The 55,688-nt window shown below is 44.6% G+C and overlaps 2 protein-coding genes across 2 annotated transcripts; one reads left to right on the top strand and one right to left on the bottom strand.

The window, feature by feature from the left end:
* The first annotated feature begins 10,198 nt into the window (after positions 1-10,198).
* On the top strand, positions 10,199-27,366 carry LOC136533249 (uncharacterized). Its single transcript, XM_066525813.1, has 3 exons — positions 10,199-10,443; positions 11,379-11,450; positions 24,036-27,366. Exon 3 carries the CDS (start codon positions 24,198-24,200, stop codon positions 27,144-27,146), a length of 2,949 nt encoding a protein of 982 aa, XP_066381910.1. The 5' UTR covers positions 10,199-10,443; positions 11,379-11,450; positions 24,036-24,197; the 3' UTR covers positions 27,147-27,366.
* An 8,271-nt stretch (positions 27,367-35,637) lies between these two features.
* On the bottom strand, positions 35,638-38,659 carry LOC136533250 (probable E3 ubiquitin-protein ligase LUL2). Its single transcript, XM_066525814.1, has 3 exons — positions 38,239-38,659; positions 36,667-37,171; positions 35,638-36,116 (listed from the first exon to the last, which is right to left on the bottom strand). The coding sequence occupies exons 1-3, from the start codon at positions 38,538-38,540 to the stop codon at positions 35,955-35,957; spliced, it is 969 nt and encodes a 322-aa protein (XP_066381911.1). The 5' UTR covers positions 38,541-38,659; the 3' UTR covers positions 35,638-35,954.
* Positions 38,660-55,688: the final 17,029 nt, after the last annotated feature.

Here is a 55,688-nt window from a genome sequence, read left to right as displayed (position 1 = left end):
CCCTTCCAGAAATATCACCAATTATAGTGTCCAATGGATGATCCCTTGCAATATTTGTTGGTTGGAGCATTAGAACTTGATTGGTTGTATTTACTTGATCATTGGGTTGAGATGATGTACTAGCCACTTGATCTTGTTCATTGTCATGAGAGCCACTTGTACTAGCTTGAGTTGTATCATCTTGCATATTTGAGTTAGAGAACACTTGTACTTGATCATCTTCATCATCATTCATTTGCCTAGGCCTCAATTTACCAACATCCATGTTCTTCATGGCATTTGAAAGTTGAATGCCTCTAACATCTTCCAAGTTCTCATTCTCTTCTTGTGAACCCTTGGTTTCATCAAATTCAACATCATGAACTTTCTCAAGAGTACCACTATCCAAATTCCAAACTCTATATACTTTGCTTGTAGTGGAGTAGCCAAGTAGGAATCCTTCATCATATTTCTTATCAAACTTGCCCAATCTAGTACCTTTCTTCAAAATATAGCATTTGTAGCCAAAGACCCAAAAATATACAATGTTGGGCTTTCTACCATTCAAGAGCTCATATAGTGTCTTCTCTTTCAATGGGTGATAATAGAGGCGGTTGCTACAATAGCAAGCCGTGTTGATAGCTTCGGCCCAAAAAGATTGACTCACATTGTACTCACTAAGCATAGACCTTGCCATATCAATGAGTGTTCTATTCTTTCTCTCAACAAAGCCATTTGATTGTGGAGTGTGCTTGGTCGAGAATTGATGTCTAATTCCAAATTCATCACACACACTCATCAATTCCTAGTGTTCTTGAACTCCACTCACCATTGTCACTTCTAACTCTCTTGATGGTTGTTTCAAACTCATTGTGAGTGCCCTTGACAAATGATTTGAATGTTGCAAACATATCACTTTTGTCCACTAGAAAGAATATCCAAGTGTATCTAGTATAATCATCCACTATCACAAAGCCATATTTATTATCACCAATGCTAGTGTATTGTGTTGGCCCAAACAAGCCCATGTGCAATAACTCAAATGCTTTACTAGTACTTATTATGCTTTTCTTAGGATGGGTGTTTCTAACTTGTTTGTCGGCTTGACAAGAGCTACAAAGCTTATCCTTCTCAAACACAACATCTTTCAAGTCTCTAACCAAGTCATGCTTAACCAATCTATTCAATTGTTTTATTCCAACATGACCAAGCCTTTTATGCCATAACCAACCCATGCTAGACTTAGTGAACAAACATGTAGATAATTTAGCTTCACTAGCATTGAAATCAACCAAGTATAGATTCTCATATCTAAAGCCTTTGAAGATCAAGTTAGAGCCATCTACACTTATAATCTCTACATCATCTACCCTAAATATGTATTTGAATCTAAGATCACACAATTAAGCCACGGATAACAAATTAAAGTTCAAGCTCTCTACTAGCAACACATTGGAAATGCTCATGTCATTGGATATTGCAATCTTACCAAGCCCTTTGACCCTGCCTTTGCCATTGTCATCAAATATGATACTATCATAACCATCATTGCCATTAGTGTTGATTAAGTTGAACATTCTTGCATCACCGGTCATGTGTTGAGTGCACCCACTATCAAGAACCCAATGCCTTCCTCTGGCTTTGTAATTAACCTATAAAAGAAGATCAATTCCTTTTAGATACCCAAACTTGCTTGGGTCCTTGAAGGTTAGTGACCAAGCTCTTTTGCACCCCAAATGGCTTTCTTCTTTGAGCCCGTCCATGGTTTACCAATGAACTTAGCATTTACACCATTTGCACCCTTGGTAAGAACATAGAAAGAATCAAGCTTAATTGAGGATACATTAGCATTTTTGCTCTTGTTCTTGCATTCATGCTCTTTACGACCAACTTGCTTGCAACTAGTGCAAAACCGACCATTGTTCTTCATAAAACTAGTCTTATAAGGAGCAAAGACCACCTTACCTTTCTTGGGGGTATAGCCTAATCCCTTTTTGTAGAGAGAAGCTCTTTGGCTACCCAAGCACATAAGCAAGCGGTCCTCACCATCATAGGCCTTAGCCAAGGTGTGAGTGAGCTTATTGACCTTCTTCTTGAGGTTCTCATTCTCAACCATTAGTGAAGCATCACAAGTGAAACCATCACTACTAGATGAGGTGGAAGTAGAAGTAATACAAGAAGGATTAGCGGAAGGAATAATGATAGACATAGATAATGATTCATTAATTATATCACAAGTTAAGCCTACATTGCAAGTCTCAACATGCTTCTTTTTATTTTGCTCATCAAGCAAAGAGGAATGAGCCTTTTCAAGCTTTTTGTGAGCCTTGCCAAGCGTCTCATGGGATTCCTCTAGCCTCTTATGAGATGCATTGAGCTCATCAAAGGCTTGCTTAAGGGCTTTTAGTTCCTTACACAAGCTTTTGCATTTCCTTCTCTTAATGCCAAAGTGTTCTTTAGCATCTTCTAACATGTCAAATAGTTCATCCTTAGTAGGTTCATCATCATCACTATCACTTTCATTTTCATTTTCATTATCATGTTCCTCATCACCTCCATCATCACAAATTTGTACCTTAGTGGCCTTAGCCACGAAGCATAATAGAGTGTCGAAGAGAGAAGGCTTCTCATTGATAACAATGCTTGCAAGTGCCTTCTTCTTGGTGGTCTTGTCATCATCACTTGAGGAAGCATCACTATCCCAAGTGACTACATATGAACCACCCTTCTTCTTCTTGAAGGTCATCTTGTCCTTCTTCTCTTTCTTTTCCTTCTTGTCCTTCTTCTTGTTCTTCTTGTCATCATCTTTGTTGCTATTGTATGGGCATTGAGCAACAAGATGATCTTTGCTTCCACAATTGAAGCACCTTTTTGACTTTTCCTTGTTCTTAGATGAAGACTTCTTTATTCTAGCATGGTAGCCCTTCTTCATCATAAACTTGCCAAATCTCTTGACAAAGAGAGCCATCTTCTCATCATCATCATCATCATCCCATGAGCCATCATCTTCACTTGATGTATCTTGCTTTGCCTTGCCTTTGGATGATGTGGCCTTGAATGCCGCACTCTTCTTCTTCTCATCCTTCTTCTCATCTTTCTTCTCCTTCTTTTCTTCCTTCTCATCATCATCTCTATATATATCATCGGTTATTATATCTCCCAACACTTGGTTTGGTGTCATGGTGTCCAAACCACTCCTCACTAGAATAGTGACCAATGTGTCAAATCTTGAAGGCAAACATCTCAAGAACTTATGGGAGAAGTCCTTGTCCTTCACCTCTTCTCCAAGTGCTTTGAGATCATTGATAAGCACTTAAAGCCTATGGAACATCTCCGGCACACTTTCATCCTCCTTCATCTTGAAGCTTGCAAACTTCTCTTTGAGAATGTATGCCTTTGCACCCTTCATGGCTTGAGTGCCCTCAAATGATTCCTCCAATTTCTTCCATGCCTCATGAGCTCTCTCAATGTTCTTAATTTGCTCAAAAGTTCTCTCATTCAAAGCATCATGGATGGTACTAAGAGCAATGACATTATTTTGGAGTAGCATTTCTTCGGCGGCAGTAGGAGCCTCTTCATCTTCAATCTCAATCTTTGTCTCTACCACCTTCCTATTGATTGACTTGATATAAGTTGTCATCTTAGCTTTCCAATAGGGATAATTTGAGCCATCAAATTAGGGTGGGTTCTTGGTGTTGTTGATTTGAGACATTTTTACACCAAAGGTTGTTAAGCCTCAAATCACAGTGACCTCAGCTCTGATACCACTTGAAAGGTCCTAATGGCTAGAGGGGGGTGAATAGCCTATTAAAAATTTCTACAACAACACTTAATAAACCGGTTAGACAATTATGAGGCAAAGCAAGTGTTGCGCTAGCCTACTAAAGATGCAAGACACCTACCACAATTCTAGTTTCTATAGTTTCTAACCACACAATGACTATGTCACTATACTAGGTTAGTGTGCTCTCAAAGGCTAACTAAAGAGCCACACTAACCAAACTAACAAGCTCTTACAACTAGCTACACTAAAGAGTTTGATAACCAGTTTACAGTAATGTAAAGAGAGTGAGCAAGATAGTTATACCACCGAGTCAAGGAGTGAACCAATCAATCACAAGAATGAATACCAATGAAGACCAATCACCTCGAAATCAAATGATGACACAATGATTTTTTATTGAGGTTCACTTGCTTGCCAGCAAGCTAGTCCTTGTTGTGGTGATACACTCAGAGGTTCACGCGCTAATTGGCATCACACGCCAAACCCTCAATAGGGTGCCGCACAACCAACACAAGATGAGAATCACATAAGCCACGAGCAATTCATGATGTACCTTTTGTCTCTCTGTTGGGGAAAGGTCAAGAACCCCTCACAATCACCACGATCGAAGCCAGAGACAATCACCAACCTCCGCTCGACGATCCTCACTACTCCAAGTCATCTAGGTGGCAGCAACCACTAAGAGTAACAAGCAAATCCCATAGCAAAATATGAACACCAAGTACCTCTAGATGCAAACTCTCAAGCAATGCACTTAGATTCTCTCCCAATCTCACAAAGATGTTGAATCTATGATGGAGATGAGTGGGAGGGCTTTGGCTAAGCTCACAAGGTTGCTATATCAATGCAAATGGCCAAGAGAGTGAGCTAGAGCTGGCCATGGGGCTTAAATAGAAGCCCCCATGAAATAGAGTCATTGTACCCCTTCACTGGGCACTACTCAGGGTGACCGGATGCTCCGGTCATATCGATCGAACGTAGGACCCCAGCGTCCGATTGCCCGATGCTTGCCATGTGTCATCGGCTATAAACGTTGATCGCCCGATCTCAACAGTCAAGTGAAGACTAGACACGTTAGTTTGAATATGACCAGACGCAGGGCCCCAGCATCCAGTCATTTCCAGTAAGGTTCCATATGCGAAAAATCACGACCGGACTCACCCAGTGTCTGATCACTCAACGTCTCCTCTGTGCGCTGCCACGTTAGCAGGACCAGATGTAGCCAACTAGCGTCTGGCCACAAAGTGACCCAGCGTCTGGTCGAAGACCGACGCTAGTGTTTTCACTGCTTGTATTGATCGGACGCACCAGTCCATTTGAGGCCAGCATCCGATGCACTCTATGAAATTCTATCTTTTCTGTACAGGGCGCCGGTGGCACTGTCGGACTGTCCACACTCTATGGGCAGACACTCCACCGGTGAAGTTTCTAACCTTTGCTCAAATGTGCCAACACCAAGTGTATCACCTTGTGCACATGTGTTAGCATATTTTCACAACACATTTTCATGGGTGTTAGCACTCCACTAGATCCTAAATGCATATGCAATGAGTTAGAGCATCTAGCGGCACTTTGATAACCGCATTTCGATATGAGTTTCACCCCTCTTAATAGTACGGCTATCGAACCTAAATGTGATCACACTCGCTAAGTGTCTTGATCACCGAAACAAAATGGCTCCTACCACTTATACCTTTGCCTTGAGCCTTTTATTTTTCTCTTTCTTCTTTTCAAGTCCAAGCACTTGATCATCACCATGGCATCACCATCATCATGTCATGATCTTCATTTTTCTTCATCACTTGAAATGTGCTATCTATCTTATGATCACTTTGATAAACTAGGTTAGCACTTAGGGTTTCATCAATTCACCAAAACCAAACTAGAGCTTTTAATCTCCCCCTTTTTGGTAATTGATGACAACCCTTACACAAAGATATAATTTAAAATCAATTGAATCCATGTTGCTTGCCCAAGCATATTTACCATGTGTAAAAGGATATGGACAAGTTTCATGAATCCCAAATAGTAGCAATTGCTCCCCCCTACATATGTGCTAAGAGTTTGGGTTGTAGCTTGCACATATGTTTAGATAGGAAATATGGGAGACACTGTCTACCAAATGATGCTAAGGTATAAAAGATGGACCTTTAAAGCATGATATCAATCGGAGTGCACCAATATACCATCCTTAGCATCATGGTGAGCTCGATACCACATGGAAATGAAATCACTAGATAACCTATGCATGCTAGTTTTTTATTTCTTTATTCAAACCTACAACTAGCATGCACCACACAAGCATGGATATTGAAATTTAAAACTTGTGCCATGCAAGCAATTATATGAAATGCACCATACAAGTTCATGAGCTTGGTCCCCCTACTTGTGTGCTCAAAATTTTAATTGATCCCCTTCCTTTGTCATATCTCTCCCCCTATGTAAAATTTCCCTTTGTTGTCTTTTCACCATCTTAGTACACTAATATATTTGTTTTTCAAGTCCAAGCACTTGATCATCACCATTATCATGTCATGATCTTCATTTTGCTTCACCACTTGAAATGTGCTACCCATCTTATGATCACTTTGATAAACTAGGTTATCACTTAGGGTTTCATCAATTTACTAAAATCAAACTAGAGCTTTCACCGTGCCTATGTAGGGGGTACCTAGGGGTGTTTAGGTGGTGTGTTGGGCTTGTTAAAGCTATGGTGTGAGCTCTTTATGCCAAGTGATGCTATTGATTTGAGATCAACTTAATCATGAGAAAATGAGATGAATTTCATGAACTTGGTCATGACAACTTAACTTTGATATTCCCTTTGGGCCACCAAGATCATGCTTGGACCTTGGCCTTTCTTGCTCCCAAGTGATAGGGATGGATTTGGGCCTTTTCATGGTTTTCTTGCAAAATCATAGAAATTCCATTAGAGAGAAATTGGGGAGATGCATGAGAGGATTGAGCAAGAGATAGTATTGAGTTTACACTTAAGATGATGGAGTAGCTAGAATCTTCATCTTACATACATGCATGGATGAAATCAAGAGTTAGGGTTTGAGGGATGATATGAAGATAATTGTCGATGTTTGACCACCGATAGCCTGCCACGGGGGTCCCCGGGGCAGTATGTTCGGGCTTCAGCGTATGTAAAACTCGATGGTTAACGCAAAAGACAGTCGATTTATCCTGGTTTGGACCCTCGATCTTTGATCGAGTAATAGCCCTACGTCCAGTCGGCGTTAGGCGTTGGATTGATTGTAAAGTGTTGCGTTGTACAATTATTCTCTAAACCCCCCATCCTAGGAGCCCTACCCTCCTTTATATAGTCAGGAGGCCAGAGTCCTAGTCAGTTTACAATGAGAGTTCCTAGTAGGATTACAGAGTAATATTGCTACTAAGATTACAGGAGAAAAATCCTAATTAGACTAGGCCTCCTCCCTTCCTTGCGGGGTATCCCATGGGTCCCGCATCGACAAGCCCCTGAACACTTCATGGTTGAGTTCTGGAAGCCTCGTCTTGTTCCTTCAGGTCTCGTCGAGCAGGAACAAGCGTCGTCTGAGTGCTTTCTTGAGCGAAACCGTGTAGCGCTTCATGAGATCTTTGTGTGGTATGTACCTTTTTGAAGAAAAAAGTACTCCCATTTGGATGTAGCCCCTGAGCCACTTGCTGTTTGGCACAAGGAGCTTTGAGGGTCTTTTCTTGAAATCTCCCTAACTCTTCATCAAAAGGTTCCCAAGCATATACCCATTTTTTTTTTGAAAAGAGCTCGGATTTAGCTATGTCCGGGTTCTTTTTGTCAAAAAGAGCTCGGATACAGCTATGTCCGGGTTCTTTTATCTTGTGGCCTTGAAGTCGTATGTCCTAAAGAAGTCTTCTAAGTGACGTGCGCTTTTTTGAAAAAAGTGCACTCATTGAGTGTAGCCCCCGAGCCTCTTGCTATTTGGAATAAAAAGTTGGAGGGTCTTGAATCTGAGTTGTTCGAAAGAATTGTATACCTTTCCTTTTGCAGCCCCCGAGCATATATCCGGGTTGTTTTGTTCAGGAAGAACTCAGATGCAGAGTCTTGGCGTATTCTCTGGTAGTCTGCTGTTGTCAGATGAAGTTGTATGGTGGTGGTTGAGTTTAAATGCCTTTTGTTCATGGGTTGTACTGTATTGGTATATTCTTCCGAATATGCTCGTCTTCGAGTACTGTTCCCTCTCGCCTGCGTCTTCCATTATTGAGTCATGTCTTTTCACTGTGTCCTTTGTTAGGCTTATTTCATTGGTACTCCTAGTCCATGTGCATCGCTCTTTTGATCTATAAATACCCTCCCAGAGTGCTTGTTTTCATCCATTGAACATTATATTGAAACCTTCGTGGTCATGAACATGGTAGTTTATGAAGTAGAGCAGCCCCCGGGCGTGTTTTGTAGTTCCTTTGTGTCCTGTCGTAGCTGGAGGAAGTCTTATGATAGGGATTAGAGGTAGGCTAATCCCACAATGGCATTATACCAGGATGTACGTGGTGGTAGTTGGAGGAAGTCTTGTGATGTGGGCTTCGTTCCTTCATCTAGTAGTTCTGGGTTGATCCTCGTCGCTTGTCCTGAGACTATCCGGTGCAGATCAACACCATATCCAGTATCATATCGGTCTTGGGTAGACAGATGCCTGCCGGCCTTCTCTGTTCCATATCGTCCTACCGTGCTGCTGATTTCCGCCTTGGATGCACTGCATCCGTCCTTTAAAGAAAACAGTATAGCCGATGGCGGTTTGTCCTTCCGAGTAGCAATTTGGGACACGTAGTCGTTCTAGAGCCTAGCCGCGTCCGTGTTCCTCTTTGCTACTTTGCTTTTCGTGGTACCGAGTTCGTTGGGTCTTGTAAGATTTGTAATCTTCTATTTTTGAAGTCGCTTGTAATTGAACGAATCTTGTCTTCTGAGTTGTCATTTACTTTTCTGCTGTAATCCCTGTTGTTCATGAGATTCCCGAGCTCTTTCTGTAATAACCGAGTTCTTTCCGTAATAACCGAGTTCTTATGTTCCTTGTGAGGTAGCCCTTCTTTTCTTCATGGTTATCGGGTTGTTTTTTGTAGTAATCTGATAACTCCGCCGTAGTGCTAGATGGATAAGTCTAAAATCTACCCGTTGAATTGTACCGTTGTGTGGATTTGTGCCCTCCGTCATTTTAGATGTGTTAGTAAATGGACCGTTACGTTCTCACACGGTGCTTTAACGGGCCTGGTGGGCCGTTTTTATCGCTGTAAGATCTATTTAAAGACCCTTCATCTTCTTTTTCTTTACTGTCCTTCTCTTGCCTTGAAACCCTAGCTTTCAGAAATCCGCCGCCGTCTTAGCGCCGCCGTCCACGCTAGCTGTCGATGTTTGACCACTGATAGCCTGCCACGGGGGTCCTCGGGACAGTATTTTTGGGCTTCAGCATATGTAGAACTCGACAGTTAACGCAAGAGACAGTCGATTTATCCTGGTTCGGACCCTCGATCTTTGATCGACTAATAGCCCTACGTCCAGTCGGCGTTAGCCTTTGCGTTGGATTGATTGTAAAGTGTTGCGTTGTACAATTGTTCTCTGAACCCCCCATCATAGGAGTCATGCCCTCCTTTATATAGTCAGGAGGCCAGAGTCCTAGTCGGTTTATAATAAGAGTTCCTAGTAGGATTACAGAGTAATATTGCTACTAAGATTACAGGAGAAGAATCCTAATTAGACTAGGCCTCCTCTCTTCCTTGCGGGGTATCCCGTAGGTCCTGCACCGACAATAATGAGAAGAGAGTTGCTTGATGTCACAAAAATGGACATGGGGATGGGGGCCGACCTACCTCCCCTCGCCAACGACAAGGTCGCCAGAGGAAGATAGGGATGGGGCTGGAGACGGATGGAGAGCTAGTGGGTGCTCACAAAGCCAACAAGTTGATGCCCTTATCAAATACTCGCTCTAACCATCAGTATAAGGTTTATTTTGACCAAGAAAATGTTTCAATTTATAAATTGTGACCAACAATTAGTCAAATCATACACATTTAAGTGTATAAAAATTGCAGTAATAAATTTATATTCAAAGTGCCTTTCAGATGATAATGATATTCATACATATCAGTTGGTGGCACAATACAATTCTAATTTAAATATTTTTCTAATTTAAATAGTAGTAGATTCTTTAAAAAACAACAAAACAATAGTGTTTACCCTATCCTTGGTGGGCAAATATGTCATTTTATATCTCTATAAGCACACAAAACCCTGGATCTAATGGCACTCATGTAAATAGATGGTTCAAGCAAGGGCAAACTTGATGGCAATCCAGCAAATATTAGCAAAACTAGGGGCAAAAGTTATGGCAAAGTTGAAAATTTCATATGAGGCGGTGGCAATGTTTCTGCCGCGATCTTTCTTCATCTAAAGGCAGGAAACCCACTCCTCCCACCTCCCTTCCTCGCGGCTCCTCGCACTCTTTCTGTTCCATACCCTCGGCCACCGGAGGCCCCCCTGACCGAACAACCACCCCGGACTGGGCTACCGCCGTCCGCAGCATCCGTTCACCTTCACCCCGTGTTCGCTCTCTCTCTCTCTCTCCCGCTCTGTGACGACTGGGTGGGCTACCGCCGCCGCCGCCGCCGACGCCGAACGCCAGGTGCCGAGGCCTTCTTCGGTCTCTTCGCTGGTGACGAGCACTCACCAGGTATTCCCGACCCTTCTCTTCCCTTGCGGCTGTGCGAAACCGAGCACCCAAACCCTAACTTAAGGCTATTTGGCTATTTGATGACTACTAATTTCGAACAATCGAACTTCTTGCAAAGATTATCGGGTCGTACATGTGTTTTTTCATTTTCCTTTACTACTGGCTACTGAAAATCCTGATTTGTTCTATGAACTCCAGCGAGGGAATTGGTTCTCTGACACCTAAAGAACCCAGGGTTTTCTAGAAATATAGACAACTGACTGTTCTCGATTCACTTTTGTGCTACCCAAAGAACCCTCTGTTCAGAAATTTAGCACACTGTCATATTTTCCAGGAATTCCACATGCTTTTCTCCATTGCAGCCTCTCTTCTTGGACTTCTAGTCCTCGGAACATGGCTTAATTCTCAGGGTAACCTCACCATTGGAGAGAGGAGGTAATTAAACTCAGTGCAAGTCAGGCAACCAAACGTGTGCTTCGCAGAACCGGCCAGCCTAAGCCATGCAACCAAACACCTTGCCCTTGCCTACAGCGACCCTGTCTATCTCAGGCTAGGCCAAATTCTTAAGTCAGGCTGGACTTAAGCTGGGCATCCAAACACGCCCATAGAATTCCCCTTTCTTCCTTTTCCTATTTTTCTTTTTTGGTTGGCGTGGCACTCTTGTATTATATTGATTATTGGAGAGTACGGAGTACTTCTATTAGGGTTTAATTTAAATTGGTTTTGACGTTAGTCTTTTAGTCAGTCATATGTCAGCAGTTCTGGGTATAGTCTGTTTCTGGCACTGCTGATTGTTACCATTTTCATATAATCATATTCCCTTCGTGGGTAAAGAAGTTAAGAAAAAAAACCCATCAAGTCTGTTTATATCATTGAATTGCAATATGTAGAAGTCCTACCATTGTACCCTGATTCTTGATTGACTTGTCTCTCAGGCTGCTTCATCAAGAAAAATCGCTGCACGCGCATGGTTTGCACTAACCACCTACACAGTGATCTCTGCTTCTGTAAGTTCTATCACACTGGCATTCAGTCCTTTTTCTTTGTGATGCTATACATGTTCCTGTGCAGTAGTAACGTTTATGTCCATGTCTGCATTATGTGCATCCCTTGCTGTGGGGGCATTTTTATCAATGCTTGGTATTTTTCAAATTGCATGGAGAACAGCATGTCACTATAACTTTGTATGCTACACACTGTATAATGTAGTTGACTAATATAGCAATCTTGTGTTGGGCTTCATTTCTTGCCAACTTGTACATAGTTGGGTACAATCCAATGAATTTGACTGCTAAGGATCATGTGGATATGGCAGCAGAGTTCCTGATCATATTGCCATTGTGTTAGACTCCCTCCAGTCACAGATACTTGATGTCTTGGACAATGATGCAGTCCCTCATGTGTAGCTTTGACCACTCTTTTTTATTAGGATATTTACAAAATCCAATATTTTGGTGATATTGTAAAAGTATTTTTTTTCCATTGAGAATTGAGAATCCACATGTATGGTGTCGGAATGTCTTATTTAAAAGTCATTGATATTCAAAGATTGAAAAAATATACTATGGCCCTGTACAAATGGTGAAGTATTTTTTAACTTGGAAGAGTAGTTCTGTAGGTTGTTTTTGTTTCCTTGGGCAGCACTACTTGGGCAATTCATGGCAAAATGATCCATATTATGCTAAGCCCCTTGGTGTTGCTTAGCAAGTCAAGCTTGCCTAAGGGTGTGTTTGGTTGAGGTGTGGCTTTTGAAAAAGTTGTTGTGAGTTGTGGGCTGTGGAAAATCTGTTGTGGGTTGTGAGCTGTGAGAGAGCTAAAAGTCGTTTGGTTGAACTTGCTTTTGGAAAAGCTGCTGTCAGCGGGCCTGACATGTCATTAGTGACCCCACATGTCAACCACCCAATACATATTTCTCCGTTTTTTTCCTACGCGTTTCTTCCTCGGTCATCGTGGATTTGCACCTGAGGAAGAAGAGGAGGTCGACGAGGGTGCTCGGGGTCGCCGGCAAATGGGCGCCAAGCGGAGGATTGGGGTGGCGGAGCTTGGAGCCGCCGTGCTGCCCAACTCCGTCGCAACCTCCATCGGCATGCCGTTAACCTAGGTTTGTGCTCGAGGGAAGCTGGTGTATGTGATTGCCGCAGGGAAGCTGGAGAAGGGTCGTCGTCCCGAAGCCGAAGAAGGGGGCAACCGCGGGGTACCCGAATAGGGCGGCTGGCTAGGATCCAAGCAAGCCACCTGATGGAGAGGGCCTGGTGTGGGGTTGCAAGATAGGGGCCGTCATGGGGAAGATCGAGAGGGGCGTCCGTGTGTTCGCTGGAGAGGTGCGGGAGGAGCACCGCCGCTGCGCCCTAGAACCCGAGAGGAGCACGGACTCGATTCTTTGCACGGATGGGGAGAGGTGCAGGAGGAGTGCCTCTAGTGCTGGGAGGAGCGCCTCTACTACCGCCCTAGAACCTGGGAGGAGCTTGGGTGCGGCTCTTCGCGCGGATGGAGTGAGGAATCGCGAGAAAGAACCAACCGGTACATAACATAACGAGTGGCAGGTGGGTAATTTTTGCGAAAACTTTGATCTCACAACCGGTAGAAGCAAGTCCCTAGCTGTTGTGAAAATTGTACTAGGAAGAAGATGCTTTTTGTGTAGAACTTGAGAGGAAGCTAGGCCCTTTGGTTTGCTTTTGGCTTTTCCAGTAGCCAAAGCATGTTTGGAAGCCAAACCAAAGAGACCATAAGTCTTGTGGCGAAGTGAATAAGTGAGGAACCAAACACCTCTCATGCCATCATTTCGAATGTCATTGCCATGTTCCAATATTTTCTATAGTATTCATGTTTGTGCATATCTAGGTGTGATCTCCTCAGCATGATAGAATGCATACACTTTGTTGGAAGCGCTAGGCTTATAATAGCATGGTACCAGTTTGACATTTTGTTAGTTGCCAAAAGCAATTCAAGATGGCAAGGAGACACCTTCACGACACGCCGCCGGCGGCCGGCCCTGAGCACCCTGCCGCCGCGCGCCCCTCCGCGCCTGCGCCCGCTCGCATGTCCCCCCCACGCACGCGCCTGCTTGTGCGGCCCCTGACTGCGCGCGCGCGAGAGTTCCTTGCCGCCGCGCGCCTGACAGCGCGGATTGCCGGTCCGTGCTCCCCTCCGCGCATGCGCCCGCTTGCGTGGCCCCTGACTGCGCGCATGCGCTCGCGCCCGTCCGCTCGTGAGTGCCCGCACCTGACCTCAGGGGAATGTAGATCCCCGTTTGAGGAAGTCTGCTCACAAGCAGCCCGCTGGCTGCTCAGATCCGTCGGCCCCTGGCCCCTGAGACCTTCGTCGGTGCTACCCAATGGCTCGGCAGGTTTGCTCCCCTGGCGCTCTCTTTGCCCTCGAGCAGGACCCTGCTCTTGCGGAACTGGTGGAAGATTGGGATTTCTCCCTGGGTAAGAGTTTTCAATCCGAGATTCTTCGCAAGTGTTCTTCTTCGGTGCATCACCCCTTCTCCTCGCCGGATGGTTCTTTCTTCATGGTTGTGGTCTTCCGAAGGTATCTCTTTTGCTTAACTGAAGATTCAGTTGCCATGGTTCTTCACTGCTGTTTGGGTGGTTCTCCAGCTGGATTTCATGTCTCCTACCTGCAAGATCGCCACTTCCGTTTCTCTGTTGCCTCCAAGCATGTGGGTCTGTTGGTTCGTGCTCTTAAGAGAATCATCACTGATCACTTCGATGTCTATTCCCACTTGTGGCGAGATGGAGGTGAAAACTAGGAACTTGAAAGGAAGAAATGGGAAAAAGAAGAAGAGGATAGCTGGTCAGCTGTTCTCAATCGCAAGAACAAGCGCAAAATGTCTTTGAAGAAGGTTTCCTTCCACAAAAAGCTTATTCAAGATTCGCCAATTCACAAGTCAGCCCCTAAGGAGCTCTCTTCGGTGATCAAGATTGGGGATTTTTTCTGCCCTCTTACGACGGATTCTAGCAAAGTCTTTGCTTCTGCTTCAGCCCGTGCAATGACTGAAAGAAGCTCTGATCATCTAGCTACTCAAGCTCACATTGCTGACTCTAATGATCCTGGTGTGCTTGATGTTCTTAATTCTCAGGGCGCCTCTAGTTTCTTCAGATCCGCTGCTGGGCGTACTCATTATTCTTCAGAGAACAGGCAGTCTGATGTTCCGGTTCAAAAGGCTTTTCAGAAACTCAAAAGTGATCTTCACATTAACCACAGTTATGGTTCCGCCGCCAACCTGCAGCCACCTATGAGGCCTACTGTTGGGTCACAGTTTCAAGGTGATCGATTTAACTTCTCCCCAAATCCTACAACATGCCTCTGCTTCAATTGCTTAAGTCCGGCCCATCTTGTTAAAGATTGCGAGGGGGAAATTCGCTGTATTTATTGTTTTAACTACAGGCACCAGGCTCGATGCTGTGTCAAGCAACGCTCTGACCTCAGGCGTAAATGGGCCATTAAACCCTGCACACATCTCTTGGATGAAGGGCAGGATGGAAATGGGAAAGTTGCCTCATCCTCTGTTGCCACTGCCATCCTTCAACCCAGGCTTGAGGTCCATCGTGCAGTCAATATTGATAAGCAGGCTATGGAGAAAAATAACCTTGTGGAGCAGGCAGTTATTCAACATAACAAAGATCTTACAATCGGCCGTCCAACTTTGTTTGCTATGAATAATAGCTCAACAACTCATCAAGATGAACATGTTCGGACAGAGGCCATCTTCAGTTTGCTTGCTGCTGGACTAAGACAAATCCTCCATGGTCAGATTACTCTTCCAATCACAGGATTCTTGGGGAGTATGCATATCCCGACCTCTCTCATCCAAATTGATCTTGCCTCTATGGGAATTGATTCCCTCAACATCAGTGTCAACTACAATGGTCAGAGCACTGCTACTACTTCTGTTTCACCAGTGCCTACTACCTCTATGATGAAGATCCAAATTCCCAAAGTCAGCAAGGTATTGACAAGCCTTCCTGCTCAGCCTGTTGGTCTGGTCATAAAAAAGACCCCTGTCACTCGAGTTTACTACAGGAAGAAATTCAAGGGCAAAACCAAGAAATTTGAGAGGGAGACTATGCCAGTGGAACCTTCTCTAGAGCAAGAAGGTTTCATCTTTGGTGAGTTTCACGAAGAATATGCACCAGATCACACTGTTGACAAGGATAGTAAAGGCAAAGGCAAAGGCAAAGGAAAGGTGATAAGGAAAACGAAGTGCAGCACCCCTACTTCCACTCAAATGCTTAGAAGAAGCCCAAGATTCACTGCCAAGCTTGATGGATGCAAGCCTATCACGGCTGCCTCAAAAAAGGAAGTCAGTAGAAATAAAATCAAGAACAAGGTTAAACCAAAAGCTGATCTTCTGGATACCATTCTTGTCGCTCCCATTTCCCAAGCCACTGAATTTCCTGGACTCTACTGTTGAAGAGCATATCAACACTCATACTGTCTTTCCTGAAATTCCTATCATTGAAATTCAGAAGGTGGCAATAGAACTTTGCTGCATTGATCCTTTGGAGGTGACAGCAGAACTGCTTCTTGCTCCAAGGCCTGAAGATGATGCAGGTCCGAGCAGAAGTGGAGCTTAGATGCACCCATTGTTCCCAATGGGATACTACCAAATTAAACTGCTCTTGCTCAGGGAATGCCCTGACATAACATACTATATAGGAAACGTATACTGTGGATCCTTCACTTCTATGATGGCCTTGTTTCAGTATGTATTGCTTGATGATTTCTGGGAATCGTCTCTTTCTTTGCTTGCTGCTCTTGCTGCCTCTTTGGCTCACAATAACCAGAAAATCATGAGTTTCAGTTTCAGTCCAATGGACACTTTTCCCCTCTTATTTCCCTTTAGGCTAAGAGATGGTTCCCTCACTCAATCTTGTTTTCATGGATAACACCACAAATATCGATAGCTTAAACTCTGGTCTGAATAGAAGCTGGAACATCCTCAATTGGAACATTTGAGGAATCAACTCCGAAGATAAATGCAATGCTGTAAAAGAAAAAATTGATGAAAGCTCTTCTGCAATCTTCTGTCTTCAAAAAACTAGGAGAGATCATTTTGACCACTCCTTCATAAAAAAACTGGCCCCCAAACGCTTCAACAAGTATGCCTTCTCCCCCTCTGTTGGAAATTCTGGACGTATTCTTATGGGGTGGAATAGCTCTATCTTTAATGGGGAAATCATTGAGATTAACAAGTTCTGCATAACGGTCAATTTCTCTTCCTTGCATAATGGTCATAATTGGATCCTGACCACTGTATATGGTCCATGCCAAGGTCCTGGCAGAGATGAGTTTGTTCTTTGGCTCAATGACCATCAGTTTGATGATAATGTCAACTGGATGTTTGTGGGTGACTTCAATTTTTACAGATCTTTGACTGACAGAAACAAAAGTGGAGGCAATACGAATGACATAATGATCTTCAATGAAATTATAAGTAACCTGGGACTCCTAGAAATCCCCCTTAAAGGGAGAAAGTATACATGGAGCAACATGCAAAATGATCCCCTCCTTGAGCAAATCGACTGGGTCTTCACTTCTGTTAATTGGATCTCTGATTACCCTGACACTTCTTCCAATGGCAAGACCAACTTCAGATCATATCCCTTGCAAAATACAAATTGGCACCAATATTCCCAAGGCACAAACTTTCAGATTTGAGAACTACTGGATTGATCACCCTGGGTTCATGGATCTTGTGAAATCTGTTTGGACTGCCACAAGAATTAGCTCAAAGTTCAAGCTTCTTAGAGCAGTCCTCAAAAAATGGAGCAAGAAATTGTCTAATCTCTCTAGGTTGATTAAAATTTGCAATTGTTGGAAGTAATGAAGCTCTATAAATTCCTGGGGGCAACAACCCAAACATGTACATGAGTTGAGCATATATGCATCTAAGCCCTTACACAAAGAGGAAAATATGCTATACACCATATATATCTAACACCCCCCCTCAAACTCAGGGTGAATCACAAACACTGAGTTTGGAGAGAGAAACGATGTTGAACTCGCGTCTGCGCCTTGGTGAAGAAATCAGCCACCTGGAGCTCGGAGGGCACATAGCGAAGAGCAATGACATTGTTAGTCGTTGAATTCTCACTCTTGGTAGTAGCAGAATTCTTACTCTCATCGAGAGAGGATGACACTAGGAGTTGGGGTAATTTTCTGGTTTATTTCTCATACAACTCATACAAATGCCATCCTCTCTCGATGAGAGTAAGAATTCTGCTACTACCAAGAGTGAGAAATCAGCGACTAACAACTGGTATCAGAACCGTATTATCCTGTAGCCTGAGCATCTCTTGCTCATCTTCTCTCCCAGCCCCACAACAGCCCCAGCTGTTGGCAGCAGCAGCTCCTCCGGCCGCTCCTGTTCACTCCTCTCCCTCTGCGCAGACGAGCTGGGGCTGTTGTGGGGCTGGGAGCCCCCCGGTAGCTCGTCTGAAGCAGCCCTCTCCCCACGCAATAGCCCCCCGATAGCGCGTCATGTCCAGTGGCGGAGCCAGGATTTATACTTAGGGGAGGCCGGCCGTCAGGAATTATACTTAGGGGGGGCCGGCTCGGTCTTTTTCATTGTGATAATTTTATTATCTAGTTGTGTTTTGTATGATTATATTATCTAGAAGATATTAATAGGTATATATGACAAGAATTTTATATAATCTCCCTCTTAATATAAATAAAAAATATTAAGTCATACTACTATTTTTTGTTGTTGTGAAACATTGGGGGTGGGCCATGGCCCCTGCCAGCCCCCCCTTGGCTCCGCCAGTGGTCATGTCCGCAGGGCAGTCTCAGCGCTCGGTCACCTCGAGCACACGGCGTCGGCAGGAGGCCGAACTTGCCGCGGCAGAGGAACGCGAGCGAGCGGCGGCAGAGACCGCTGCGGCGGCGGCAAGGGCGTCGAGGCTGGTAGCGGCGGAGCTGGCAGCAGCCAGAGCGGAGGCGGAAGCGGCGGCGGCGGATGCAGCGCGTGTGGCGGCAGCGGAGGTCGAGGCTCTGCGCGGCAGCATCGGCAGCTCCATTTCCGCTGACGACACCGCCGATGCGGACCTCGAGCTGCTACAGAGGGAGGCAGCGCGAGCGCGGGCGGCGCAGTGGGTAGCCGCCCACGCCCACGAGCGTGGCGGCAGCCCAGACAGGCGCGGACGCGCTGGCGGCGCTCCTGGAGGAGGCGCGCACGGCGGTGGCGCTCCTGGGGCAGCCGCGCACGCCCACGAGCATGGCTGAAGGGTCGAGATGGCGACTAGAGGGGGGGGGGGTGAATAGTCTTTTCTAAAACTTAATAGCGTCGGCTAACCGATACAAATGCGGAATTAAAACTATCGGTCTAGCCAAGACTATACCCCACTATATATGTTCATTAGCACCTTGCAAAGATAACAATTATGCAACAAAGGTGTCGGGCTAGCTAGAGCTCTCCTAACCAATTCTAGGAGCAAGGTCACACAAAGCTATGCCACTAGTACTTTAAGCAACAAGGGAGCTCCTACACATGCTAGTAAGCTAAAGCACAAAGCCAACTAAGCTCACTAGCAAAGCTCAATAACAAGGCAACTAATGCCTAATTAGAGAGCGCAAATACTTGGCTACACAAACTAAGCAATGTGACTAACAAGGTTACTAAAACCAAATTAGCCACGCAAGGGAACTACTTCTATGCTACACAAGCAAGAAGATAATTAGCAAGCTACACAAGCTATCTAATTACAAGAGCAACTACACAAGCTTAATATGTATAAAAGTAATTGCAAGCTTGTGTAATGGGGATGCAAACCAACGGGAAGAACAAGTTTGACACGATGATTTTTCTCCCGAGGTTCACGTGTTTGCCAACACGCTAGTCCCCGTTGAGACAAGCTTCAAGGTTGCCGCCGGTCCTCTTGCTAGTGGTGACTCGCAAGTCACACTCTCCCACGTGGAGTGCTTACCACAAGCTCTAGCACTTACCTGGCCGGACCACTTGTCGCCCTTCGCGTCTCGCTTTACTAGAGTTGCTCTTCGCGGCTCCCGCGGGGCGAGCACAATGCCCCTCACAAAGCTCTTCTCCGGAGCACCGCACAAACTTCTTGCGGGCTTCGACGGAGACCACCACCAAGCCGTCTAGGAGGTGGCAACCTCCAAGAGTAACAAGCACCACCGGCTTGCAACTCGATCACCTAGTGCCACTCGATGCAACCTCACGATGCAATCGCACTAGAATCACTCACTCACACAATCGAATGATCACTATCAAGTATATGTGTGATGTAGGGCTCCCAAGCACTCACAAGCATGGACACTAAGTCCCTTGAGGTGCTCAGCACCAGCCATGGCCGAGGGCCACTTCTATTTATTGCCCCAAGGGCTAAACTAGCCGTTACCCCTTCACTGGGCAACGGTCGGGCCGACCGGACGCTCCGGTCGTGTTGATCGGACGCTGGACCTCAGCGTCCGGTCGCCCGCAGACGACCACGTGTCCCGATTCCAACGGTCACTTGACCTGACCGGACGCAGCAGCACTCAACTGACCGGACGCTGAACCCCCAGCGTCCGGTCGTTTCCAGTAAGCTCCCGAGCATGACCGGACGCGTCCGGTCGAACGCGATCAGACGCAGCCAGCGTCCGGTCACTCTCCAGCTACTGCGTCACCGTACGTCAGCCTGACCGGACGCAGCCTTCCAGCATCCGGTGCATTCAGATCCAGCGTTCGGTCAGTTGACCGACGCCAGCATCTTCGCGACCAACACGTTTTCACTTCTAACTTCTTCACCCTTGCTCCAATGAGCTAACCACCAAGAATTTGCATCCGGCGCAATAGAAAATAGGCATTCCATTTTCCCGAAAGCGCCGAACCCAAACCCATCTCAACCCTGCAAACACCACCGCTTTTGTAAATGTGCCAACACCACCAAGTGTACACCACCATGTGTATGTGTGTTAGCATTTTCACAATCATTTCCCAAAGGATGTTAGCCACTCAACTTGCCACGCCACTCGATCCTAGCGACAATGCAAAGTTAGATCATTCGAGTGGCACTAGATGACCGATATGCAAACAAGTTTGCCCCTCTTGATAGTACGGCCATCTATCCTAAACCCGGTCATAAACTTCTCTACACACCTATGACCGGTGAAATGAAATGCCCTAGGTTATACCTTTGCCTTGCGCATTCCATTCCATCTCCTTCAATGTCGATGCAACACATGCACCAACACGATCAACAATGATATGATCCACTTCATATCATCACATGATCATATTGGTTCATCGATCTTGACTCTACTTGCTCTTCACCGTTGCCATCGTCCATCGGCGCCAAGTCTTGCTCAAGCTTCACCGCCACGCGGTCCATCACTCCAAAGCCTTTGACTTGCCCTTCACGCTTGCAACCGGTCCATCAAGCCAAGTCTTGTCTTGATCTTCTCCACCTTGATCACATGACTCAATGTCATGTCTCATGTGCATTTAAGCTCCTTCATCATCACATGTGTGAGCTTTGCAACATTTCAAAGCCATTTTCACCTTCATGGCATATGTTGCTCACACACATGTACCTGTGGACTAATCACCTGTGTATCTCACATAAACACAATTAGTCCACCTAAGTTGTCACTCAATTACCAAAACCAAACAAGGACCTTTCAATGGCGGCAGCCCAGACAGGCGTGGAAGCGCTGGCGGCGCTCCTGGAGGAGGCGCGCACGGCGGTGGCGCTCCTGGGGGAGCCGCGCACGCCCACGAGCGCGGCGGCAGTTCAGACAGGCGCGGACGCGCCGCCGGCGCTCCTGGAGGAGGCGCGCACGACGAAGGTGGCGGACGGGTCGATGGAGAGCGCGGCCTTCACAGGCAGCGTGGCTCTCTCTCCCCGGATCGGTACCGTGGTTACCACGGGCTCCAGGCTGTCGTCAGGGACGTCGGCCCCGGCAGTGGGTGGCCTACCCTCACCAAGACCAACTACATCGAGTGGGCTGTGGTGATGAGGGTAAAGCTCCAGGTGCGGCACATGTGGGAGGCAGTCCGGTACGGCGACGTTGACTACGACCTAGATCGATGGGCGCTGGATGCCCTCATCGCTGCAGTCCTGCCCGAGATGCAGTTCTCGCTTACCAACAAGCGGACTGCCAAGGAGGCTTGGGACGCAATCGCTGCTGTTGGCAATCTCTTGGAATAAGTTGGGACTTCACAAAAGAATTCTTCCAAATGATGCAGCCCGCTAAACTTCAATATCAGAACCCCTTCTTTATGGAGACTTTCATCATTGCCGCTTGGCAAATTTGGAAGCGAAGAAATAATTTTATTTTTGATAGAGGTCGCCCATCCTTTGGTTCTTGGAAAAGCTCCTTCTGTGAAGAAGCTAGACTGCAGGCCCACAAATCAACTGCTGGTAGCCAACATCTCGCACCAGGCTGTAATGAAATTGATTGCCCATGGTGTTCCCTTTTTTGTGTTTCCAATTTCATTGGCATAGGCTTAATTTTGCGTCAGCTATTGCTGCTCCCAAAGTTGCTTGGTCCTGTCCGCCATTGCTGGTAGTCCTCTTCAAAGCCGGCTCTCTCCCATTTCCCCCTTCATGCCTCTCCCCTGTTCCTCAACTCAGGACTTTTGATCCATGGTGTGCTGCTACAGCGAACTGTGACCCAGGCAGAATCAGGATGTCCACCCTGCTTGACTCCAACCCTTGATTTGGGACAATGTCCCTGGGTTGCGGAACGTTCCATTGACCCCAATCCATGTGACTGTGACCCAGACCCCACCTTTTGTGGGAGTTTTCAGCACTCAGTCAGTGTGTCTGCCCTTTTGTTGCCAAAATCAACTCATATTATGTCAATATATCCATGTTAAATGAACTAACTACAAATGTGCATGCTGCACGACGTGCATGATAATCAGCCAACTTATTTGGATAGTGAACAAAGCAATTTTCTGAACGATGAGAAGCCTTCTTGCAATGCTCACAAGGCTCAGCTCAGAGGCGGTGCCCTTCACTGTGGTGGTCTTTTGAGAGGCCACGAGAACAGAGGTACTGATACAGAAGGTGACAAAGAACTAAGATGTGTCTCTTCAGCAATGAAGGCAGACAATATATATCAGCACTGGATGGAGTGGTGGGAGCATTTAGCAACTGCTTACGAATAGGCTCAAAATCAGCAGCCGGCACACCCTTGTTCACACTTAGGAACCATGGAGAGAAAAGGTCTATCACACGATCAAAGGCAGTGTAATACTCCTCTATGGACATCTCATTCTGCTGAAGTTCATGAAGTCCTTGCATTAGTGTAAGCAGAAGAGCACCACTATTATGAAAATCAGAATATATTGTCCCTGCAAATAGTCCCACATCTCCTTAGCAGACTCATAGTGCTCAAGACTCATAATTAATGAGTGCTCCATGCTGGTGACAGTGTCACTCATGACACGTTCGTCATCATTAGTCCTAGCCATGACTGCAAGACCGTCCTTTGACTTGTCAACTGGAGAGTCTGTCAAATGAGAGGCAAGACCGTGGCCCCTCAATATAGTTTTGACAGAAAATGCCCACTCACGATAGTTAGACGGACCATCAAGTTTCATAGGGAAAACAATAAGATTGGCCTGATTGTGATATCTGCAAGTACCAACAGCAGAAGGCTACAGACAATCACCACTGAACAGTGCCAGAGCAGTCCCAGCAGAACAGAGCACCAGAAGCAAGCAAGCAGCATTGCCAACACAACCAAGACTGTTGGCTTGAAGCAGAGGAAGTGAGCCCTGCACACACACAGGTCACAGACAACAGATGAAGAAACTTGGAGAGTGGCACGCGCAGGCACATGAACGAGCACATGGAGGAGGGCTCGCACAGATGAAGGGTCGCATGGACATGCCCGCAGACGGGCGGACTGGCAAACCTCTCTGCGGATGAAGACAGCGGGCAAACAGAGGGCAGTGTCGGCGATGAGTCACATGGGCGGAAGGCGCGGCGATGGCCGCACGAACAGAGGATGGATCCAAGGAAGAAAAGATTGTGGATGAATTAGATATCCTAACCCTAATCCATGGTTTTGATACCATGTTACTAACCTTGGGGACTTGCGAAGATAATAACTTCATTAGTGGGGATGACTATAGATAGAGAGCCTCATGGGCCTTCATATACTTAATATTTCTCTGCAGCATGGTGTTTCTCCCTGGTTTTGATTTTTTAGGAACCAATTTTGGCAACTGTTGGAGAAAGGCAAAAAATTGCTCCCTACTTATTTTGGCCACTTGGAATAATCAACCATTTGGCAAGTATTTTGTTAATAAGCTCTTGGACATGCTCTAAAGCATAGTTTGGGACCTCTTTCTATCAGACATAGCATTATCAGTTATAGATAGTGCATGTTGTGATAAATGGGACAAAATGTTTGAGTTTGCAATATACTCCCTTTACTTACAACATTTCCATTTTATTGGGAAATGATATTTCACAATGATTGTCATTGATTGAATGTCATCCTTGCACAGTTGTCTATCTAATCTCTATGAAACTATTGTTTCTTTGTGAAATGGTATTCAAATCATTGGAGTTCATGATGTTCAATTTATTTGCTAATAACATTTGCTTTTCTTATTCTTCCATAACTTGCAGGACCCCACATGCCTTAGGCTCTATCTGCACCGAAAGAAGTGAATTGATTCAAGGTGTTCATATACTTTTTGGATGGTTTAAGAAAGGACCTGGAAGCATTGCGTGGCTAACATTTTTGTCTGGCAGCGATTGATTTTGGGAACCAATTCGGTGATCAGTACAATGGAGTGCGACAGAGAAGAGGCCTTGAAGGCCAGGGAAATTGCTGTTAAGAAGTTGGAAAACAGAGATTTTGTTGGTGCTAAAAGGATTGCCCTTAAAGCACAGAGGATTTTTCCAGAGATAGAGAACATACCCCAGCTGTTAACTGTCTGCGAAGTACATTGTGCAGCAGAAGCAAAAGTAAATGGAATGTTGGACTTTTATGGAATTCTCCAAGTAGAAGGGACAGCGGATGAGGTGACCATAAAGAAGCAATATCGCAAGCTTGTCCTCTCACTTCACCCTGATAAAAACAGTTATGCTGGTGCAGAATCTGCTTTCAAGTTTGTTGCAGAAGCATACTCAACATTGGCTGATCGAACAAAACGATATGCATATGACATCAAATGGAGGGCTGCTCCCAAAATTGCACCAAAGCAGGCTAGACAACCGAAACAGGCTGCAGAACCAACTCGGGCTACACAACCAAATCAGGCTACACAACCGAAACAGGCTGCAAAACCAAAGCATGCTGCTAAACCAAAGCAGGCTGCACAGCCAAAGCAGGCTACACAACCAACTACAGAGCCAATTAACAAAAATGACGCAAATAGAAGTAATACAGCAGGATATGGACCATCAGGTTCAACACCCAACGATGGGTGGACATTTTGGACCATATGCATCCACTGTAAAACAAAATATAAGTACCATGGCGACATACTCAATCGTCAGATCCTCTGTCAGAACTGCAGGCAAAATTTCTTTGCACACCAGATAAGTACAGAGGATGTGCCTTCTGCATTCTCATCAAAAACAGCAAATAGTGCTGAGCAACAAGGCTGTGTTCCCACTCAACAAGGCTGTTCTACAAATATCTTTTCTAGAGAGAACAAAGAGGGGCCTGTGACAAAAGGAGTTGAATTTTCTGCAAAGAATTCTTCTAAAGCATCTGCACCAAATGGAAATGATGGGGCTGATGGTAGGATGCAAACTGGCTCTACTGTACCAGATTTTGGTGACAGGAAAAACCTAGGTGGTGGGGTGGATACATCAGCACAGCCAGGTGCTGCAGGAATCCCTAGTCCACGGAGATCTTCTAGGAGAAAGGCTTGTGTTGACGCCAACAACATCCTGAATTCTCCAAAGAAAAAGAGTCGGACACTCAAAGATTGGTTCTCAAATGCTGCCTCCAGTTCTAATAAAGTGGTTGATGATAATGTTGCCCATGCTGATGGACAAGTTAGTGAACCTCATGTGTCTAGCAAAACAGATAATCAAGATAGAAGTGGTACTGTCAATGAAGACAATAAAAGAAATAATAAAAAAACTTGTGATCCACCTGCTGAGAAGCCTTGCAATACTGGGAGCTTCGCGTACCCTGACCCAGAATTTTTTGACTTCGATAAGTGCAGAGATGTCAAACTGTTTGCAGTTGATCAGATATGGGCACTTTATGATGACTTCGATGCCATGCCAAGATTTTATGCTAGAATAAGACATCTTAATACCACCAACTTCAGGGTTAAGTACACTTGGCTGGAGCATTCTGCAGTGAATGATGATGAGGAAACATGGACTGATAATAATCTTCCTGTGGCTTGTGGGAACTTTACATTAGGAAACACAGAGGAGTCACAAGATCCCCTCATGTTTTCTCACATTGTTTCATGGGCTAAAGGAAGAAAAAGGGGTTCTTATGTAATATATCCAAATAAAGGTGAGGTTTGGGCTCTTTACAAGGGCTGGAGTATGCAGTGGGTCTCAGATGCAGACAATCATAGATCCTATGAGTATGAAGTGGTCGAGGTCCTTTCAAACTTCACAATGGAAGCTGGTGTCACTGTTATCCCCTTGGTCAAGGTTAAAGGTTTTGTGAGTCTGTTTGCAACAGCAAAGGACAAATCATCATTTGTTATACCATCAAGTGAACTACTTCGGTTTTCCCACAGTATCCCATTTTTCAGAACAGTGGGAAATGAGAAGGTTGGTGTCCCTTGTGGGTTTCTTGAACTAGATACCGTATCCCTTCCTAGTAACCTGGACGTAGCATTTCCACCAGTTACTCTTGATTCATGTGTGCCTATCAGCAAAACAATGAGCAGTGGGTTTGTTGATTTGACTGGCAGCACTACACCTGGCCATGGAAATGAACGAAGCGCTCAAAAGGGAAATCATAGAAATGTAGGGAAGTGGAGAAAACAATCCCTTCAAACTCCTCAGCAGCATAATGCCTGCCTTGCTAGCATGTCTGGTTATTCTGCTCCGCAAGGCTGTCCCTCCCCCACTGTTTTCACATATCCAGAAACAGTGTTCTACAACTTTGAAGAAGGTCGGTCATATAATAAGTTTGAACGAGGACAGATATGGGCTCTTTACAATGATTTTGATGGCCTCCCCAAGTACTATGGTTGGGTTACAAAAGTTGATTTAGATACATTTGGAGTGCACCTGACTTGGCTGGAAGTTTGCCCTCGATCAGAGCAGGAGAATACGTGGTTAGAGCATGAGTTACCTGTGAGCTGTGGGACATTTAAAATCAAGAACTGGAGGATCAAGTATGACACAAATGACTCGTTCTCTCATGTAGTAGAAACGCAAGTTGGTTCGAAGCGGCACATTGAAATCCACCCAGAAGTAGGGGAGATTTGGGCGATCTACCACAATTGGTCACCTGGCTGGGTTCCTTCCAGCAAGGATGCTTGCGAATATGCCATTGGCGAGATAACTGAGCGCACTGAAGCTAGCACGAAAGTCTTATTTCTGACTCAGGTAGATGGCTACAGAACTGTATTCAAGCCAGACAATGAGAGGAGTATTCTGGAGGTGCCAACAAAAGATGACTTGCGGTTTTCTCACCGGATACTCTCTTTCCTTCTGACAAGAGAGAAGGGTGGCGAGCTCTGTGGCTTCTACGAACTAGATCCTGCTGCTATTCCGGCTCCCTTCCTCTCTGGGGGTACCCACTGACTCGTATTGGTTGCTCTGAAGGAAGAAACTACGGCTAAATTACTTCCCGTCATTGAACTGGTGATGTTGCATGCTCTTCCGACACACGTTAGCGTGTCGGGGCAACTGTGGTTTGGGCCAAGCCTTGCTGTACCTATACATTCCACTTCGTAGGCCTCGGTGCCATTTGTCTTGTACTGAGCATACAATTTATTTCTAATGCTGATGACTGAAACTATAATCACCATTTGGTAGTGCTTTCTGCAGCCGAGAGCAGATGCAAAACAGCTACAAATTTGTTATGTGTTCCAGGAACATGTTGAGTCTCAAATCCACCACTGCAAATTCAGCACTACCTATTTTTATTTGCCTTTGGTTTGTTGGCGTAATGAAGCTGTAGGGGCCTAGTTGCAATGAATATGGTAATCTTGTGCAAGGAGCTAATCGGGAGCCATTCTCTGCTAAGACCATTCCCAGTGGCTAGATCCTTTTCACTCTTTCGTAGAGTGCCATTGTTATTCAGGATGACGGGGAGAGTGCCATTATTTAGTCAAAAGAGGTGTAGGATGGTGGAATCAAAGGAAGTTCCACTCTTGACAGTGAAAGCTAGGAGGATCTTAGCTTCGGCTTACACGCACTCTCAACTTCCCTCGCTGACGATTGCCCAATTATGCTATCCAACCAAAACGGACGGCCTAGGCCAAGACACTTCGAAACTTTTTTTTATTACAATATTGGATTTTATCGAGATGGCACAGCGGGTAGGGAATCAAATCCCCATAACCACCCTACATACGATAAAATTTCAGACTTGCTACCACTGCCAAACAGCTCCGTGAGTTAGGATGAAAATGGTCGGAAAACCTATCGACCGTTTTCTACTTTTGCATTTGAATACGAAAACGAAAGTGAAAACAGTAAATCTGGACACTAAAACAAACACGAACTTACAGAATATCGAGATTTCGAAAATGAACCAATTCAAGTGGGATTATGTCGAACACGCCGGTATACAAAAATTTAATACGGAATATGGAAATACCGACACATAAGACCAAGTCCATAACAATTAACAAATACATGCCGAGGGACATAACAATTAACAAGTGCATAATCAAGTTCAAGTGCATATAATAATTAATAAGAGCATGACCCTTGGTCTTAAGTATTAACACAATAGCCAACACCAAATACAAATCTAGAACAAGCAATTAACACTATTACACTAACAACTAGCGGAACATCTACAGTCATCAGCATCATCCATGATGTCAGGATCACTTTCCATGTGTTTTGCTTCCTCATTGTCCTCCTCGAAGTCCTCTTGGTCTTGGTTTTGCCCTTGCCCTTCGTTCTAGGAGCAGAACCACCTTCTCCGGTGGGCGCCATGTAACAACCCAAAAATCCACACACCAAAAATACCAACTACAAATTTTTTCTCAAAACCTCCATGTGATGATGAGTGTCATGTAAAGTAACCCAACCAGGAGTTGCATTAGAAGTAACCCAACCTAAGTCAATACATAAGCATAGCGTGTCATATGTTGATTATGATTATCAATTTCTATTAAATAGATGTTGCATACATGATTAACTTAAATTGTGATTTGGATTCTCATTGCTTTATGTTATGACTAACAATTCTATAAAGTTTATTACTAAACAAAATTCCCTAAACTCCAATGAACAAGTTACCTCAGTTTTAAATTCGAAATCTAAACCAAATTTGAATTTAAACAATGGAAAGGAAATGAAAAACAAAAAAGAAAAGAAGAAAGGGAGAAGAAGGCCTCGCAGCCCAGCCGCTCGGCCCAGCCAGCCCCAGCGCGCGCGCGGCCCAGCTTGCGGCCCAGCAACGCCCGCGCGTCTCCCTGCCTCCGCTTGCAGCTGCTGCCGCTGGACCCCGCGTGTCAGCCGCACGACGCCCACGCCCGCGCGTCTCCCCACCTTTGCTCGCTGCCGCTGGACCCCGCAAGTCAGCCCTACTATTCCTCTTCTCCACGCCGCGCACGACCACCGCGCGACAGAGCCCCGACAGCAATGGCAGGGCGGGCCAAGGGGTCACGCCCGAGCCATGGCCTTGCCCCCCCTTGGCGCAGCGCCGACGCCAACGCCATGCCAACCACCCACGCCCCATAAGCCGCTCGATGCGCTCGGCGCGATCCTTAGCCGTCTGCCGTGGAGCTCGAAGCTCTGGCTATAAGAGCCCCAGCCCTAGAGCCCTAGCGATCGTCCATCACCCGCCGCCATTTGGTGGCCATACGCTGTGCACCGAAACCAAGAGAGAGGAGGGAGAAGGGGAAGGAAGGAGAGGAAGAAAGCGCCGAAGCCGCCGCGGAGGAGGAGGTCGTCGAAGCCGAAGACGGCGCCGGCGCTTCGTCACTGACGTGGCTCGGCACGGCACTGCACGGCCACACCGGAGCTGCACGGCCTCGCATCGACACGGCATCGCCATCCAATCTTCCACGCCACCCACGGTGAGCTTTTTCCCCTCTTCCGGTCTCTCTCTGTCGCCGGACCTCACCGTCGACCATGGCGCTCCACGCCTGGAGCGCGTAGGCCAGTGCCTTGCCTCAGCCACTTGGAACACATGCACCCACGCGCACACCGAGACCACCGTGACACCCCACCGGAGCCCGTAGCGCACCAGCGTGCGCATCGCCGTCGACACCGCGTCGCCATGGCCGCTGGAGCCCCAAACGGCCACCTAGGAGTCCGAAGCCCCGCTTGAGCCCTGGACGCCTTCGTCGTGCACCCACGGGACAACCGTAGAAGCCCCATCTACCCAGCGCTAGCCACCGGAGAGCCGGCGTGCGCGACCTCGCCACCGGCGAGCCCTGCCGAGCCGCTGACGGAGCCCCATCTACCCAGCACTAGCCACGTGTTCGGCCCGGCCCGGCCCAGACAGGCCTAACCCGAAGCCCAACCGGCCCGGTTCGGACCCGGCCCGTATTGACCGTTGACGGGTCAACGCTGACCGTTGACCTGGCCCCACCTGTCAGTGACACAAACACCCTGGACCCACACGTCAGATGCTGACGTCATGATGACGTCACATGGGACCCACATGTCAGAAGCCAGCACAGCCGAGGTGACGTCATGCTGACGTCACACTGACATCAGCTGCTGACGTCAGCAGACCAGGCCCACATGTCAGTGACCGTGATGGTTGACCGTTGACCGTTGACTCGTCGTTGACTGACGTTGACTTTGACCGGACCCACCTGTCAGTGACCCAATAGCTTTTGGCCCCACCTGTCGATTTGGACGACGTTGATGATGTCATGCTGACATCATGCTGACGTCAGCAAGCCACGTGGACCAACCACATCATGACACGTGTCAGCCCAGGATTAATTCAGCCTTTATCCAATTTCAGAAATGATTTAAACTTTGGAAATTCATAACTAATTCATACGACCTCGGAAAAATACGAAACTAGGACCAAAATTCATCTAAAATCAAGCTCTACGCAATGAACCCATGTTTGAGTGCATTTGGCTCTTTTGAATTTCTCTTGCTTCTTTGTGCTATTCTATAGACGTCGCTAACGCGACTATAATGCGAACGATGCAGACTCAGAGAAGAACCTGACGGACGAGGACCATGAGTACCGTGAGGAGAACGGAGACGACTACACTGAAGGTGCCACATCCCACCCAATCTCGTAGCACCTATTACGCATGGCTAATATAGAACTGCTACCGCTTTACTTTACTGCTACAATTATATTATGCTAGGACTTGCATGGTAGTATGCTTGCTTGAAAGCCTTTACCTTGACGCAACCTTACCCCTGCATACCCTGCTATTAGGCTAGACACACGCTTACTGCTATATATTTTATTACTTATACTTCTACTACGCTCCTACTACGTGCGTGGTGGAAACTGGTGTTACCTGGACTATGGAGAGAGTGCTGCGTGTGTGACTTGGGTGTGTGGAGGGTGAGGGTTGTGTCGACCAAGTTGGAGTATACGACGAGCCTGGGACAAGTCTTGCTATGGGATGCTACCTAGGCACCCCTGGAAATGGATACCTGTGGTGGGTAAATGGTATATGAGGTGGACCTGAGTGTGAACCTGTGACGGGTGGAGCCCGGGATGGAGGTGCTGTGGTGGCACGATGAATGGAAACCCTGATGGAGATATTCTGGCTTGGTCATCCCTAAGGACTTACTAGTACTTAGATTCACTAGAAAGCCTTACGTACCACTCACCCTATATGGTGCGGGACGGCTGGACTACTTGGTAGGATATTGCCACCACTGCTAGATTGATAGCGGACAGTGTAAGGAGGTACGGGGCGCGGAGGATTTCCCCCACACCCTTCCGAGACTTCATGGAGACCTTGTGGACCCGGCTCATGACTCACAGTTTCAGCCACCCCAGATTTGACTTAGGGTGAACCAGGGCTGAATGGTAGAGTGGCATTATCCTAGGCTAGCAAGCAGCCGGAATCAGCCTAGTTGACGACGGTCAGCGAGGAAGGCGGATCTTGTGGTTATGTAAAACCTCTGCAGAGTGTATGGTTGATCGATCGATACATGTGCCGACTTGTCGGCTATGGACCTTTCCTGGGTTTTGCTTAAACTAGATAGTGAGATGAGTCCTCCTCTTCTTCCCCCGTGAGAGAGTGTCGGTCGTAGCCAGGGGCTACGGGCCTTGAGACAGTGCCGAGAGGGAGTTGGCCTGTCGACTGAGCGATGGTATGGTATGGTGATGGTATGGAGATGGTGGAATGTCGATCCCAGGATCGAAATCTGGCTCGGAAAAGGGAATTGAGTGGAATGTGTGTGGGAATGGTGTTAAAACTTGACAAACTATTACTATTTACTTGATAAGCTATTGCATAGGAAACCCCAGCTTTATAGGTTCCTTTGACTATGTCCCACTTGCATCCAATTTCCACAAAGCAATGCTCATAGGGATGGGAGTGGCCAATACAAATCGTACTGATAAATTTTGGCACACAGGTTCTGCCGAGGAGTATAGCTCCGAGGAGTTTGACGGATGAGGGGTTCGTGCCTATGCTCGAGTTTGGCGATCTTATCTTCAAGCTGTTCTGAATGAATGCTACTTTTGATTCCGCCAATGCGGCGATGTAATAAATTATGTAATTCCGCACTATTTGTACTCTGATATTATCGTTGTATGGATGTGATATTTGACTGGAATTTGGGTGATATGATCTACAACGATCGTATTACACTTCGACACTGTGGATTTCCCTTCGTGGAAATTGGGGTCGTTTCACGCCATCTACGGGGCAGGGTGGCTATGCGGCAGTGCGGCCAGCGGACGCGGCGCTAGCTTGTGGCTGGGACAATGGGTGAAGGCCGGCGGCTCTAGCGGAGTGGGTAGTGGGGACGCGGCAGCCGGCGGGGTCGGACTGGAGGCACGGCCGTCGTAGGGTCAGAGGCACGGTCATGTGGATACAGGAGGGATTAGGGAGCAGAGCGCCGCTAGGGACAGAACCAGGGAGGCAGGGAGGAGACGGGAGTGGAGGGTAGGGTTTTCATTGGGTTGGGCTGCAGATTGGGCTGTGTGAGCCGAGAAGAAGGAAAGTGGAGAACATTGCTGCTGGCTTACTGCCATTTAGTCGTTTAGTACCACCTCGCGAGGTGAAGCGTGACGAGGCTGGACGCCGCCTATATGAGAGGGTATCTGGCCACCGGTAGAAAAGCACACAACCTATGTGTAGTGGGCCAATTTGGTTTGAACCGAATTTAAAAAAAGGATATTCCGAATTAAATGTAGAAAAGTAGAAAACGGTCGAAAAACGTCTAAACCGTTTTTGTTCCGATTTTGAATTTGGTGTTTCGAATTTTGAACCGAATTCGAATTTGTCTGAAAATGCGAATTCGATCGGATCAAATGTAGAAAACGATGCGATTCAATTCGGATATTTCTGTTCCGTTTTGATCCCTATTCGTGAGTGCAGTGCGAGCCTATTCCCCCACGGGTCATCCTACTTCTAGACATTGCAAAGGAAAACAGCTGCTGAAGAATTGGATTTGTGGTCCAAGCTGAAGAAGAGTTTCTGGACTTTGATTTTAGGCTAGTCTTATTGGAGGTTTCGGACACGTTTGGTTATTAGACAAGTTTTGCCTTGCTCAGCCGCATGAGCCCTGAGAAGCTTGCCAAGGCCAGCGAGCCAAATCCGTCCGTTCAGCATGGCAAGGAAATCTGATAGGAGATATTATTGTTGCTTGCACGAAAACCGAAATAGCTAGCAAGCTAATCAAACTCATTCACTAACCTACCATCCTCACTCGACAAGGCTGGATGAGCCTGGGCAAAAGAACCAAACGCGTCCAAATTTGTGTCCCAACTTACAAGACTTATATGTATTGAAAACAGTGTAATAACTGTTTCGTTCCCATGGAACACATTTTACTTTTATGATACTTTCTCTTCTTTAATTTTAAGTCATGTTAATATATTTGCTAAGTTCATGGCTTGCTTAATGTTCATGAAACTCTCATAAAACCCTAATAAGATTGGTCTTAGAGTGGGCTAGGAACCGTAGCCTCAAAGTTGGGAGATGCAAACCCAAAGTCCTTCCACTTGAAGGTCAATTTCAGACATGAAAAAAAAAATCATAAAAAAGCTACATAAAATGCAAGGCTGACAGTCTCTCATGAGGAAAAAATGGTGGTGGTGCAGACCCAGTTTTCTCAAATGCTTGTCACTCCAGAACAAAGAGACCTCAATTTTGATTGGGCTCCCCTACACGTCTCATCTATTGACGTCTCCGTTTTAGATGTCGAGATTAAAAGTGGAGAATGTCCTGCATGCTTTGAAGCAAATGCCAAAAGATAAAGCCTCTCACTCGGATAGTTTCACTATAAACTTTTACCAAAGTGGTGGCCTATTATTAAAGCAGGGGTTACGAGAGTCTTACATACTTTTCACCCTTAGGGACACGACAACCTAGAGTTTCTTAACACATCTAACATCGTCTTGGTAAAAAAAAGGATGGGGGTGAGAGCATCTCTGACTTTAGTCCTATCAGCCTCACCTATGGAGTGGCAAATCTTAGGGACACGACAACCTAGTGTTTTGGCCCTTCATTTGCAACCTTTCATGAATGTTCTAATTTCAAACAGCCAAAGCGTCTTCATCAAAACTAAGCCCTCTATGACACTATGCTAGAAACCTTGCGAGGCGTTCCTACATGTCTAGAACACCTGCTTTGTTCCTCAAGCTAGGTATAGCCAAAACTTTCGATTTAGGTGCAGTACAATTACATAATTGATATGTTACAACAACAGCATTTTCTTTTGAGCAGTGCTTCCTTTCTAGATGGTGTGGTTGGATGTCCTACTATACATTGTTTCATCCAAGACCCTTCTGAAATTTGTGTCCGGAAAGGACACACAACACGATCGAGGTCTTTGACGGGGCGACCCCCCTTCCTCACAGCTTTTCATCTTTATTATCGACCCAACGCAAAATTTAATTGATCATCAAGCGACTCATGAGGGCTTTATCTCCAAGTTCCGTGGTAAAGTGGTGTGCTTGCACTTGTCCCTTTCGCGGATGACGCGGGTAAAGCCATTTCAGATATCTTGAAAATTTTCAAACGTATCACAGTACTATATACGGACACTGCAAAGAGCTTGGTGACAGCCATCCAATGCCAACGGATATACCTCTAGACTATCCTACATAGCTTCGACGCTACACATGTCGCCTTTAGGACACCCAATCACTACAGCCAGTAGAAAACATTGATCAGATCCTCACTTATACATGAACTGCAGAGCAGTCTAAGAAAGGTGGACACACGTCGGATCCACGCTAAAATATGCCACTTAAAAGTCTGAGACGGTCCTTAATCATCCTCATTTCTTGGGAATTGTGGGAAGAACAGAAACAAGAATTTTCCTAAAGAGAAGTGGTTCGGCGATTGAGCTAGTTGCGAAGATCAAGGATGAAGTGCGATGTTGGATTCAAGCCAAAAACAAGAGTGTTGGAGCACTACCTTATTTGGCCTAGAAACCCACTGAATAGGCACTATTGTATAGCTCTTCTGTTTTTCTTTCATCTCTGTTTTGTTGGCCTAGGCCTTTATCTCTTCTATATTAACATATCTGGCATGTCTCATGCTAGTTTTATGTTAGCAAAACTCATCTCCCTCTCATAATTTCTATGCCTTGTCACCATTTCTATTGACGCGTCACAAATGTATGCATTTTAAATGGATGGCTACATTGCCTTACTGATAAGGGAGGCCTCTTTTTTTTTTTTGATAAATATTGATAGCTTGTATAAACATATGTTTCCAGTCCGTCTCCGATCTAGTTTGATTCATCTCACTTTGTATGGTTCAGTCGTTGATCATTCCAAGGTCGATCCGTGTGTGCAACGCACATTTTGTGAACCTAGCAAAATTCACCAACTTCCTACAAAAATTCACATGAATTACATGAAACTCAATGAATTTTGCTGGCTAGCTCGCCTACAATGACCTAAGTCAGCTGTTAACAAAAATTATGCTTGACAGAGTTGCTTCTGAGTTCGAGTTACATTTTCCCCACCGAGACCACAAAACATCCATCATCAGAACCGAGGACATGTTGAAACAGGCTCATTATACACAGCACTTGGAACAATCTGAGTAACGAATTAAAGCATACATCTTTGCTATGTCAATCCTGGAAAACACCTGTAGTGGAGATCCAGACCAAATGTCTTTCAATCAAAAGTTTGACGCTGAAAGCGCAACATTATAGAGATAAATCTTAAAATCCTTCATGCTCATCGTATTCCACAAGGTAGTTTAATTCCCGAGTAGTATATATATACAGGTAAATTGCTAGCTATTAAACGGAGACTCTCTTCATGGTATCTTCACTACTGAGCTGATTTTGATTAATAGATTTTGTATCAACCTCGATCTCAAGAAGGCCCCCAATAGGTTGCCTGCATATGGGACATTTGTTGCTCTGCAGTCTTAGAAGTTGAGCACACTCCCGGCAGAGACACTGGAAAAAGCACAAAACATCATTATTCACTTATTCTCTTGAATATTAGAGTTGAGCCCTGCAGTTAGGCGAGTTTCACATTTGAAACCCTTTTATCAATTTCACTGACTACAAAATGAGTTACTTTTGCACAACATCCTACACCAGAAAAGTAAAACTAGTATTGTATCTGGAGAAGAATGAAATAGTTGTAAAAAATGTAGCCCATATCATATTACAAGTCACATTTGATTCTCACTTTTTTGCTTCAATGAGAGAACATAAAGAATCTTTCCTCATAACAAAAAAAGTCATGAAATTTGGAAGATGGCATAACAGGTTTACAGGGTTTAGCTGTGATTTTACAACGCACATGGGAACAGTAAAATGAGAGTGCGCTAGTCCTTCCCAATAATTACATTCTTTTACTCCTCCTATAGTCCAGGTTTCAGTGGGGCAAGAGGGAGTGGTAACCTTTTCATTTAAAATCAGTTTTGTAGGCCAAACTCCCAAGTATTATGAATTGATCTTGATTCATATAGAGGATACTCAGTATGATAGAATAGCTTACCATATGCCTGCAAGGAAGAACAGTTGTATCTCTTGGTTCTGAGAGGCAAATAACACATTCTTTCCCAGATTCATCCTCATGATTGTTCCCATCAGCTGTGTTGCCAATACCATATATCTCCTGCAAAACATATCTAGTACCATTGACCCACAAGATCTGCTGCATAATACGAACACCATATTCAGCATTGTCTTTCCTCACAAGCACAGCAAATTTAACCAGGCAATTTGATGCCTCATGCTCATGTGCCCCTTCCGCTTCTAATTCTTGGTTGTTTGGCACAGCCACGTCCACTTTGAATGCAACAGGGAAGACACCACCTTCACCAATCTTTGTCAGCTCAGATTCCTCAAACTGAGAGACATCGATTCCGGTTCCATATGGTTGCTTGAACTCCTGATTATGACCTTTGTTGAAATCTGCTGTCACAGGTTTGAGTAAGTTTTCCTTTGTAGCCTTCAAGATAAGCTCTTCATCTTCTTGTGCAAAGTAGTAAACAGTTATGCTGTTTGCAAGATGAATATCATGTCAGTCCTGTAGTTACAACAGCATGCCAGTATGACAGAAAATTATAAAGCCACGAGTGAAAGTTGAGAACATAATAATACAGAAACTAGGGGTAAACACGACTAAGCACTCTGAAAGGATATGAAGAAATGTAGTAGTAACAAAGTGTAACCTAAAAAAGAAAACAAGAAAACCAGGAAGGAATCCAACACAGGAAGAATAGAACTGTATGATTTGGGCAGGTAACAAAAACTACAGACACAAGTTCCACCTACAAGTGCATGGCCAACATACTGTGCTCAGTTGAGCCTAAGACTGTCCACAACGTGAGTTTTTTTACGATGCTTGAAACCCAATTTTGCCTTTTAGCCTCGATGCACCTCACTGTGGTATGCGATGCTGAAAAAAAGATTCCCGACATCAATGCATCTACTTTACTCGATGCTTGAAGATTGAAATGGCTCATAGGCCCACATGACAGCAGATGTGGAAGGACTTGCCAGACACAAGGCTCGTACATTTTCTGCTTGTTTGTTTGTAACACATGGGGTCCACATTGATGCTTACACGTTGTAGCTAGAGCTGAAATGGAGCATCGATGATTCAATGTTGTTTCGAGCATCGAACACGCCGTGGACAGTCAAACACATCGTGAGTTCCGCCTCAATACCTACTGCAGATAACTAAGTTCGAAATATATAATAATAAAACTCTCGACACCAAGCTGCTATGGACCCAACATGCTGCAAATTAATTGAAATTTATGCAAGAAAGAACATGTGAAAATTGAATCATTTAGAGAACTGCATTCTTTTAATCAATCGAGATGGACGATTTGTTCAATCAAACAGGAGCACATGACCGAATGAGCCATGTCTCTAATAACATTTAATTGCAGCCATCTACTCTGCAGAAATTTAGCACGGTAATAGTATAGTAATCTCGAGATAAGGATCCCAATACACGGCCATGTCAAATACATTTCCACAATTTGAAGTAAGAAACCAAGATTCCAAGAAGTAGTCTAGTAGAGACGGAGGGGGGAAGGGGAAAAAGCAGCGAAACCATCCAGGGGCGTCTGCGTCGAAGGAGAAGGCGAGGAGGAGGCCACGGTCGTCATCATCGTGTTCTAGCCGCAGGGAGTCCCCATTGATGTTGACGCCGGCGTGCACCGCTACGGCCCTGTGCCGCTCCACCTGCGCTGGCACCCCCAGAGGCGGCGGCATAGCGGCGCCCGGGGGCCATCCGGGGTAGCGGTGGTAGTACGTGGGGCGCACCCCTTGTAGATGGGCCTGGAGACCAGGCGGCGGTGGCGGTGGCGGTGGCGGTGGACGAGAAGCGCCGCTTCTGCTCCCGAGGTTGCCCATCGTCAGTGCGTCGTCTCCCTGCTGTGGTTTTCTTGTTTAGGGCTCGTTCGTTTGACCTGGAACAGAGGCAGGAACCATTCCGACCGAAGGAAACTTACACAAAATAGACACACAAACCTGGCTGGATTAGTTCCAGGCTATGGTTCCCAGGAACCGCTTAGATAGATTTCCCTGCTAGTGCCTCTCGGGTCTCACTGAGGATGGCGATCCATTAACTTTAGTTGGAGTTCGTCTTGGACTGAATTTCAATTTTTTTTAATAACACAGTTCCTTAATTTGATTCTGGCAGAAAAAATCTAAATAACCTAACTAAGAGCATCTCCGAGCATCTTTTCTCTGTATCTATATCTATATTTATATCTAATACCTAATAATAATAGTAAAGATGCAAAATTTCTTACCATTTTTTTTTATCTATTCATTTTTTTCGTCCATCTCCCCGTAACTACCGAAGTCGAGAGTTTCTTCCATCTAAACTTATATGAGCCGAGCTCATACGAATTACAATAGCTTTTATGTAGCATGACACGGAGTTCGATTCCAAAAACGTATTCTTAAGGCAGCCTAGATACCTACGAATCCTAATAATCCAAATATATCTTAATATATCAATAAGAATTGTAAACCAAATAGAAAAGGATAAGAGTAGGAATCTATTTCTAATATTAACCACAACGAGTAGATTTTTTTCCTCAAATCTGGAGACCCTGTGCGTCACGATGAAGAGCTCTGGTCGGTCATACATTTTTCTGATTTCTGAGCCTGAGTCCTTGTCGGTCACCTATGTTTTCCGATTTCCTTTCTCTGTTCGGATTTTTTTCGATTTCTTTCTCTTTTTCTCCTATTCTAGTTATGTTTAGTTATGTTTTATTTTTTCATTCCGTTTTTCACATCACATTCAACTAAGCGTCACGTGTTTCCATTCTACTATTTTTACTTTTCATGTTCAACTAAATGTGAGTGTAAAAATACAAACAAGTATATAAATAATAAAAATAAAGAATAAAGAATAAAAACAGCACAATATATTATATAGGTTTCGAACTCCTGACCATTCACTAAGAAATAAATATTTCTACAACCAAATTCTTAATGTAATTTTGATTCAACCCAAAACTCATATTATTACATCCCGATTCAGTCGATGGTCCAACTAAATAAATGTGCATCCGGTACGTATGCACCAGTTCCTCGACAATAGAACGATTTGAAAAATCGAGATAGGCCTTCTGTTATAATCATCAGACATACTAATAAAATATACACACACATGGGACAACGTGATACCACGCAGGGAAAGAATCAAGAATGCTGTCCTTCTCATAAAAGAAGCTAAGAACCGGGGAAAGTCCTACACTACACAAGAATGGCGTCCTCATCAAGCCGTCGCCAGCCACGTCACGACGTCCATCGCCACAGCTCTCTTGAATGAAACATGAACAACACCTTCGTGAGAGCCGCCGATCCAGTGCCACAGACCAGGTGACTACCACAAGCTCCGAGACAACGAGCTCCACAGTTGCTGCTGCACGGAGCTAGACCGGGAGGAGCCCTATCGCACCACGCGCAACGGGCTCTCCAGAGCGCGCAACACGTAGTGTGCCGAGTGGCGACACGATGGCTTGGCGCTCAGGCACGTCTTGGTGATGATGGCCATCGCCCACACCTCCTCCAGGTGGTCCTCGTCCACCAGGAGCAGCGGGTCCATGATGCCGGCGATGCTCGTCCGGTTGCCGCCGTTGATGCGGTTCAGCGTGTTTGAAAGCCAACCTTCCGAGGCCGCGTCGTTTCATGTGTTGATATTGAAGTTGCCTGTCACGAGCTCCAGCACCACCTTGCCGAAGCACAGAACGTCGTAGGAACAAGTGGCCGGTGGACCTGTCATTTTGCATGGTCATAAAGGAGAAATTTTTAAAAAACTTCTATCCATGGACAAAGCCCCCCATATTATTATATTATTATTATAGAAGTGTTGATTTAGATGAACATGAATTCTATCCTTGAACATGGAGAAATCCGCTCGGAGGACTATGTATCGGACACGGACACATGGATCCGGTCTTCTTATTAGAACATGGTAGTATGTGAACTCGTGAGATCCAAGTGGATGAAAATTTGTATTGGACACAAATAAGGATATTACAATATTTTTAGGTGTAGAGATTGCCAATATTAACTGGCTCTGACACCAAAGCAGGCGAAACCGCAACAAACAATATCGCATAGAGGAGCGCTTCTTGTGAGATCACTCTTAGACTCCCATCCTCGCTAGAGATTACGTGGGGGGAGGCCGAGGGTTTCCCACAGGGAACAGAATGAGAACAAATGTACAAAGCGAGGGTACTCGTAGGGAGAGCGAGAAATAAATGCGGATTGATTGCTTATTAAATTGCCAAAACGGCCTCTCCTATACACAAGAGCTCCCGAGTATTTATAGCTCATACCTGGGGTTGTAATGAAATTACAAGGGTTGACGTAATACCGTCAACGGAAATACAATGACCAGGGGTAGAGGGATAATGCTCCGTATCTATGGCCAACCACTCCTAACCCTAACTGGAGGCACAGGGCCGCCGATGACTCCTCGTGGGGGTGTTCCCGTGATCTTCGGCGGACCCGCCTCTTCGGTCGGGGGTTCCTTTCCCCACCGGCCTTATGTCCTTTCTTCCGGTCGATGGACCTCGGGCAGAATCCTGTCGGAGACACCTGAAAGGAAGGAACGGGAAGGAAAACCTTCTCCGCGGGGGTTACGGCCCGCTGCGAGGCCGGTTACCAGGTTTGGAACGAAGGTTGGGAGACAGGTGGAGGGTCAAGGTAGAGTCGCCTTCCCCCAATAGTAGCCTTGGAGGGTTTGGCCCAGCATGATGGGTCAGAGCAGCGAAAAATCATGGAAGGGAGACAGACGAGGGTAGCTTGCCTGCGCCCTAGCACAGTGATGCCCCGCCTGCTCTCGACCATTGTGGTCCTGTAGCTGCCTTGAAGTGCTTGGATTGGAGTTCCCTTCTTTTTAGGTAGTTGTTGTTTGGTGTTTTGATATGACGTGTGATTGTCGGAGTTGGTTCCCTGGTTTTTTTGGGATTCAGGACGGCGACATTCCTTTTGGCTGGCTGCCTAGTGCCTATAAATAGTGGCGGTAGTTTGAGGGCTTGCTTCATTTGCCCCTTGCTGGTTGGCCACTTGCTGTTGCTGTGAAGTGTGAGCGAGGGTTGTGTTTTGTGCGAGGATTGCATTTGGTTGCTCTGATTGCGGTGCCTTCTCTTTGAAGGTGAGTGGTTGTCGTCAGCTATTATTTTCTAGATTTTTTGCTAGATTTTTTGATGTTTTAGGTCTATGGCTCATGTGAGGAAAACTACGAGGCCAATTTATGATGCTAAAACCACTAATGCGAGTGTGGATGAAGGTGTGAGTTTCGAGTTTGGTCCTACCCAGGTTACATTGGAAGATTTGGATGAGTTTGCGAGGTGCGGTTGGTTCCCCTAAAATCTTGCTAGGCTACCAGAAGGGGAGGTTGTTCCTAACCCTCGTGATCATGAGGTTGTTATTTATCGTGAGTTCTTTATGGCTGGGTTGAGGTTTTCGGCACACCCTCTTGTTGTAGGAGTTTTGAAGAAGTTCAAACTCAAATTTCATTAGTTGAATCCCTCGAGCTTCGTGAAGCTATGCATTTATGTTTGGGCATGTAAATCCTAGGGGTGGAGCCGGATCTGGAGGGGTTCGTTCACCTTCATCGGGTTCATATGTAGCCCCGTAAGATATAGTTTGACGGGAAGACTGCTCTGGGACAGTTTGGTGTTTATACTTTTGATATCGTCATCGGGTGGAGGTTCCTGTGCAAGCTCATAAGAACAAGTGGGCTTCGCCTTAGATGGAGCATTGGTTCTACTTGAGGCAGGAGGATGAGCCGGAGCTTTGTGGCAAGTTGACAAAACTTGGGAATGTTTCTGCAGAGGCCGTCATGACCGACGGTTGTCATGCTGCTGTGGATGCTCAGAGGGAGTTGGCATGCCACCAATATGTACGCGATTTGGTCGAGGAATTTCTCTGTGCGAAGGTTTTGCCATTGAAGGCCAGTCAGTAGTGGTTTGCTATGAAGGATGATGCGAGGTACCGAGATCATGGCTTGAAAGGCCTAGGGATTGATGTTAAATAGGCTTGGTCCAACGTGTTACGGAAGAGTAAGAGTCACACCGCGGGTGTGAAAGTTGTTTACTGATAGGTTGTAGAGGCGGCTGAAGAGCTTGTTGGCAGCCTTGGTACTACGAAGATTAAGGCGATATGGGCTGCCCTGGCCAATCGACCAAGGATTAATCATCTTTTTGATTTGATCATCTTGACGTATCTGGATTGGCCCCAGCAGAGCCGATGGATGCAGGTGGAAGCAAGGTCGGTGTCTCAAAGAAGAGAAAGAGGGCGGAGGTGCCCAGTAAGCTTGTCGGTGCTTGAAAGAATGGGGGGGACGTGGGCATGGTGGCACCGCGCCATACCAATTGCCCGAGATGTTGCTTGGAAGGTCCCAGCATCAAGGGTTGGGTCTGATGCGGGTCCTGTGCCTGCCTTGGTGGTCCTTTGTTCGGTTGGTGCTGCTGCTGATGCTCGACCGGTGCAAAGGATAGCAAGTATATTGGATGTCCCAGTTCTAACATCATTTCTAATGATGACGATGATGAGGATAATGAGGAGGAGAAGGTTGCGAGTGAGCGATAAGGTGATTATAAGGTGGAGGATTCAAGTTCATCTAGTGATAAGGGTGGTTCTAATGGAATTGAGGATGAAGATGAGGAAGAAGGAGAGGAGGGCGATGGTTCGAGAGCCTGTATGGCGCGGAGTTGGTTGAGATCGGGGTGGTGGGTGAGGATTTTTGCAGAGGCTCATGAGGTTGTTTCACGGGTTACTGAGGGGCGCGTGATGCCGCGTCATAGGCGTGTCCATATTATGCGTGGGGGTCATGAAATAGACACAGAGGAGGACGAAGAAGGTCTAGTTGGGAAGCGGGCATTGGGTGATGCTAGCCATGGTAGCTTAGCTCACTTTGGTAGCATGCTTGGAGCCGACGAGGTAGACGTCAAGTTCTGTACTAGTCCAGACCTCCGCGTGTGTCATTTGGTGGAAAATGAGGAGAAGCGGTGGTTCCGAGGCTGTGTGTACCACCGTATTTACATGACAGAGGCTGAATTGATGTTGAGCAATGAGATAGTTGACCATTTGACTAAGGATTTGGAGGTGAGCACCATTAGGTCAATAATGCTTGCTCATACTACTCGTCGACGCCATGGGTATAGTGAGACGGACCTTCGAGAGCATATTGTGGAGCTTGAGAAGTCCAAGAATGAAGTGTTAAAGAATTGGCCGCTGAGAACAAGCAGTTGAAGAAAAGGGTAGAAGAGCTAGAGGTGAGGGCTATTAAGGACAAGGAGGTAGTGGAGCAGGCGGAGGGAATTTTGAACCGCAACATTGACCTCAGGTAGAGGTTAATAAGCAGGAGGATGAAATTGCGATGGTCAATGAAGCTCATAAGATGGCAGAGGATCTGGTGGCGTCGAGCGCCTAGAAGTTGAGTGAAGCTCACGAGTGTTTGCTTGCTTGTATGTAGTCTGCCAAGGTTGTGCTAGATTTCATGCTTGCGAAAGTTGGTTCATCTGAGAGTGATGATTTGCCCGAGCCTAGTGTGCAAGGTTTCTCAGAATGGATCAATTCAGAGGTTGGCCAGCTGCTCCTTGTCTTGGATAACGTCTCGGATTTTGGTGCTTCTGGTGCTGCACTGGGTGTTGTGCGTTCGTTTCAAGCGGCATGTTGTGATCACCATAAAAAGTTGGGCCGGGTGAACCACAAGCTTCCTACCCTTGATGATATGCGAAGGGCCGCTCAGGACCAGGCCTGCCAGAACATTGTGGGGTGATTTTTGAATAGGTTTTGGATGGAGGGTGGTGGTCGTGCTCTTGCTTTTAAGGAGGCAACGATGGCCACACAGGAGGTAGAATGTTTGCTTCTAGTTATTTTTTCCTTTTCTTTTAATTCACTTTCTGTTGAGCTTTTATGTTAATTCTTGTTTGTTTGCTGTTTTCATAGTTGAATCGTGCTTGTGTTTACACCAAAATTTGGGAAGGAGAACGCGGGAACTCAAAGCTTCCAAGATTGTGTCATCAAGTAATCGATTGCATAAGGATCGATATCAGTTGGTTCAGATGCGGTACTAAGATCAACTATCTTCGGATGACGTCAGCAGATAACATCAATAAGCTACGGTTGGCGTTGGGAGAAACATGTCAGACTCTACAAAAAGGAAAAGATTAGGGTCCAAGTTATCTTAAGTTAGGAATGTTTTCTCTTATACTAGAAATTGTAATGAGTCGTATTTGTGTAGGATTCACGCTTAGGTTCCGGGTATAAATATTGGACCTTGGCTATTGTAAAAGGACATCAAATCAATCAATACCAATTATTTTTTTCAGCTTTACGCCAACCCTTAGGAGTAAGAGTAGTGTAGATTTCAGTGAGTTCTTCAACAAGCAGGGCTGCATCGGTTTGACCGACCTCTGGCTTGTCTGTAAGTATTGTCATGGCTTATACTTCTGTTTGTAAGGCTGCATCGATCTGATCGACCTCTTACGAGCTCTAGTATAAGCTAGTTATCGATCCTTATCTAGTTCAAGTATGGCAGCATCGATTAAGTTCGACCTCCACTGCTCGAATTAGATTAAGGTCAAGTTATTGGCTCTACCTAAGGGTGGCGTCCTTCGAGTAGGTTCATTAAGTTACCGATCTTGCTGATGTCCGTATTGTCATTAGTTTTTAGCAATATCGTGCCTGATCAGGATCGATCTAGATCGGCCTCACATCCTTTTTGGTCCGTCGTTTATTCTGTCACAATACGATGCTTCCTATTTAAACGACGGATTATGTTTTATCGGCCGTTTTACTTCGATCTTGATCGTGCATAGTATGCGGTCAAGGCGTGTCTGGTCTTAAGAAGGTTTACTAGCTAGTTGAATATGGTCTATAGCTCTCTATTACGGATGTAGCAATCCGGTCGATCCCCACTGATAGTCCTTTAGATCGGAGGATGCTAGCTGGTAGATTTGCTTTCGATCAGGCATGACCCTAGCTATTTGCTATGCCTACATCGGCTAAATAGCCGATCGCCCGTACTTTAATGCTTACAGTGTGTCCTCATGATTCTATTAAATATGAATAGATCTGTTCGCTTTAAAGGTTTAGTCTATTATCTTTATTATGGCTGCCATCGATCCGGTTGAACCCCATTGTTAAGGATAACGGGTTAGATCTGATGAGCTTATAGACCTGTCTATGTTAAATAGTCGATTGTTCACATGCTATAATCCTTTTTCTACCTAAATCGGCTATTTCAGCCAATTCGCCTGTGCTTTCACACATGTAGCATGTCTTTTAGAAAATTGTCAATATATAGATGGTTTTATGGATTCTTTGGTTTTAGTTTATTATTATCATCATAGCTGCATCAATCCGGTCGAACCTCACTGTTGATGGTAACAAATTAGATTTAGAGCGTTTGTAGATCCATTTGTACTAGACAGTCGATTTATTCACATGTTACATCCTTTCTCGATGAACTTATCGGCTCAATGCTTTACACTAGTTATATTTATCTAGCTGATGACGTTATTTATGTCTGGGTGCACTGTATTCGTTACTGTAAAATCAATCATTACCCACGAGCTTTACACCCCTTAACAGTCGATTTCTTCTCGTATTGGCTATTTAGTCGATTTTCTCATTTGGCTGCTCCCAAAGCGGCACACTTAGAACTGTCTGGGCAAAACCCATATGTTCCACCTTAAATTACTAATAAATTTTCTCTCCTTGTCCATTGTAGGTCAAATTGACTGGCACGCCCTTAGAAAATTCATAGGATTGGCTGGTCCTGCGTTGAAGCCAAGTAGATCTCCAGCCTTGCTCCATCAAGCAGATCCTTCTGGCTTGCTGCGTGTCGACACGTTTTTTGTGCTGACACACGTTCTGGCATGCTTGGTGGGACCCCCAATCATCATGGCAACTCACAACAACAAAGACATCCTTATGGTGACTTATGAAGACCTATCCGATGAGGATAAAGATGTCATAAGTAAAGCTATAGAAGAATTTTAGAACAAGTGTTTATTGTCCTATACCAAGACACGTGATAATAAAGTTATTCAGAAATATCCACTACCAAGAGTTTTGTTGCATGGGCAGTCAGATATAGACAAAGCTAATGACAGCCGTTTCTTCATAGATGCTGTAAACAAATCTGTTCATAATGCCATGTTGAACCATAATACAGTTTTCTTGAACACCTTCCACAATACCATGAGAGAGGTGTTTCATGGATATCCAATTGATCAGGTTGGGCCAGCTTATTACAACATTCCACACCCATCGACTCAGGGGACTAATCAAGCTAGTACTAGCCACCAAGAAGCAACACTAACTGATAATGATGATGTCCAGGCAGTTCAGAGCTCATCTGAGCAAGTTCACGGTACCACTACTAATCAAGTACAAAATAATTCTAGATCAGTAGTGCCATATGTGCAACAGCCGATAGGGCAAGTTTAGAATAAAATGGTTAATTTTGGCACATCAGGCCAAATACCATCACCGGCTCAAAAAATAGCACCATTAGTTCAAAGGATTCGTAGAGAAATAGATCCTAACATTTATAACCAGAGACTCCAAGCAGCAAACCAGCAAAGGACCCAACAGATAGAGATTCTACAAGGATATCATTATAACATAGATTACAATACCCTTCATATGATTCCAAATTTGGGGTATCAAGGTACCCAAAATTTCAATCCGTAGATGGGTCAACAATTGCAAAGAAATCCAGATTCAAATGCTGATGAGTTGTTGCTCAGAGTGACCAAGATGATGAAGAATCAGTTCGGTTTGAAACCAAAAGGGTAGACCTTTTTGTACAAACGTCCATATCTAGAGTGGTATGATTTGGCCGCTCTTCCTACAAATTATAGGCTCCTAGAATTTGCTAAGTTCACTGATCAAGATAGCACAAGTAAAATAGAAAACATCAGTCGGTATCTTACATAGTTGGGCGAAGCATCCATTGAAGAGGCTCATCGAGTTTGTTTCTTCTCCTTGTCCCTGTTAGGACCAGCCTTCACTTGGTTTTTTTATCATTGCCAGTTAATTCCATTGCCAATTGGGCTGACCTAGAGAAGATGTTTCATACATATTTCTATACTGGGACAACAGAAAAGAAAATTACCGATTTGATGACTATAAGACAGAGAACTAATGAATCAGGCACCAAGTTTCTTCAGAGGTTTTGAGAGACTAGAAATTTGTGCTTCTCATTAAACTTGACTGATGATCAGCTAGCTGCTTTGGCCGTTCAAGGAATGTTGCCAATGTGGAGAGAGAAGCTGCTTGGGTAAGAGTTTGACAATTTAGGTTAGTTGGCTCAATGAGTGGCAGCACTCAATAGCCAATTCCAGAGTATGCGTAGAGATACCCGATTTCAAAAGAGCGCCACAATTGCTGAAGTCTATAATCCATATTCAGTCGATGACGGCAATGAGGACGATAAAGAAGAAGAGATTGTTGTGGCTGAATGGAATTAGGGTAAGAAGACAGTAATGGTGCCAAATCCTTGGGGAAGAGGAGTCGAATAGCTATGATTTTGACGTCACAAAATCGGATAAGCTCTTCGATTTCTTGCTTGAGAGAGGACAGATCAAGTTGCCCACCAATCATGTTATGTTACCTCCTAATTAGTTGAAGAATAAGAAGTTCTACAAATTTCATAATGCTACTTCTCATTCTACTAACGAGTGTAGAATTTTCTGGCAACATATACAGAGGGCTATTCAGCAAGGGAAGCTTAAATTTGATACACCTCGAAAGATGAAAGTTGATTATAATCCTTTCCCAAGAGATCAGAATATGGTTGATGCAAAGTTGCTCAAAGAGAAGACTAAGGTCCTGACATCAACTAGAGCAAAAGAAACTAGAACAGTCGATCCTAAGATGCAAATATCGGCTGATGAGTATAGAGAGATTAGAAGGCATCGTGACCAACAAAAGATTCGATATGAGTAGGGAGAGACGTCAAGGGACGGGGCGATAAGGCCCCATGTAACATCTCAAATTTTGTTGAATAAATGGCAATGACAAAAGGAAAAGGATTATCAGCGTTGGTTAGAAGAGAAAGAACACCAGCATTAACAGGAGAAAGAGAGGTACAAAAGAAAATAAGCTGAGTCACCTTGGAATTGTACTTTCTTTAGACATTGTTGGAATGAAGGTTTGAAATTGCCTATTAGAAATAATTGCCCAGAGTGCAGTGAGCAATATTGGGAGTTTAGGCAATCTCAAGCCAACCGCCGGTCTATCCATGCTCAAGATGAGTATCATCATAATAATATGTATCAACACTTAAAAAATAGAAGTGTTCACGATCAGCTCGGGAAGCGAGTTGTTGATCAAAATTGGGCTGATTATGAAGAAGAAGATAATGAGTAAGAGTATGTTTGGTAGGAAGGGTAATGGTGTCTAGGAGGTTTGATAAGAAGCCAGAAAAGAAGGGTGCAACGCCTAAGGAACAGAGAGCTAGAATAGGCTTAGGTATCTAGTAGACCTCAAGTGTGGCGTGCTAAACAAACAGCCGATAGGGGTCAACCATTGGCTAATATTCAAATGGCTTTTCTATAGCCATCAGAATTTAGAGCTCCAGCAGACCAGGAAGTCTTTTCAGATTTTGATGAATCAGAGTATGAGGAGATAGTTGCCAAGTTCATAGTTGTACATCAAGCTATATTCGATAAGCCAGTCAAGCATCGGCACTTAAAAGCTTTATATGTAAAAGGTTTCATTGATGGGAAGCCGATGAGCAAAATGTTGGTGGATGGAGGTGCTTCTGTCATTCTTATGCCTTATACTACTTTTCGTAAACTTGGCAAGAGACCAGGAGATCTGATTGAGACCGATATGATGCTTAAGGATTTTGGGGGTAATGCATCCAAGACCAGGGGGCAATAAACGTCGAATTGACAATCGGAAGTAAAACTTTGCTCACTACATTCTTTGTCATTGATGGAAAAGGTTCATATAATTTACTCCTTGGTCGTGAAATTGTTGTGTACCTTCAATTATGCGTCAATGCTTGATTCAGTGGCATAGAGATGATGTTGAGCTAGTTCACGCTGATGATTCTATAAGTATCGCGACAACTGATCCAATGTATTGGGAGCTAGAAGTCTTCAAGTGTTTTTCTGGCAAGTGATGGGAAGGAGGCTTCATTAAAACCAATGATGAAAGCCAGCAGCCGATCCAAGCAGTCAGCTATGAGAGTTTGTTTTAATGGATAATCTAATAGATGGTACAAATGATAAACTAGGACATGGCTTTACATCGGTCGATGAATTGGAAGAGATAGATATTGGTTCTGGAGATAGGCCTAGGCCGATGAATGTAAGTGCTAAGTTAGATCCTGAGTATAAGCAGGAGTTGGTGGATTTATTGAAGGAATTTAGAGATTGTTTTGCTTTGGAATACTATGAGATACCTGGTCTAGATCGATTAATTATTGAACATCGACTGCTAATCAAACCTGGATATTGGCCGTTTAAACAAGCTCCAAGGAGATTTAACCCAAATGTTCTTGATGATATCAAAAAGGAGATTGAAAGATTACTAGAAGCGAAATTTATCCGATCGTGCCGATATACAGAGTGGATATCGAATGTTGTTCCTATGTATAAGAAAAATGGAAAGTTAAGAGTTTGCATCGATTTTAGAGATCTGAGCACAACTACACCCATGAATGAATATCCGATGCCGATAGCCGATATGTTGGTGGATGCAGCAGCCAGGCATAAGGTTATTAGTTTTATGGACGACAATGCAGGATACAATCAATTTTTTATGGTTGAGGAAGACATAGCAAAAATAGCTTTTAGGTGCCCTGACACAATCGGTTTATTTGAATGGGTTGTAATGACCTTTGGTTTAAAGAATGCCGGTGCAACTTATCAGAGGGCGATGAATTACATTTTTCATAAGCTGATCGGCAGGGTTGTTGAAATCTACATTGATGATGTGATGGTAAAATCTAAAGGGTACAAGGAACATCTAGCTGATTTGCAGGAAACTTTGGAGTGCACAAGAAAAGATGGTTTAAAGATGAATCCCAATAAGTGTGCCTTTGGCATATTAGCTGGATAATTTTTGGGTTTTATGGTCCACGAGAGAGGAGTCAAAATTGGTCAAAAAAGTATGAAAGCAATTGATGAGGCAGTGCCCCTGACTACTAAAACAGAGTTACAATCTTTGTTTGGTAAGATTAATTTTATCAGGAGGTTTATTTTAAATTTGTCAGAAAAGGTTCTGTCATTTTCTCCCTTGTTGAAGTTGAAAAATGATCAATAATTTAAATGGGGTGACCTGCAACAAAAGTTGTTTGAGGAGATAAAAGAATATTTGAAATGTCCACCCATGCTGGTCCCTCCTCAGTAAGGTAAACCTTTTAAGTTGTACGTGTCAGCCAATGACCAAACAATTGGATCCGCCTTAATGCAAGAGTTTGAAGGAAAAGAACGGATTGTTTTTGTTTACACCAAAATTTGGGAAGAAGAACGCGTGAACTCGAAAACTTCTAAGATTGAGTCATCAAGGAATCAATTGCATAAGAATCGATATCATCTGATTCAGAAGTGACACTAGGATCGGCTCTCTTTGGATGACATCAGTAGATAACATCAATAAGCCACGGTTGGCGTCGGGAAAGACATGTCGGACTCTACAAAAAGGGAAAGATTAGGGTCCAAGTTATCTTAAGTTAGGAATGTTTTCTCTTATACCAAAGATTATAATGAGTCGTACTTGGGTAGGATTCATGCTTAGGTTCTGGGTATAAATATTAGACCCTGGCTATTGTAAGAAAGATCATCCAATCAATAAATACCAATTACTCTTTTTGTCTTTACGCCAACCCTTAGGAGTAGGAGTAGTGTAGATCTCGGCGAGTTCTTCAACAAGCAGGGCTACATCGGTCCGACCGACCTCCGACTTGTCTGTAAGTACCATCTTGACTTGTACTTCTATTTGTAAGGCTGCATCGGTTCGGCTGAACTCTTGCGAGCTCTAGTATAAGCTAGTTATCGATCCTTATCTAGTTCAAGTATGGCTGCATCGGTTAAGTTTGACCTCCACTGCTTGAATTAGAATAAGATCAAGTTATCGGCTCTACCTAAGGGTGGCATCCTTTGGGTAGATTCATTAAGTTACCGATCTTGCTGATGTTCTTATTGTCATTAGTTTTTAGCAATATCAACCTGCCCGATCGAGATAGATCTAGATCAGCCTCACATCTTTTTAATCCATTATTTATTTTGTTACATTGCGATGATTTTTACTTTAAACGACGGATTATGTTTCATCGGCCATTCTGCTTCGATCTTGGTCATGCATAGTATGCGGTCAAGGCATGTCTGATCTTGAGAAGGTTTACTAGCTAGTTGAATCTGGTCTATAGCTCGCTATTATGGATGTATCGATCCGATCGATCCCCACTGTTAGTACTTTAGATCAGAGGATGCTAGTTGGTAGATTTGCTTTTGACATAGGCATGACCCTGGCTATTTGCCATGCCTGCATTGGCTAGATAGACAATCGCCTGTTGTGTCTCTATGATTATGTTAAATGTGAATAGATCTATTTATTTTAATGGTTTGATTTGTTGTCTTTATTATGGCTACCATCGATCCGATCGAACCCCACTATTAAAGATAACAGGTTAGGTCTGATGAGTTCATAGGTCTGTCCATGTTAAATAGTCAATTGTTCACATGTTGTAGTCCCTTCTCTACCTGAATCGGCTATTTCAGCCGATTCGTTTATGCTTTCACACATATAGCATGTCTTTCAGAAAACCTATCAATGTATACATGGTTTTATGGATTCTTCGATTTTAGTTTGTTATTATCATCATAGCTGCCATCGATCTGGTCGAACCTCACTATTGATGGTAATAGATTAGATTCAGATCATTTGTAGATCCATTTGCACGAGATAGTCGATTTGTTTGCATGTTATATCCTTTCTCGTTAGATTCATTAACTCGATGCTTTACAATGGTAATATCCACCTAGCTGATAATTTTACTTATATCTGCGTGCATTGTACTTGTCATCATAAAATCAATCACAACCCATGAGCTTTACAGTCCTTAATAGCCGATTTCTTCACATATCGTCTATTTAGTCGATTTTCCCATTTGGCTGGTCCCAAAGCAGCGCACTTAAAACTGTCTAGGCAAAACCGGCATGTTCCACCCTAAATTACTGATAAACTTTCTCTTCTTATCAATTACAGGTCAAATTAACTAGCATGCCTTTGGGAATTCGCAGGGTCGACTAGTCCTGCGTTGAAGCCAAGTGAATCTCTAGCCTTGCTCCATCAAGTAGATCCTTCTGGCTTGTTGTGTGCTAGATGCATCGACACATTTTTGCATCGACTGTTTTCTATTTAAGCAGAAGGCTTTTGGATCTAGAAACAAGATATTCTCCTATAGAAAAGTTGTGCTTGTGCTTATATTTCTCTTGCGCTAAGTTGCGACATTACTTGTTATTAGCTGAGTGTACAGTTGTTTCCAAGGCTGATGTGATCAAGCACATGCTATCAATGCCGATACTAAATGGGAGAATGGGAAAGTGGATTCTTGCATTGTCAGAATTTGACTTGAGGTATGAATTAGCTAAAGCAGTCAAAGGGCAAGTAATGGCTGATTTTGTCACTCAGCATCATAAATTGAGTATTGGCTATGTAGAGCTAATACCGTGGACACTATTCTTTGATGGATCATCGTGAAAGCAAGATGGTGGCATTGGTATTGTTATTATTTCACCTCGGGGGGCAAGTTTTGAGTTTGCTTTTCCAACTAAACCAATGACTACCAACAATCAAGCAGAATATAAAGCTATTCTTAAGGGACTTCAACTTCTTCAGGAAGTAAAGGCCAAGTCAATTGAAGTATTTGGAGATTCACAATTAATTATTAATCAGTTGATCGGCCTATATGAATGTAAAGATGATATTCTGAGGGGATACTATGATGAATGCCAAAGGTTACTCAAGGAGTTTCCTCATATTTCTCTTCAACATATTCCAAGAGCATAGAATCAAGAAGCTAATCGGTTAGCTCAAAGTGCGTCAGGTTATTGAGTGTTTCAAGAGATCTTAAGTAGTGAAACAGTGACTAATGATTGGAGAGTGAAAATAGCCGATTATCTTAAGAATACATCATAGAAATTTACTAGGAAGCTAAGGTATAAATCGGCTAAGTATGTTTTTGTTGGCGCAAAAACATGTCAATGCACCTCGCACACAGCAAGCCAGAAGGATCTGCTAAGGATGAGCCCGGAGATCCGCTTGGCTTCAATCACAGGACCCGTCGACCTTGTGAATTCCTCCTGAGGCATCCCAGTCAATTTGACCTACAATTGACAAGGAGAGAAAGTTTATCAGTAATTTAAGGTGGAACATGCCAGTTTTGCCCAGATAGTTCCAATTGTGCCGCTTCAGGAGCAGCCAGACGGAAAAATCAACTAAATAGCCGATACGCACAGAAATCGGCTGTTATGGACTATAAAGCTTATGGGTAGCGATTGATTTTATGTTGACAAGTACAAAGCATGCAGATGTATGTAAAATCATTAGCTAGGTAGATATTACTAGTGTAAAGCATTGAGCCGATGAATCTAACGAGAAAGGATATAACATGTGAACAAATCGACTATCTAGTACAAATGGATCTACAAACACTCTGAATCTAATTTGTTACCATCAATAGTGAGGTTCGACCAGATCGATGGCTGCTATGATGATAATAACAAACTAAAACCAAAGAATCCATAAAACCATCTATACATTGACAGGCTTACTGAAAGACATGCTATATGTGTGAAAGCTCAAGCGAATCAGCTGAAATAGCGGATTCATGTGAAAAGGGACTACAACATGTGAACAATCGACTATTTAAAATGGACAAATCTATAAACTCATCAGAATTAACCTGTTGTCTCTAACAGTGGGGTTCGACCCTATCGATGGTAGCCGTGATAAAGACAACAAATCAAACCTTTAAAGTAAACAGATCTATTCACATTTAACAGAATCATGGAGACACACTGTAGGCGTTAAAGCATAGGCAATCGGCTATTTAGATGATGTAGGCATAGCAAACAGTAGAGGTCACGCCTGATTGAAAACAAATCTACCAACTAGCATCATCTGATTTAAAGTGCCATAAGTGGGGATCGACCGGATCGTTACAGCCATAATAGCGAACTATGGACTAGATTTAACTAGCCAGCAAACCTCCTCAAGATCAGACATGCCTTAACCACATACTATGCATGATCAAGATCAAAGTAGAACAGCCGATGAAACATAACCCATCGCTCAAAGTAAGAAACATCATGTTGTAACAAAGCAAACGATGGACTAGAAAGATATGAAGCCGATCTAGATCGATCTCGACTGGGCAGATTGATGTTGCTAAAACTAATGGCAATAAGAACATCAGCAAGATCGGTAACTTAATGAATCTACCTGAAGGATGCCACCCTTAGGCAGAGCCAATAACTTGACCTTAATCTAATTCGAGCAGTGGAGGTCGAACTTAATTGATGTAGCCGTACTTGAACTAGATAATGATCGATAACTAGCTTGTACTAGAGCTCACAGTGGAGGTCAAACTTAACCGATGCAGCCTTACAAATGGAAGTATAAGCCATGTCGGTACTTACAGATAAGCCGTAGGTCAGCTAAACCGATGCAGCCCTGCTTGTTGAAGAACTCACCGAGATCTACACTACTCCTACTCCTAAGGGTTGGCGTAAAGCCAAAAAAAGTAACTTGTATTGATTGCTTGGATGTCTTTTTACAATAGCCGGGGTCCAATATTTAAACCTAGAGCCTAAGCATGAATCCTACTCAAGTACAACTCATTACAATCTTTGGTATAAAAGAAAATATTCCTAACTTAAGATAACTTAGACCCTAATCTTTCCCTTTTTGTAGAGCCTGACATGTATTTCCCGACGCCAACCGTACCTCATTGTCATTATCTGCTGACGTCATTCGAAGAGAGCCAATTCCAGTGCCATATCT

This window comes from Miscanthus floridulus, unplaced genomic scaffold, assembly GCF_019320115.1.
Source record: "Miscanthus floridulus cultivar M001 unplaced genomic scaffold, ASM1932011v1 fs_825_2, whole genome shotgun sequence".
Classification (NCBI taxonomy): domain Eukaryota; kingdom Viridiplantae; phylum Streptophyta; class Magnoliopsida; order Poales; family Poaceae; genus Miscanthus; species Miscanthus floridulus.
Note: the sequence above shows the minus strand (reverse complement) of the source record. Positions and strands in the feature narration are given on the sequence as shown.

Bases quoted from the DNA above. Each gene is read 5' to 3' on its own strand.
- LOC136533249 (XM_066525813.1), top strand. From the start codon at position 24,198: ATGGAGTGCGACAGAGAAGAGGCCTTGAAGGCCAGGGAAATTGCTGTT.
- LOC136533250 (XM_066525814.1), bottom strand. From the start codon at position 38,540: ATGGGCAACCTCGGGAGCAGAAGCGGCGCTTCTCGTCCACCGCCACCG. The intron at 37,172-38,238 runs GTTTCGCTGCTT...TCTTGCAAACAG, and splicing joins GACGCAGACGCCCCTGGATG to CATAACTGTTTACTACTTTG. The intron at 36,117-36,666 runs GTAAGCTATTCT...TGCTTTTTCCAG, and splicing joins TTCTTCCTTGCAGGCATATG to TGTCTCTGCCGGGAGTGTGC.